Below are 72,089 nucleotides of genomic sequence, written 5' to 3' on the forward strand. Positions count from 1 at the left end.
TTATATTCAAATTATATTGGCATTAGTATCATTCTTTGACCTTGAATTCCATCAAATGGATGCAAAAACAACATTATTGTGTGCCTCACTAGACAGGTTATCCTCCTACACTAGCCGGATATGCCCTTAGATAGACAGATTTGTGCCCTTACTGACCAAATCTGGTATTTGATAGGTAGATCTGCACCCTGATCGGTTGAATTTGTCTTTCAATCAATAGATCTGAAGCCTAGATGGTTGGATCTGAACTCCGATCAACATATCTCATATCTAATTTTTGATTGGCTGATCCTCCTCTACTGAACCTCTTTTTCTTCAGAGAAGGGGATTTTTCATAATAGTGTTATGATTTTTCTTATCTGTTTTTTTCTTTTATTTTTGTATAACACTCTTCGTACCTTCATCAGAACAAACACGTGAATTGATCACTGAAGGAGGCGTAGCAGCGACACTTGAGCTTTGATACCAATATTGGGCCGCTCGTAATCGATGGTCATAAGAGGGCGAATAAGGTGGTGCATGCAGTTATGTTCATGATCTTCAAGAATAGGAATAGTCACAGCTTCTGCACGGTAAGAACTCTCTTTGGTATTTTCTTCTCTAGCTTTCTTTTCGAATGTCTCCTTTAGAGAATGAGAGATTCACTTATGTAAAACCCTGGAGTTGGATTCATTTTCCATTCTTGGTGACCCCCCCATCCTCATGTATCCAACTGTCATGCATGTGACAATTATCATTCTGAATGCATATTTGATTTTTCATTTAATACTTCCCAAATACACTCATGAGAGGTGGGCCGACCTCTCATGCATAAATAGGATACGAGGTTGTTGAGATGACCCTCTCTCAACGGTCTTGGATCTTCTCATTAAGTTGGATTTAATCCTTCCTTAATCGAGGATCATGCCGTTTATGGCCATAAATCCTAACAATTGAAAGTAAATGAAAAAGAAAGCTGGTAGAGGTTGACAAAATCTGGCAGTCTTCCTTTTTTATTTGGTTTGGTCTCTTGCAAAAACTTGTTCTTGGATTTATTTTATAAAATACTTTCAAATTGTTGAACCATGTAAATCTTGTGTTTTGTGTTCCTTACAAGGGGTTGACATTTATAGAAAGTATAAGGAGGAGGGGGGGGGGGGGGGGAGGGGTCGTGAAGGTGTTGAGTTGAAGACCCCGGACCAAACTCTGCTGGCGCACAAGTGTGTCCGTATATTTTAGAGGCGGGCCACCTAAGGCATGGTACTGGTCATGGGGCCCCACCTGGGGTTTTCCCTTGATTTGGCGAGAGTTCCTCGTTAAAAAAAAAGAGGTTTATAGAAAGTATGGGATATGCAATTCAGAAAATTTTTACCACCATTATTCTATCTATTTATATTTGTGGAGAAAAACTTTCATAATGGAAAAAATAGTTTAAAACTTGTAGTATGATTCTGTTCTAATTTTTATGTTCAGAACAAAAGTTTTTATATGCTTTCCTACTTGCAAACATCCCCTAATTTCCCAAACAGCACCTGCCACTAGCAAGAAGAAAGTGGTGGTTCCTCCTGTAGAGCAACTAGTCAGCTACCACAATCAACCTACAAAGGCAACTTAAAAGTATGGGATTTTCCTAGATTTTGGGGAGATCCTACTACCAGGGGCGTAGCTAATTCATGTGAGGGGGGGGGGGGGGAGGCAAACAGGGGTGTAGCAAAAAAAAAATGGTGTGATAGTCTGGGGTTCGGGGGCAGTGCCCCTGATTTTTTTTTTTAGATAAAATAAAAAATGACTATAATTATTAATAAAAATCTATTTCATATGGACAAATCAAACTATTTGTTGCAGTCAGAGCTGGGCTATAAAAATGGATAAAAATCTATTTCATATGGAATTAGGGATGGGCTAGGACTGGGCTTTTAAATTTTTATTTTTTATTTTTAACTGGGCCGGGAGGCAAGACTGGGCTACAGCTAGGGGTGGCAATCAGGTCGGGTTGGCGGGTCAGCATACCCCAACACGAACCCAACCCGTTTATTAAATGAGTCAGCTGTGGAAAACACGGACCCGACCCATTTATTAAATGGGTAACCTGACACGACACAGTTAACCCGTTTAATAAACGGGTTGGGTCGGGTAAACGGGTTGGCGGGTCGGGTTTGGATTCACTATTGATGTCTGAATGGAATGTACTGAAGAAAAAAAATGCACATTATTTTAGACGTCGTCCGTAATGTGGAATGAAATTGACGCCGTCCAAAATACACACTACGTCATTAATGTGGAATGAGATTGGCGTCGTCCGGATAGCAAACCAACAATCTAGATGCGATCCAGACCATCAATCCCCCTTCTTTTAAGAATGAAGGTTGATTTGGCACGTCAATCAGAGTGCTTGTCTCCTTTTTTAGACCCGCAGTTATTATTCAATCGTACCATTGAGATTTTAAACTTGCAGCATCCCACCACAGGGAGACATGCACTGAGAGCTCCTTTTTTATTGCAATCGACGCTACTTCTACTCACTGCTTGAGCAAGACAAAGGTAATAGTAGGTACAAACCATCAGATTTGGAAATCGAACCGTCTAGATGCAAAGTTGTCCCAAGTTTTAATGGATTGTTTTACAGAAATGCAATACCTAAATGGCTAAACGGGTTGGTGGGCGGGTTGGTGGGTTGGGTTCGGGTAAATGGGTTGACCCGCCCGCCTAACCCATTTATTAAATGGGTCACCCGGGTTGACATACTCCTAACACGAAATTGATCCGTTTAATAAATGGGTTAGGCGGGTCGACCCGTTTATTAAATGGGTTAGTTTAAGCCAAACCCGAACCCGCCTTTGCTATCGTGTCAGGTTTTGCCACCCCTAGCTACTAGTGGTGAAATGCCTGGATTATGGATGATGACACCCGAACATGACAAAGAAACTTGCACCCTTCTTTTCATACAAAGCTTAAAGGGTTCACATGTTGGGCAAGTTACTTTCAAATGCCCAACCTTTTCAACAGGAGGCCTACTCAATCATAGAAGAAATGATTTTACACCTTCGTATCTTTCAAGATAAAAAGGGATTGGTGCTCACATTTGGTTTCTTTTGAGCTGTCATACTTATAAAAGAGAGTACGATTTGCAGGAATTCCTGGTTGGTGTTGCAATTTGCAACCCATGTCATTAATGTAAATTGTCGTGTTGGGACCAAGATTGAATGACACCAAGGCAATGCCCACTCAGCCTTGTACCGTTTGAGCGGGACGCCTGATGTTAACACTCCATGCAAATTAAGCTTCAGCTCCATTTGATTTTGTTTTGCACTCCCATCCAATTATGTTTCTCCTCTGTTTTCTTCTCTCTCTAGCGGCTTTCTTTTTCTGTTGTAATTCTATTCTTCCATGAGAGAGAGAGATTTTGGTGGATGAAATCCGAACCGGCTAAGGACAATTTTTATGCAACTGCGCTTCTGCCACTGCTTTTTTTGACTAGAAGAAACTGCCCAGATGCAGAGACTAATCCTGCTGGCTCAGCCTGTGGTACTTCTGGTCGTCGTCGTCGTCGTCCATGTCGGCGGTAAACTCTGAGGGCTTACCCCTCAACCTAGAGAATCACCAAGCTTCGGCTTACACAGGGGTGACGCCCATGGGATTTGAACCTAGACTGCCTGTCAAACGGTCTAGAGTCTAGACCCCATCCCACAACTATGCCAAACTCCTTGGGGTCATCCAGCTCCACTACTGCTAACCATCCATGTTAACATTTTTCAAGATTGAAAAATGACAAGAAGGATGGTTGTCAGGTCGCACAGCAACGCTTCATATAATGTGAAGTCCACATTCAATAACAACTAAGTATGGATCCTACGAAAGGCCTCCACCCAATTGAACAGAAACATGGATATGTTGCCAGACCCCCATGTACATGCTTTGGACATTTTGTCACAATATGATTAACTCGGATCTGGTTCATACTTCAGTCGCAAGTCCAATTTGGCTTATTACCTGGTCAGGCCCGTAATCTGGCACAGACCTTTTGGGTATGGGTGCAACCGTGTCATGTCAGTGTCTAGTCATGACGTGAACAGTAGAGGTTTTGTTTGGATATTCAGACAACCTGAATTTTCTTTGTCCGATCAACAAAGAGATTCAGATCCGAATAGATAATGAATGGGTCATGTCTGGTTTTATGATATTACATCTGATACCGACTCTAAAATGGACCACAATCAAACACCACGATGTTTGCATGTAAATGGGCATTTAACTAAGATAAATAGCCAGTCGAATCTGGGTACGGTATTGCATTTTTTATCCGATGAGGGTACCACAAATTTTGCATTACTTGAATCTGAACTAACTCATGTCTCTAGATGCAAACCCATGACAGAGATAGGGTTGGGCATTGAGCCGGGCTGCCTGTGGATGGCTCGCTGCCCAGCCCGTTTGGGCTGGTATCTTGCAAACCGGGCCATTTGGCTAGCCCGATCAAGAACAAGGTACTCGGGATGGCCAACTAGGGGCCCAGCTGCTAGCCTCGCCTGTGGTTTTCCCTGGTGAAAGGGCAGACCTCAGGACTAGCACTGGGGTATCCTGCCTACCAAAAGGATCAGGTAAAACGATGGTAAAAATGTTAATGTGAAAAAACTAACAGAAAAATTGCATGACCTATTTGGTACCCAAGACAGCTGTGTGTATCGTAGCACGGGACAAGTGTTGCTTCTGTGTGAAACATTTTACCTGATCCCGTGCGTGCATGGACACACATAACACGCAGATCTCTCTCTCTCTCTCTCTCTCTCTCTCTCTCTCTATATATATATATATATATATATATATATAATATTTGCTGGAAATCATAGGTGCAAGTTGTATCTCGACTCAATTTAAGCATCAGATTCACCGGAAACAATCAGGGCGGTGCCGTCCATGCTGGCTGGCATGACCATAATAGTTGCAGCCAATCTGACGGTGTGTACAACCGTCTAGTACACTCAATTGAATGAAACATTTTTCATATATATATATATATATATATATATATATATATGTGTGTGTGTGTGTGTGTGAACGCACCTACACTACTTTATATTGTATGTACAATCTAATTAAAAGTCAGAAATGCAAGTTGTATCCGTAGATGTATTTAGTATGATTTGTTCGCTAAGAATTACACTTTAGATAATCCTTTTTTATGTAAAAAATATGGTTTTTGGAATCATGAAATTTTAGTGCATTATGAACAATTGATTTTTGAAGCCATTAGGAAACCAACTTGCATATTGCAAAAACTTGATTTAAAATCCGTCTTCTATTAAAAAAACTATATAGGTCATGTTTATAAGGACAAATCTACCAAAAAAAGTAGAAAATAAGGAAAATACGGTGTTTTCTATTAAATTGTATGTAGGAACTACTGTAATTATATATATATATATATATATATATATATATATATATATATATATATATATATATATATATATATATATATATATATATATATAAAGTGATGCGTAGCTGCTTACTCGTTAGGTGCTAAAATGGAGGTCACTCACGCTGAGTGCCCATCGCATGGCATGATGGATGCTCAGCGTCCTTTTTGGGTAAAAATGTTTTTACTGGCTCTCTAAATACGGCAGAAAAAGTCTAAAAGTATTCAGATGAGGCTTTTAGTGGTGCTATTTTAGTGCCACTAAAAGTTTTTGTACCAAATGATGCTGAGCGTCCATCACACCATGCAATGGAGTGATTTAGTTTTTACCACCTAACGAGTGAGCAGCTACCAATTTTGGTGTATATATATATATATATATATATATATATATATATATATATATATATAGAGAGAGAGAGAGAGAGAGAGAGAGAGAGATTTGCCAAAACAAGTCCTTTCTTTTATGGGGGCCCTCTCCATGTCTGAAAGTGATTACTAAAGGTTAATAGGTTCATTGCCCTCCAAATTGCAGTTGGATCCATCAACACAGGTGGATACGGGATCTTGCTTTCCACCCAGGATCCTAACCGATATGGGCCCCCTACTAATAAGTGCCCATACCCCACAGAATAGGCATCGGTTTCACAGTTCACACTACTTTGTGTCATGAACTTAATCTGGCTCGTCATTTGCTTAGCCAGGTCAAGTTGATGGCCTCCTCCAACTCACATAAGAAGCATAGTCACAAATTTTGTTATCCGGATTTTACCAACAAGCAAGAAAAGATCTCACAATAAATTTGAAAAAATCATTGTTTTTCAAGAAAAAAAAAAACTTGGTAGGTTTGTACTTAAAAATATTAAAATAAACAATCATAAAAATTTAAAATTAGAGATTTTTATAATATATTTTTGAAATTTCACGGACCCCATGAAAATATTGCAAGATTGAGATTTGTGACTATGAAATGTCAAAGAATTTGGGGATAACTTGAAATTTAAGCAAAGACCTCACTTAGAGGAAACCAACATTTTGAACTTGGCCTGCCATCAATAAGAAGATGCCACGTGTGCTTCTATTGAGGTATTTTTTGGCATGCAATGGTACTAGTATTTGGTAAATATATTAGTTTCTTACCTATTGACTCACCATGTAGTATAGCTATGGGACGTGCAAGTTCGTGGCAGGGGGGCAATATGCCCAGCAGTGTGGACCCTACTTGTCCCTCTCTTTTTGTAAATTAGTTCCAACCCATCCTGCCTAACATAGATCCTTTTTTTATTAGTCATACAAAACGGAACCCACACACTCCTTAAAAGAAAGATGCTGGGATGGGCGGGGACCCAGTGATCTCAAGTGGTTAACCAACAAGAAATGCCCCTGGTCTCGTAACAATTTACATACCAGGACTCCCCTTCCCACACTCCAATACATTAATGAGACCTAGTTTCCTACCAACGGAAACCAAACAATCAAAAGCTTTAATATTTAGTGTGTGTCCCCTTTGCTTCAAGGCTTAACTCAAATTGGAAACTATCCTCCGTAGGGGTGTCGACCGGTAGGGTTTGGTTGGGACCCAGGTTCAGACTTGGGTCTAATCAGGTATACTATAAGAGAAACTATACTCGGGGGCCGATAAGAACTACATGAACTAGACCTGGTAAAATAATATTTTTTATCATTTTTACATTGGGTCTTAATTGGAATTCCGGTCGGGACGGGGTCTGGTATAAAATTTTGCAAACTATACTCGAGTCCATGTATTAATCGGATCTTTGGGTTCAGACCTGGGTCTTCTTATTTGTCACCATACCCAGACCCTATAAGGTTTGGTCGGGGTAAAACCGACCCATTGACACCCCTAATCCTCAGTGGGCATGGGAGAGTACTTATTAAGTTTTACACTAAAACACCAGCTCAGATCCACAGCCAACATGACACTTCTCAGCCCCTATTGGGACGTCTAAACCATATAGCAGTGGTTTCTTCACGCCAAAAAAGAAAAAAAAAAATTGTTATTACGACGTTTCTCTATTTTCCACAACTTGGTGAATGACCACATTGATGTCGTATTATGATAGTTGTCAAAGAGTAGGTAAATGGACTACAATCAAATGCGATTTAGTATTGGTCCATAACTTGAAAACCTATATGACATAAGGACTTAAATTACGAGAGTACTATTCCATTCTTGACCATGAATTTATTATATATCATTAATAATAATACAATTATTCTCCCATTCCTATTTAGATTTTTGACTTTTGTTGTTTTTTTTTCTTCAATTTCTTTAGCAATTGTGGAAAACTACTTGATGCACTTGTGAGTTCATTGGTGTAAAAAGTCCAAGTTCCCTTGCTCACCAATTGCATCAATAGTTTGTGGGAAAATGAGCAATGTTAACAACATTGGATCCAAGATCCAAGAGCACTTGGTCAAGATGGTTTCAAGAACTTGAGATCACATCCATACTCCACAATAAACGTTTGTATGATGCATGAGACCAACAACATAGTTGGATGGTTAAGTTGCACTATCATATCATAAACGAGGGAGTTCCGTCGCGCGCTGTGATAACCGAGGGAGTTCAGGTTTGAATCTCATAGGCGATATCCTCGCCTTCACCTTGCCTATCAAAGAAAAAGAAAAGGAAAAAGAAAAAAATTTGCATGAAATCAGTTACTTTAGCTTATTTAAAATAGTGATTTAATCACATCTTAGTTGCCAACCACGGTTTAGCCAAAAAAAAAAAACAGACCGACATGTTTGATATCGCTTGAAAATGTCTCTGCTTATATAACCAACATAAATAATGGGAGGCTGCTTTTGTGAAATTGCATGTTTGATGGAGTGTGCGAACATTGCAAGAGCTAGGGATATAATTTGTAATATATAAGTAAAACAAGGGCAACTCTTCTCATGTCTGCCACATTCCTGCTATTAAATGTGTCCATTGTTATGTTTTTTCAAAAACCCATGTGAGCGGCGCCCAAGCCCCCACCCCTTCTTGGGTTCCGTTTGAACTTTGAAACATGGAAGCGGTTTCCTTTGTGGAAAAAAAGGAGCAGGGAATAATTTGAAATGTAAGAAAATCGCCCATCCTGAATTCCTCGGAAGCCTATGGTCCTCTGATCGGGAAACCCTAACTAGACTACCGAAAATAGCCTTAACTCTCAAACGTGCCCTCTGTCCTATATAATTAATTCACCTTTTCTTTTTTCCTTTTCATTCCTTTTACAAAAAATTGCTGTTTGGCAATAAGGCTGATGAGTGGGTCCAATGGTTGTGTGACTGACATATTAGGAAAATCTGATGCACGAAATGTGTCTTTTGGTACGTGAATACTGCACTCACTGGAGTAGGAGAGCCAACCATTTTGCAAGGATTACTACATCACATTGACCGGATACTTTTTTTTTTTACAAAATGATGAGCTTGCCAACACCAAAAAACTTGTTGATTTAGATGGTTGGTGGTGGAACCTACCAAGTCTATCAGTCAGTCCATGCATTCTCAAACGTAACTGAGCCAACCGTGTTTCTTTCCACAAAAAGATTAGGACATGCACCACATACTTGTATGCTCTCACCTAACAATTGAATAGCAGGCGTGCTTACTCACATCACCATCAAATCTCATAGCAGGCTATTATGGCTCCATCTATTAGGTTATCACCACATCTTCATAATAAGATTGGACGACGACGGCATATAAGATCATGATGCAGCACCTTAATTAATGATTTGCTTAGCATTTATGATTACGCAATTTAGCTCAAATTGTAAGACAAATAGCCTTCATTACCAACAACATGTGAAAGCAAAGATGTGTTAATTTGGCCCATTACAGCTACTTCTTTACCTTACCAACTTAGCAATAGTTTCCTTTAAATAAACTATTTTTTCCTTTTTATTTAAAAAAAAATAGAACGCAATTTATAATTTATTTTGCAATTCAATTGATGATTTATAAGTTAACTAGATATTTTTTAAAATTTTTACAAAACGATGATTTTTAAACTTATACTTTTTTTTTTAATTGTGAAGTCAAAATTTGTTTTCAAGAAGTTATGCAATTATATAACATGAGAAATGAGCTTGGAAAGGGACCAACTTCATAGGCAGCTTTAAAATCAATCCTTCGAAAAAAAAAATCTCAAGTAATCATGGGCACATTTGCTCATACTCCTGTGGGAATCATTCTCTCAAGCTTTGAGAGAATGATTACGAGAAGAACTATTTCCTCACGTTAATGCAAACGTGAGAAAATGATTTTCCTACCATTGTACGAGAGAATGCATTAAGAAAAATAAAAAAAAGAATCCCAACTAAGAGAAAAAGAACGTCACACGGGGGGGGGGGGGGGGGTGTATGTTCTCCCCCAATGATTCACTGAATCCCACGTCTGTGCTTGGGGGTCTGAATGAGCACCACGTATACAAGCACATGGGCCTCGTATTCTCGTCTATGTTGACATCACTTAGCATTGGAGTCTCGTGTGGTTGCAAAGACTTAAGTACCCTTTCTTGCTATTCTTCTCATAAAATGACGGTTTGAGAAAATAACAAAAATGCCCTTCATTAAAAAAAACAGTTTAAAAAAAAGACAAGCATGTCTTCCATCCAGAAAGTCGAGAATGATGTTGACTCTTTAAAGTCTACACAACGAAACAAACCTTAATCATTTCGCCGATGGTGATTCGGCGAAACGATGGTGAATCGGCGATTCGATGGTTATCTGGCGAAACAAACCTGAGCCATAAAAAAATGTTTGTTTGAACTTTTCATCGTCATCTTCTTCTTCTTCCTTCTCCGTAAAACATTGTAAAACTCTCTCTCTCTCTCTAGAGAAGAAATCAAGGGAGGCAAAGAGTTCTCCCTGGAGAAGGTCATGAACATCAACCCTCTTTCTCTCTTCTCTCTCTACTTCTGTGCACATCCAACAGACGATACTACATTGCTCTATCAAACACCGACTGACCTGCACATTGACTGTAGCATCGTTCAACTTGATGAGTTGTGGAGCCTGATTCATAGTTTTTGCCCTTACAGGAGGGGGTTTGGGGGGTCCTCTCAGCCTGGGTAACATCATTCAACTTGATGAGTTGTGGAGCCTGATTTAGAGTTTTTGCCTTTGCAGGAGGGGGGTCTGGGGGCTCCCCCGGCACGGATCCCGTATAATTTTTTTATTTTCTTTCCCTCTTTTAACTATCGAAAAAGAGCAATAAAGCGTTTTGTTTAATCGTGGGGCTCATGTTTCCTTCGGTTGTTTCTTGCTGGAGGTTTTCGTAACACCCCTTCCCCACGATTTTTCTATTTTTCTTTTTCTGTTTTTTTTACGATTTTTTCAATGACTCCCTTACAACAATTTTTAGTATTGTCGGGTCTCCAACGAGTTCCACAGCGATTTTTAGTGTTGTTCGGTCTTTGAACAACGATTTGTAGTATTGTCAGGCCTTCCTACAACGATTTGTAGTGTTTTCGGGTCTCCAACGAGCCCAACAATGATTTATAGTGTTATCTGACCTTCCAAAAATGATTTGTAATATTGTCGGGCCTTCCTACAGTGATTTGTAGTCTTTTTGGGTCTCCAACAAGCCCCACAGTGATTTATAGTGTTATCCGGTCTTCCAACAATGATTTGTAGTGTCTTTCACAAATCACTATAACGATTTGTAGTGTTTTGGGGTCTCCATCGAGCCCCACAACGATTTATAGTGTTGTTGGATCTCACTGTACTGATTTATAGTGTCTTCCGCAAATCACTATAACGATTTGTACTGTTATTCAGTAAGGAAATCGCTACCCGAATTCGGACCAACTTGTTAGGGTCATATCTCCCTAACCGAAGGTCATATTTCAAATCGCTGGATATGCACATAAGTAGAAAGAGAAAGGAGAGAGAGTGAGAGGGTTTATGTTCATGGCCTTCTTCAGGGAGAACTCTTTGCCTCCCTTGATTTTTTCTCTAGAGAGAGAGAGGGTTTTGCAGTGTTTTACGTAGAAGGAAGAAGAAGAAGATGAAGATGAAAAGTTTAAACATACATTTTTAATGGCTCAGGTTCTTTTGTCGGCTCATCATCGAATTGTCGACTCACCATCGTTTCGCCGGATCACCATCGGCGAAGTGATTAAGGTTCGTTTCGATGCTACCCACGCTGGGTGGAGCCCCCAAACCCCCATTCTGTAAGGAAAAAAACTCTGAATCAGACTCCACAACTCATCAAGTTGAATGATGTTATTCACGCTGGGAGGAGCCCCCAAACCCTCCTCCTGTAAGGGCAAAAACTCTGAATCAAGCTCTACAACTCATCAAGTTGAATGATGCTACCCACGTTGGGAGGAACCCTCAAACCCCTCTTCTGTAAGGGTAAAAACTCTAAATCAGACTTCACAACTCTTCAAGTTGAATGGTGCTACCCACGCTAGGAGGAGCCCCCAGACCCCTCTCCTGTAAGGGTAAAAACTCTGAATCAGGATTAACAACTCATTTAGTTGAATGATGCTACCCACGCTGGGAGGAGCCCCCAAACCCTCCTCCTGTAAGGGTAAAAACTCTTCATCAGGCTCCACAAGAGTCAATGTGCATGTCAGTCGATGCTTGATGGAGCAATGTAGGATCTTCTGCCTGATGTGCACAGAAGCAAAAAGAGAAAAGAGAGAGAGTGAGAGTTGATGTTCATGGCCTCCGCCATGGGAGATTTCTTTCTCGGATAATCCTGCAATGCAAAGACTGTGTCTTAAATAATTATTTTCGGAGTACTTAATTCTTTACAACCATTCCTTTTCTAGAATCGTCATTTTTTTTTTCACCAATGGAGGAGAGGGTACTTAAGTCTTTGCAATCGCATCAAACTCCAACGCTAATTAGTGCTGACAAACATGGAGATACAAAATGCAAATGCTTAAATAAGTGGTCCTTTTTAGGACTCCTGAGCATGAAATGCTCTTTTTGGGGGAGGGAGGTTAACATGAAGGATATTTACGTAATTTGATCGTTCGCTGGCTCTCTCACCTCGGCAGATACCAGTCAGACGACTCCCAAAAAATCGCCGATTGCTTTCACCAATCGCCTGTGTGACAAAAAAGAAAGAAAGAGGAAATTAAAGAAAGGGAGAAAATCATAGAATTCTGCTTGATTGGAGTACAACTTTCAAGGTATATAAAAAAACAGGAAAAATAATACGCTCATAAACCATCATCATCATCACCGTCATCATCTTGCTCGTCTACTTTCGCTCTTCTCTGCAAATCCCTCCCCCTCCTGAAACCCTAGGGCTTGGGTTTCGCCATGGAGGAGCTCCGGCCCTCTGTCCAGAGGGGCCGCCACGGGTTCCGCGCCCACTGCAGCAAGAAGACGGTCAATGGCAACGGCTTCGCCGGCCAGACCGTCTACGACGACGTCTTCGGCGGTCCCCCGAAGTACACCGTCCCATCCTTCCCTCCCTGCGTCGACGACTACGCCGAGATCTTCCGCGGCTCCTCCGGCGCCCAGAAGACACCTCCCGTGCCGTTCCTCGATTTCTCGAGCGACTGCGACGGAGACGGCGCAGTGATCTCCGGCGACTCCTACTCGGACATCTTCGGTGGGTTCGGACGCGATTTCGTGGTCTCTCTAGAGGACATGCTCGGACGATCGGGTGCCGGAGCTGAAAGGAGGGATTCTGAGGGTGGTTCTGTGAAGAAAACTAGGTATGTGTGGGTTTGTTTTTCTTCATTTTGCTTTTTTTCATGGTTGTTTGTTTATAGAAATTCTCCTCCTTCTTCATTGCCTTTTACTACTACTAGTATTATTTTTATTACTACTACTGCTGCTGCTAGTGCTACTACTACTATTGCGGCTGCTGCTTCTACTACTGATACTACTGGAACCGCTACTAAGATCGCGAATACTTGAGTTCTTGTTCTTGCTTAGCTTATTCGACTTTGCATGCTTTATTTTTGCATTTTTTGAGGTTTTGGTTTTTGTTCTATCAAATGCTCCTTCTCAGTCAAATCAGAAAAGGGATGCGGAAAAAAAAGAGCTATATGTTTTTCAAGTTAAAATAAGATCTCTACTGGGTCGAAGGTTAAATTAATCGTCATCTTAAGCAATGCAACAAGGAGTTTAGGTCTTCTTTTGTGGGAAAGGAGAAAAAAAAGATGGTGTATGAGTGGCAATATTCAAAACTCCAGTTATTTTTAGTCCCATTTGTTTCCACAATGAATATAGGGAACCCTAATAATAACAGAAAAGGAAAACTAGATGTATAGTTTCATTAGTGGGGAGAAAACAGGTCAGGGATGAAAATTTAGGAGTATATATCATGGTTACCAGAGTAAGAAGTGCGTGTGTGAAGCACTGTCTAAGAAATGCCTTAATGCGTGAAGCATGAATGAGAAGAATACGGGGAAGAGAGTGAGAAGCCATAATGAAATGTGGAGGAAGTAACTTTAAGAAAAAAAACTTGTTTTACTTAAATGCATATTTTGAGCATTTTGCTCAAAAGTACCCACAACATGTAAGTTTTATAGTAAAAAAATACTTTTTTGAAAAGGAAAAACAAATTTTCCAACATAAAAAGAAATTAACTTTAAGAAAAAAAACTTAAGTTTTATTTAAATGCATCTTTTGAGCATTTTGCCCAAAAGTTACCACATCATGTAAGTTTTATAGTAAAAAATATTTTTTTGAAAAGAAAAAACAAATTTTCCAACATAAAAAGAAATTAAAGAAATTAACTTTAAGAAAAAAACATAAGTTTTCTTAAATGCATCTTTTGAGCATTTTGCCCAAAAGTACCCATAAGTTTTATAGTAAACAATATTTTTTTGAAAAATAAAAAACAAATTTTCCAACATAAAAAGTGCATTTTCAATGTTCCTGAAAATTCAATTCCATATTGGGGGAAGTGAGCTTTCCATAAAGTTCAAGAAGCATGATAGTAGTGCATCACTTTGCTCTTCGAAAGCGAAATTCTGAGCTTTTCAGAAGCATTCAGTGACTAACATATACACATGCTGGTATAGAGCAGTGCTGCATAAAGTTTTTTGGTCTTGAAAATGTCACTAATTTTCATTGATTTAGCATCTCTAATCTGTATTTTTAGTTGCTGGAAGTTATAAATGCTGTAGGAATGATTAAGTTGAATAAACTTTAAATTTGGAATTGGGATGTATGTGTGTGCATGCATATAAGGAAAACATCGGAACGAGGAGATACGTAAGAAGGTAGGCGTTGCACCCATTGAAAATAAGATGAGAGAGAATCGTTTACGGTGGTTTGGACATATTCGGCGAAGGCCTAATGATGCTCCAGTTAGAAGGATGGAGAAATGAGAAAATATATTAGTTAAAAGAGGTCGGGGTAGGCCTAGGAAGACATGGATGGAGGTGATAGGAAAGGATATGAATGCTTTGAACCTCACCGAGGACATGGCATTGGATAGAAATGATTGGAGGAGAAGGATTCATGTGGAAGACCCAGAATGATTTTCTTTTTTGGTTCATATCGCCGAACCCAATTGTTTTGGGATGAAGGCATAGTTGTTGTTGTGTGTGTGTATATATATATATATATATATATATATATATATATAGAGAGAGAGAGAGAGAGAGAGATCAAAACTTTAGATACAATCATGTAACGCAGGGGATATATTAAAGCATGCCATTAAGTGATTACAAATGTTGATATATATGGAGTAGATCACGGAATCTATACCTTGAGAGCATCTAGAGTTCTCTTTGAGCCATAAGTAGCACCAGATGGGTCCTTAGCTAGTGGAAATTTGTTGACAACACAGCATTATTAGATTTGCCAATTTTATTTGCATTGTTTAATGCACCCAAAAATGGCCGATGTGCTTTCTATGCATGTACACACACGAACATTTCCTGTATTTTCTAATAAGATATGGAAACCAAATTCACTTGGGGTCACTATATTTCTTCAAACTTCTAATTGAAGGGCTAGTTCCTAGGTCTTATTATCTTGGTTCTTAAGATGGTAAATGGCCATGCTCAGGATAATTTTGGCTTGTTTGTAAGCTTTGTCATATTAAAGAAGATATCAACAAAGATTCTAAAATTTATTTTTAACAGAGTTGATGGAGAAGGGAAGTCTTTGAAGAAGGTTCCTACCAATCTTTCCACTATTTCTTTGGAGAATTCAGATGGAATCTTATCTGCTACTTCAGAGAATGTTTCAGTTGCATCAAAGTCAGCATACCAGAAAATGCACGACACTGAAAAGCAGTTGGACGTATCATTTCAAATGATGAACCACAAAAGCAAAGAAAATTCCAGAAATGAAATGCATGTTCCACAGCTTGAGGCTGTTTCTGGGTGTGCATTTGTGGTTGATTCTTGCTTGCCTTCAGTGGAGAGCCACAACAGGAAAGTTAGTGCTAACACATGCACTGGTTCTACTGTCACTGAGAAGGTAGCAGAAATAAAGCCTACAACAAGAACCTTGTTACATAACTCTTCTGGAAATTCCCTGCCTAATGCGTTCAGGGATGAGCTCAAGGAAGATAATTGTAGCATTCACCCTAATCCTTGTCTGATGGAAGATGAACCGTATGTTAGTTCACACGTGCATGCTTCCTGTCATGATTATGGTGTTGATAAGTATATTCCAAATGATGTATTTCTATCTGTCACTGAGATTAACCTTCAGACACAACCTACTCAACTGCCACCACCTTCAAGACTACCTCCAAAATTAGGCATCAAGAATGGTCATTCTAAGAAGAGGCTGGCTTCAAGAATGAAAGATTTTCATGAGAATGGTAATTTACATAACATGGTGTCCAGCAATGGACAACATCATACAGTGATTGCTTCAGAAACTCATTTAGTTGAAGAGGCTTCAAAACAGAGTTCACCACCCTGCTTGGATGTTGAGGTTGATGCGAATTCAGCTGCTGCTGCTTCTGCAGCTGCAATGAAGGAAGTGATGGAGGAAGCAAAAGCCAAGCTAAAGATTGCAAAGGAATCCAGGGAAAGAAGAAGAAACACTCTGAAAAGCAATAAGAAGTTGGCAGACAGAGAGGGAAAAAGGCACAAGGAGCGAGAAGAGTGTGAAACTGCTCAAGAATTCTTTGAATGCACCGTGGAGATGACTCCTGAAGTATTCGACAGGGAATATAAAGAAATAAAAGATTGTGATGAAGAAGAAATGCATGAAAGGAGACCTCCAAAGGAGGTTTTTAAACCCCTGAACAAACAAGGGTGTTTTGACGTGGCTGAGGAATGTGCAGAAAAAAGACTAGGGAATGGATCAAATGTGGTCAAAGAGTTTGATAAGCACCAAATGAAGGAAAGGCTAAATGATTATGATCAGCAAGACAAGCATGAAGAAATGAGACTTCACGAGGATGTTTTTGAACTTCAGGAAAAGCGGAGGAGTTTTGACCTTGCTGAGGAAAAGCTAGGGAAGGGACCAAATTTGGTAAAAGAGTCCCACAAGAAGGAAATGAACAAAGGAGAACGCAAATTGGAGGAAGTTCACAACCAGGAAGTACATGAGAAGACACTGAATCCAGCTATTGAAGCGTATGAAAGGGAGCAAAGTGGAAAGAAACTGAAAGCTGATCAAGAGGCTCATGGAAGGGTGAACAATATGAAAAAACAAAATGCAGCTAATGAAAATGAGAAGGATCTAAAGGAAGCTCAGGAGCCCCAGCAGCATGAAGAAATGGAGAAGAAGCTAGACACTGATCAAAAGGACTATGAGGAAAATGAAAGAGAGGAAAAAATAACTGCAGCACACGAGACCCATGAACAGACAGAAAGTTCGTTTAGATTAAAGACTGCTCAAGCATCAAGAAAGCAAGACGAAATCCATGAGAACAAACAAAAGGCTGCTCAAGAACCAGTGGAACAGGAAGAAACTATCAAGCTAAAAGCAGGTCAAGAGGCTCATGAGCATGAACAAAATGAGAAAGTATTTGGAACATTTCCAGATGGTGATAAGCTGGATGCAATTAAAAAAATGCAAAACACCGTTCAAGCGGTCCCCATGCAGGAGACCAAAGAGAAAAAAGCCGAATCCGCTCAACATGGTAATAAATCAGAAGAGAAAGAGATGATATTAAAAGTGGCCCACGAGATCGATGGGACTCAAGGGACTGAGCAGAAGATGAGAAAATTCAGTGAAACCCTTGAAAGAGCTGAAAAAGAAAAATTACAGTTGGACAAGGAGAAGCTGAAAAGGGATCGAGAGCAAGAAATGGAGCGGTTGATGAAATTAGAAGAACAAAAAGAAAGGGAGCGTGAAAGAGAAAAGGACAGAATTGCTGTTGAACGGGCAACTAATGAAGCCCGTGATAAAGCAGTTGCTGATGCCTGGGACAGGGCAGAAAGGGCAGCTGTAGAGAGAGCAACTGCTGAAGTTCGCGAAAGAGCAAGCACAGAGGCCCGGGAAAAAGCAGAAAAAGCTTCATCTGAATCCAGGGAAAAATCATTTGGAGAAAAGGATTCTACAGAGGCCAGGCTTAGGGCAGAGCGAGCTGCTGAAAGGGCAATTGTCGAGAAAGTTGCTGCAGAGGCAAGAGAACGCATGGAGAGGGCAGTTGCTGAGAGGTTTGCTGCTTCCTTAAGAGATAAGCAGAAGAAAGATAATGAATCTGAAGCATGTGATGGGACAAGGGTGAGGGTGAATAGTGCAGGGCATACTTCTACTTCTGTGAGTATATTCTTCCTCTTTATCACCCTTATGATTGCTCCTTTCTCTTCTCGATTTGTTTCTGGCACATCACAGCTGTGAACTAAATGGACCTTGAAATATTGCAGGATGCCCAGAACTTTCAATGCGATGCTTCATTACATGGTATGGCTTCTTTGTCTGAAGTTTCTAATTCATTTTTTGGGCAATGCATCTAAGTCTGTAATTAGCGTTTATCTTCAATATCTAACTGTATACTAGAATACTGCTTCTGGAAGCTACTGATATTGTTGCAGTACTTTTCCAAATTATAATTTGTTTGTCTATTTTGAAGCATCCCATTCCATTGGAAAACACTCAGAATTTGAAGGGGAAACAGAGGAAAGGTGCAAAGCAAGATTGGAGAGGTACCAGCGCACTACAGAACGTGCGGTATGTGAAGTGTTTTGATTTCGTTTTCCCATAGTTGCTGGCTACTGGCTTCCTCATGAATTTTAGTTGCCGCTGTGTAGTGCTGAAATTGAGTTTCTGACTAGTATCGCTGTATTATGTGTTGTCTGGCCATGCTGAAATGCCTTTTTCCTCAAATTCAGTATGTTCATATGCAATGCTCATTTATATTTTGAGAACCAAAGTTGCTTTGTGAGTTGTGAACGTTAGGCGATGGATGTATTGGACAGTTTTTAAACTTGTTTTCTGTCATTTTAGGCAAAAGCTCTTGCGGAAAAGAAAGCCCGTGATATTCTTGCTCAAAGGGAGCAAGCAGAAAGAAATGTGAGAAATGTGGTCTGAATATATTTACTTTACCCACTCCCATAGGCTTGTCTTTTCTGATTTGTATGTCTTCTTAACACAGAGATTAGCAGAAACTCTTGATGCTGACATCAAAAGGTGGTCGAATGGAAAGGAAGGAAACTTGCGTGCGTTGCTTTCAACACTGCAATATGTACGAATAAATCTGTTCTTCTATTGAGAGAGAGAGAGAGAGAGAGGCACACTGGTTATGAAATAGTTTTGCGGTTATGGGCTTAATAAACTGGTTAATGTTTTTTTTCTCTCTTGTTTGGTGCTAGATCCTTGGATCAGAGAGTGGGTGGCAGCCTGTGCCGTTAACAGAGGTGGTAACATCTGCTGCCGTCAAGAAAGCCTTTAGGAAGGCTACCCTTTGCGTACATCCTGACAAGGTTCAACAACGGGGTGCAACTATTCAGCAGAAGTATGTTTCTGAGAAGGTCTTCGATTTACTGAAGGTGTGTTACTGTTATCACTGAATTGATATGTTAGAAGAGCTTCCTTTCCGTGCATATTATATGATTTGATCTAAATGTTGTTGGCTCAAGCCATATTAATTGACATGCTATGTAGCTGAATGTGATCCATGACGTGTTATTCTATGCCTTCTCAGGAGGCGTGGAACAAGTTCAATTCCGAGGAACGTTAAGAAACACAATACATCATTCCAGATATCTCCATTGGAAGGCAGACATTTTGAACCAAACCGTGCATCCATGGGCTGCTGTAACACAATTCTCCTTTATCTGTGCAGTAAATATGAAGTATACGAGTCATCTTCTCTGCAGCAGCTGCCAGCACACCAAAATCATATGGCGTCAAGATGCTGATGTCAGTAAATGCATATTTACTGAGATATTCTGTCAGTGTTCACCGCTCCCACAGTACATGATCATCCTGTATTTCACAATGGAGCAACCTTAGGTTTTGTAGAAAGTCATATCACATCAGCCAAAGCTCCACAAGTCAATGTTAAATTAAACGCTAAAATATGAATTAAAGCATGTAGAATTCCCCAATATGTTTTTATGACAGCTCATTAATGAGCACAGAAAATTGTCAATGCTACATATTCATGAGCAATACAAAATTGGGAAACCAGACGGTATCCATCTTGGCATTCATAATCCCAGCACATGCAGCATTACAGCATTCTGAGCATGTAACCGATTCTCAGCCTGTGGAAAGACAATAGAGCGAGGGGATTCAATCACGCCATCTGTTACTTCAGTGCCCCTTTCTGCAGGCAGGCAATGCATGAAATACGCCTTGGGTCCCGCCAACTTCATTAGAGCTTCATCCACCTGCGATTCCATCAACGTGCTTGTAAGTTAATGAAAATCAACTGGACTATCACAGACGTTTTAGCAAGCCTGCCTTCATTTAGTGAAAAACAAAAAAAAACAATATTTTAAAATGAGAAATACATAGTGTATGTGTCAAAATCCCAGTGATTTTTGCAGTCGACATTAAGAGTTCCCTGAAGACAAAATTGTTTTTAAAATTGATTGGTAGCCCTTGGGGCAGCGAACATAAGAAACTGGAGAGAATCCAACTAAATGGTAGGCTGTTCCAAGCTGCAAAACGGCCGGTACTTGAAGTTACCCAATCATGTGGGGCCTTTTAAAGCCATGCAAAAACATGAATACAATTAAACACATTTTAGCTAGCCAAGTTATTCAAGATCAAAAGAAGGCAGAAATACATTAAGAATGATACTTAAGAAACTGAACTTGATATGTATTCTGTACTGGTTCCAACATATGGATCAAAGGAGGACCCATGAAAGCACTTAAAATGATTTCTGAAAACTTGGTTATATTTGGATATATGACTGCTTGAACATAATGCATGTTCTAATGGAAGTCTTCGCGCTACTTTGAGTTATGACATTCACCTAGATGTTTATCAAACTATGATTCCTAGATTCTGGTGAATAGTTTATTCCTAGTGTAACAAGAATACCACACAATCTCATCGAAAAAGAGAAGAATACAAGATAATCAAATGATTTGGATAAGACGCTTAAGCTTTTCAGTTGTACACATTTTTTCTTCTTCTATTTCTTTCCTCCGAAATGCATTTAAATTTGTTCTAGTAGATAAGACGAGAGTTAACGGGGTATGGGTTTTTCACTCTATGAATAGTTTGTTTTTTCAATTGATCTAGAGTTCTCAAACGATATAATAGAAACTGCAAGGTAAAACATACCTGAAAACCTTGGAAGCGTTGACGGCGGTATGTAGCCTCATCCTTTTGTCCCATGCTAGCCCAGACATCTGAATAGACAACATCAGCCCCAATAACAGCTTCCTTTGGGTCATTAGTTATTTCAATCTTACTAATATCAGAACTCCTTGCCTTCTGAACAGTTTGTTCATCTGGTTCAAATCCTTCAGGACAGGCACACACAAAATGGAATGGTACCACTGACGCAAGCAGAAGCCATGAATGAACAATGTTATTACCATCACCAATGTATACAACCTGCAGCAAATAAAATGAGTCTCTGTATGTGAAAATCAAAAGGCCGTCTAGTGATGAATAGTGTCTAGCATGATCTGAAAACAAAGGTATTAACAAAGTGCACAAAAAAGATAGTGATGCTATCAAGAGAATGGAAACACGTGTAGCATACTGACCTTAGTCCCTTCCAGTTGGCCCACATGTTCAATGATGGTGAGTGCATCAGACATGATTTGGCATGGATGATTATAATCAGTCAATCCATTAATGACTGGTATGGAAGCATATTTTGCCAAGTCAAGAATGTCCTAATTCACCATGGCAAAAAGATCAGCTGTTGATTTCGTGAAACTAAATCATAACCATATACCATCTTCATCACAGCTTTCAAGCATATTTCATCAAGACATTTTAGTTAAATCATAACAAATACATGAAGGCACCATTTTCCCATCCCAATTTCCAGAAGAAAAGGTGTAAAAGAACATATAACGCCTACCATCTCAAACTAAAGGGAAATGAGTCTTAGAAACAAATAAATGGTGGTGACAGGCAAGGTGTAACTTATCAGAATGATAGGAAACATTAGAACATTTTCCAAGATATGACGAACGAGTAACACATCCTACAAAACTCACATGTTTTTCAGTTTTAAGTTACTAATCAGCCACGATTGTGGCAAATATGATCCATTTAAACCTGCCAACAGAATGCATGGATAAAAAAAAGTTCACCATTCTCAAACATCAGCATGTTACGCACTGAAAAAACATGGCCTTTTGACCGAAGTAATACACATCAAATTCCGCTCTCAATGAATGCTAGAAAGTTCAGCAATTGTTATTACTCCCAACAAATTCCAAAAGCTCGAAATAGAATCAACATTGAAACTTCCGCAAATTCACCATAGTCTTGGAAAATTACAATGCAACAGCATGCACCAGTTTCTTTAAAATCATAAAGACACAACTGGTGGAGCTATCCATGCAAAAGTACAAACACTACTATGAAATTGTCAGACTTTGTTAGGGTAATAAATATGGTGAACTTGCAAGCTTCTATTAGAAGCTGGACATCAGCGGCAACCTGTATATACTTTACCCACCTCATAGATATTTCTATGGCAATTAAGCCTCCAAATTTATTAGTTCTATTTTGTAAGAAAAAAGGCTCTTTTGAAATCCGCAAAATGATTACTAAAGATTATACGAGACCTACAAAATCCAGCATTCAACAGGCAGCCAACATAATCCCACAAAAATCTTCAATAACTGGATCAATGGAAGCTAAGAGCTATTAACTAAACTTAAGAACATAGATCATACCGGACGTACTCTTAAGCATCACAAGATAGACTCACCATCATACCTGATGAGCAAAAACGCGTGCCATGATAATATCGTTGTAACCTGAGAGAACCCGAGCAATGTCACGAGATTCCTCCCTCTTACCCATTTGGATATCATCTGGTCCTAAATATATTGAGTGACCACCTAATAAGACAAACCCTGTCTCAAATGAAACCCGGGTTCTCATCGATGGCTTCGCAAAAATCATAGCCATCGTCTTCCCCTTAAATGGGAGGAATGACCTCTCTCCTGATTTCAGTAAAGCTTTTACTTCAGCAGCACGATCCAGAATCTTCATTATTGTTGCCTTGTCAAAGTCACTAATGTGCAAGAAATCTTTTAGACCTGGTTTTGCTGATAATAGATAGACATATTAGCAAGGATGCTAACCTTAAGAAAATATTTAGGTTGAAAAACCTGTTCAGAATCAAAAGTATAGATTCATCTATACACCTACAAAGAGAAAAAAAGTTCAATATATGCAAACAACTCAGTACCCATACATGTAATTCAATCGAACTAAACTAAATCACACAAGGAGCTTCTTGGAATGAAACAAGTAATGGGACATTCTCGGCTGGTAACGTATGTGGAGCAAAACCCTATTTAAACCTCCTCTTTAATAGTTGTATGAAAAACAGAAGAAATAAAATACTAAACAGACAAGAAAAAAATTATCAAATTAAATAAGATCACGAGAATTGTAAGATCAATTCAAAATAAAATTTCTTCACATTCTAAGATGGCAATAAAAGCAAGGGAGACCAATCTTTTACACGAAAGTTTAAAACTCAATGAACATAACAAAGATTTCAGAAACTCGTGAAAGAACACGACCTAGAAAAAGCTAAAAAGTTCAAAAAATTAAAAAGCATCGCATCCGAAAGAAGCAACAGAAGATGAACATTTCAAATCAAGAAAATCCAACTACTGTCCAAACTTTCCAGCTACCTTGAAACGTCTAGAAACGTCGTCAGGTTAGGGGGAAAACAAAGAAATAATGTCTAACATCATCCGCTAAAGAAAAATTCATCTCTCCTAGCTAATATACAGACTTCTAGACGGCGAGAAAAAAAAGGGAAGAAGGAAAGAACACACCATCATCATCATCATCGTCCAACGGATCTGCCACTGTGCTGGATGTTCTTGTACATCATCATCATTTGTTTCTTCTCCTAACTAAACTATAAAATACGTTTAAAACTTCATCACCATCATCTTCTTGTTCCACAGAGAGGAAAGTTTGAGTAATCAGACATAAAAAACATCAATTTTTTTGGCTACACCAGAACAATCATCCCACCAGGAGAAGGGAAAAAGTAGCATTCTGAACAGAGTAGGACACATTTCCCAACTTCTTAGATTTCATCATAATCGGCATCATAAGTCATAACATTCTTCTTCTCCTCCTTCCTTCTCCTAACTTGTAAAACAAGTTAAGAGCTTCCCAATCTTCTTCTTCTCCCCCAAAGATAAAGACAAATGAGAAGTTTGAGCTATCATATGCTAAAAGGCTCTTTTTTTTCCCTCACTTCGGAAACTTCTAGAGCAACAATAGACCACAACAGGAGGACAAGAGGAACAGTAGCATTTCGACTAGAGAAGGAAAACAATTTCGACTATTCTCCCAAAGCACTAAAGAATAACAAAACCCTTAAGTCGTAAGAGAACACCGAGCGTAGAATAAGATACAATAACTTCATAATTTCCTAACAGATACTACCCCAATCGCACGCATGGGTATCAGAAGAATCCCTCCCTTTGACACGAAAAAACCCTAGACTAAAAACTCAGATAGGCGATTTCGAAACAGAAACGGAGGCACCGACCTGCATAGTGGGCGAGGTGCGGGGCGGAATGCGAGACGGCCGGAGTCTGGCAGGAAATCCGTCGAGCGGACGGAATCTTCGTCGGGAGGGCTTCGGATAGCCGCCCGGGGAAGGTGGGGCAGAAGGGGGAGGAGAGGCGGACGTCGCCTGAGCGAGGCGGAGGAGGAGCACAGTGGATGGTCGTCATTGCTGCTCTCGGTGCAAACGCTGAATGCTGTGGACTCCTCTGATCTCTTTTGCTTCTGCTGGCGGTGGCTGCCCTTTTGAAGTGGGAAGAGAGGCTGCCTATGAAATAAACGAGACCGATGAACTCCTGACACGCTGGTGTACTTGAGAAACAAACCGCCAACTTTTTTTTGGCGTACAAGCTACAGCGGTACTGTACAAGCTCCAGCGGAAAGTGACACTAGGCGTTGGTGTCCGCAGTTTCACAATCAACATCACCAAATAAAACAAGGAAATACAACAATATTGAAATTATGAGTATTAATGCAAAAAATTCAGAATCACATCAACATAACACAATAAAAACAAGAAAAACATGTTGTTAATATTATGTAAAAGGCTAAAACATAAGAAAGTACTCTCCTTAAAGAAGATTCGTTCTTACATACAGTGCAAATAGGGTTCATCGTCCTTCCCCCAAGATACAATAGCCACGACAATTAAAACAGTGCACTCCAACGGATCATCCTTCGAAAATAACCTCTACGAACCGATATTGCAGACAAACTTCTTTCGAGATAACTCAAGAAAAAAAGCAACATGAAAAAAACAACAACAAAGTTCTTCTTCAGAAATCAGTGCGCCTAGGATATTAGTAACCTCAGCCCTAACTACGCTTTTATAACCCATGAACGGTTATGAAACGTGAGAGTCCGTTACGGAATCCGAAGAAACATGACCCGTTAACGAAAATCGAAAAGTCGAGATCCGTTAACAGAATCCAAAGAGCCATAACAGGCATGGACTACGATGAGTCGTAACCCGTTATTATTTCTTATAACCCGTTAAAGAATCCAAATATCCACAGCAACTTTGAGCAAAAAAATACTTTGATATTGATTGGATATGGTTTTGAAGGACCAATTACCCAAACCCAAACCTGAACTCGGCTTGATGAACGTGCGCGTGTATATAGTAGTCATCCCAACCTCTTGTTTTCAGAAACAAGTGTAAGAGTTTACATGTGGGTTATAAAGCCCACAACAAACTCAAACACCATCAATATGAGACTATTCCACGTCATCAAAACCAAACTTTATCTAAAACAACCCACGTTTCTTCTTTTAAATTCTCTCTCCCCTCCCTTCTTACACCTAACATGCAGCTCCGTCTCTCTGGAGGCGTGTCACCCAGGGATCGCATGAGCGTATCCTCTCGATAGCATCACAGTCGTTGATCCCCGGCCCGACGCCTCTGGTTTCCAGTCAATTGCTTGGCATAATCAGTGCTCTCTCCCTATTTGGCAGGGGTCTGGGCTGCTTCTTCAGACAAACCAAGAGTTTGCTCGGTCTCCATCAAAGTAATCGCTGGAGCTTGTACAGTCGCCTGCATCTCTCCCTGATGAGAGCTGACAGGGGGTCCCTGCCCATCCAAAACACCTTCTCACTCTACCTGTAGGGCCCCAAAGGGGTTACATAACATTGCTTTCGTGAGTCTGTCCCCTAGACCTTTCGATGTTGTTTACTGGAGACTTTAACTTCAGTCTATCCTCTCCAATCACCACCTTTTTCAACACCGACGTCGGTTGCTTGTTCCCACACAGGTTCATCAGATGAGAGATGGATCTGCAACCAGTACAGTAGCGAATGCTACGCTCATATACACTTTCCTAAAAGGAGATGGACCCCCTTTCTATCTCAATTTCCACACTTGTAAAAGGTTGGAACGCCAACAACACCTCCATCCGTACTCTTGCAAAGTGGTGCCTCTCTTTTGATCGTGTGTATACATCGACTTCGATGTATTCGCCTCCTATCGCTTCTACAATTCCCGTAAAGATGTCTTCTGACAAGAGCTCAGGCGATAATTCAGGCAACTGAACCCAGATTAGGGTCTTAGAGTCGATTTCCAACCCTGACCTCGACTTCCATTCGAGAGAGAGAAAAGTTACGCCCTTTTCTCGCTTGCTTGTCAGTTAATCATATATGTGTTTTGACTCAATATAATCTTATAGATGTGTTTAGCACAATTCATTTAATGAAGATCAAATATTGAATCAAATCATGTTTCCTATGTAAACATGTTTTCTCCAATCTAAAAAGTTTGGTGCATTTATAGTTGTCGATTTTTTTCATTTGACTGAAAAATAGACATACAGTTCAGATGGTGCTATCAGTGTTCCAAAAGCCAGTTGCTACTAAAAAAAAGGACGTAGATCACATTATAAATGTTAGATATAAGAAAAAAGCTAATTAATTCTGGGTTGCATGCAAGCCCAAATTTGATATATCTGTCTATAAAGGGCACGTTTGATGATTCCCCTGTTCTCGCTGGATTTTGGACTAAAATCCCGCTGGGAGGCTTATGGATTATTCAGTGTTTTGTCAGGAAAATGGTTGCCTGACTCAAAAGTTAGGTTGAAAATAAGTTGTTGAATGCTTTGCTGCTGTTTATAAAGACCTTGTTTAGATGACAGAAGGTAAAACCTGGTTTGCCTATGAAAGTCATGTTTTGCCTAAAAATCAGGTTTTGGGAAACCTGGTTTGTTTGGCAAAAACCAGGCCTCATGACTTGTTTGGATGACAGAAAAACCCAAAACGGTTTTTACCACTAAAAAAACAAAAAAAAGAGGGCTGACCATTTTCCGGTCAGCCACCAGCTGAGAAATGACCGGCCATTTGCAAACTGAGTTGAAAACTCAACTTTGTACCAAATAAAAACTTGGTTTGGCGCCCAAAACCAGGTTGAAAACCTGGCTTTGTCATCCAAACACTACCAAAGACATTATATTTTTTAGAATCCGCTTAAATCTTCCATGCTAATTCCGTGATCTTCGTGATCCAAGAGAATCCAAGGTTAACATGAACCAATCAGATCAATATGAGGGTCTCTTTGAAAAGCAAATGTGCACATCTAACTTCACTAGGGCATAAATTTGGCCATTGATATCAGGATTGGATGATTTTTATGCCTTTGTAGGTTTATTTTGAGTCTAGACATGGTGGACAAGAAGGTTGAGCGCATTTTGTGTCAAGCTGGTTAAAGGTTGTTTTTTTTTTTTGGGTGTGGGGGGCTACGCCAAAGGAAACAAACCACGCCCGCTAACTCAAATAATTAAGAAATGCGTATCCTAATTAGAAAAGGGACAATGGTTCTTTGTACTAAGGAGAGAGAGAGAGAGAGAGAGAGAGAGCCCAAAGATACATCAACATTACTAAGACAAAGGATCAACAAACGTGCCTGCGAGCAAACAAAACAACTGACCCAAACCAAGGGCCGAAAAACACCAAAGTAGAGAGAGAGAGCGGAAAGAAACATCAATATTACTAAGGCAGGGGATCAACAAAAAGTTGAGCCCACAAAATAAAAAAAACAACAAACCCAAAATAAATGACCGAAAGCATGAAGGCAAAACATAAAAATAGAAGAACACAGAGATCAGCCAGGGTCTTAAGGTAGAGAAGGCGGCTAAAGGGAGTGAATAACATGCGAGTAGAGGCACAAAATTGCATACACATCCATCAAGATGCAATGGATGAGCTTATTAAAAGCAATCGAAATTGGACGAAAGATCGCATTGTTGTGAGTCATCCACATAGTCCACCAAGAAGTAAGAAGCCAAGTTCTTTAGATCAGCCGCCACTGCTTGCAGTTGCGAACCCACGGTGGACCCCACAGAAGGTCGAGCGTGAAGGATTTCTGTCTCATGATTACTTCAAGCTGATTTCACGTACTTTTAAAGAGATTCACAAAGATTAGGCAGGCCCAAAACAGATGGTAGGTGGATTCTTTCGCTGCTTGGCAAATGACGCACCTACTCGGATACTAAAAACCCACCTTTTTAAGAAATCTGGTTGTCTGTACCTTATCGTGTAAAATTAACCAGGCTAAGAACTGAGAGCAGAGAGTTGGCCTATTCACTCATAAAAGACGCTCAAGAAGCTAGTCAACCCTAGGAGGAAGAAGAGACCGATATAGAGTTTTGGTGTACAAAATGCCGCTAGACGCAATTGCCCATTGCAAAAACTGCGCGTCAGGACCAGGATCACTATCTTGCATGAGGACAAAAGACATGACCTTAAGCCACATGTGACGCAAGTGCGAGATATGAAACTTGCAGAGACGACAGATATAATGGATCGACTCAAGGGAACCATACTTAGCATGGAGCAGAGGAGCACATGGATTGTCCGGATGGTGCGCCATCCAACATTGCTTCACGACAAGAGCAATACTTCTTAGACTAGGAGCGAAGATCCCGAGACCAGCCATATGCCTTGGTAACACCAACGAGTTCCATCCAACCAGGTGGCGCTTAGTCCAAAGGTAGCAACCAGACCAAAGAAAATCCGCCATCAGACTGGAGAACTTCTTCTCCACACCCTTGGGCATAAGAAACATGAACATAAAAAATTTTGGGATAGAGGACAAGACATGCCTAATAAGGGTAAGCCAACCGGCGATGGAAATGTAGGAAGCCTGCCAAGAAGAAATTTTGGTCTAAACTTTTTGGATAGTGGCAGTCCAACCGGCTGAAAGGATACACTTTATTTGTAAAGGGAGATCCAGATAGGAAATAGGTAAATCCGAAGTTACGCAGCTAAAAATCTGTTGTCCGACGACCAACAAGGAAGATGGGGCATTGAACATGGACATGCAACATTTACTGTCTTTAAGGGATAAACCCGAAAGAGAAAAAAAAAACTGAAGGATGAGCTTAAATCTCAGCATCTGCTGCACGGAAGTGTGGCCGAAAATGATCATGTCATCAACATAGGTGAGAATATGATGAGAGAATTCCCGGATGTCGATGCGATCGATTATGCCTTTATCTGCTGCCCTCTTGAACAACACCACGAGACCCTCAATGATGGCATTAAATAACAAAGGGGATAGAGGGTAGCCTTATTGAATACCGTGCCCAAGCTTGAACTACCTACCTCTTGCTCCGTTAAGCTTAATCAAAGAGTGAGCATTTGATACCAGCTTATGCACTCATCAAGAGAAATGACGATCGATACCGAAGTTGGTAAGCATGTGGAATAAGAAAGGCCAATAGACCGAGTCGAAGGCTTTATGGAAGTTGAGTTTGAGAGAGAAGAAAGATTGGTCGTTGATATGCAAAGAGTGAAGAACTTCAAATGCCAAGATGAATGAGTGTTGAATTCGCCTATGGGGGATAAAAGCAAACTGAGAGTCTGAGAAGATTTGAGCAGCGACGGCTCTGAACCTATTGGCCAAAACCTTAGCAATAATGCAGTAGAGCGCACTCATAACCGAAATTGAACGAAACCTCAAGATATCAGAGGTCACCACGTCCATCGGGATAAGAGAGACAATGGCTATGTGCATGTGAACCAGTAGCCGATAGTTGCGGTGGAACTTAGCGAAGATGTTGATAATGTCATGCTGAATGCAAGACCAAAAGATATCGAAGAAATCCATGGGAAAGCCGTTGTAGTCAGGAGCTTTCCATCCTGAAAGATCGTTAATAGTCGAAATAATTTTAGCGTCAGCGAACTTAGATTGCATAGCTCTGGCTTGAGATTGATTAATAGCCCGTACGAGAAGAGGGCCAATAGTGTCGTCGGTGAAGGTCTGGGCAACATAAAGGGTCTTGAAATATTGAGAAATCGTTGGAAGGACATTATCGGCAGAGTAGCTGACTCCCCCAATGGAGATAGAGGGAATAACGTTTCTCTTGTGGCGATGCGAAGCGTAGGAGTGGAAGAAGCTAGTATTGTCGTCACCAGTCGCAAGCCAATGCACCATCGCAAGTTGTTTCCATCAAATTTCATCCTTGATCAGCCATGCTTGCAGAAGCAAAGAAAGCTCAGTGGATCTGGCCTTTAAGCTTTGAATAATCGAATCGGAAAGGGAATCCGAGAAAGACATAAAATGATGAATGGTCGACAGCTCTTGCTCTCAGGCGTCCATTGACTGAAATTTACTGATATTATGATTCAAAAGCCAAGCTTTGATGTCGCGGTTGAGGCAGAAAAGCTTCTCATGGCACTAGACGACGGCCCTGACCGCAGTACAAGGCTTGTTCTGCGAATGGTAGACCACAGATTCGAAGTTCGATTCCTTCAGCCACCACTTTTCAAAGTTGAAAGTTCTTGCAGAGGTAAAACCTTCCCCCAACGAGTGACAACCTGGGAGAGAGAGAGCCCTAATGCTTTGTCTTTACTGCATAATGCACCTCTATTGTATGCCTGAAAACACATTTAAGGGCTGAGAGCTGCCACACCTAAAGTTATGATTGTTTTCTCCTCTATCTTTTTATTTATTACAAAAAGAGAAAGATTAGGGGAGGCAAAACAATTTTCACGAGTAATGGTAAAATGATTAGACAAAACATGAATGTGTAGCTGGTTATAAAATTGTAGGTACAACCAATCATATCATTTTATGATATATTCTAGTAGTTTTTGGTCTCGTTACCTTGATTTTCCAAAAAACCAAGCCAAAGCAAAGGACTACACATTGACAAGGTGTGCTTGGTGGGTTTGGTATAGGACTCAACCACTTGAACAAATCTCCATGAGCATGAATGAAGTGGAAGCAGATCAGGTCATGTTGAACATGAGCCTTTTTTCTCATGCCGACATCGTGGCCGTCTGTTTGCATTTTGTATGAATGCCACATGGTTTTGTTGACTTTTGAGCTTTTTAAAATGCAAATAGGATGGCCATGATGTCAACGCTCATGTTGAGCATGACCTTTGATGATGCATTAATTGCACAAATGGGTTTTGTTAACAAGTTTCCCTAATTATTTGACTCTCATAAATTATGAAAATATTGTTATTGTTAGCATTAAAGGTTTTTTTTTTTAACAGAGAAAGCTGGGGTTTAGTAAGCAACGAAGTAGTGATGGGAGTGTAGTGAAGCTTGGTGAGCAAGAAATACCAGTGGATGATTGTTTCAAATATTTGGGATCTATCATTCAAAAGTATGGAGAAATTGATGAAGATATAAATCATAGGATAAAGGTTGGGTGGATGAAATGGAAGAGTGCAACTGGAGTGTTGTGTGATCGTAGAATGCCATTACGGTTGAAGGAAAAGTTTTATAGGATGACTATTAGGCCCGCTTTACTATATGGCACGTAATGTTGGGCTGCCAAGAGACATCATATTCAAAAAATGAGTGTAGCTGAGATGCGTATGCTGAGATGGATGTGTGGAAATACAATAAAAGATAAGATTCAAAACGAGGAGATATGTAAGAAGGTAGGCGTTGCACCCATTGAAAATAAGATGAGCGAGAATCGTTTACAGTGGTTTGGACATATTCGGCGAAGGCCTAATGATGCTCCAGTTAGAAGGATGGAGAAATGAAAAAATATATTTGTTAAAAGAGGTCGAGGTAGGCCTAGGAAGACATGGATGGAGGTGATAGGAAAGAATATGAATGCTTTGAACCTTACCGAGGACATGACATTGGATATAAATGATTGAAGGATAAAGATTCATGTGGAAGAGCCAAAATGATTTTCTTTTTTGGTTCATATCGCCGACCCCAATTGTTTTGAGATGAAGGCGTAGTTGTTGTTGTTGTAGAGAAAGCTGGGGTTAGGGGAAGCAAATCAGGTCATGTTGAACATGAGCATTTTTGCTCGTGCCGACATTGTGGCCATCCGATTTGCATTTTAAAAAGGTCAAAAGTCCACAAAACCACGTGGCATTCATCCAAAATGCAAACAGACGGCCGTGATGTCGGCATGAGCAAAAATGCTCATGTTCAGCATGACCTGATCTGCTTCCGGGGTTAGGCGTCTACAATCACAAACCCCACCCGTCTGTGAGTCCCACTTGTATTGAGCTACAGGGGTTTGTGGTTGTAAACGCTGCTTATCTCACTCAACGTTTGACAGGATCCTCTGTATAGGCAAACCCTACTAGTTTTTATTGTCAGCATTAAAAGTGATTAACTACAGGAGATACACGACAAATTTGTTCCCTTTTTTAAATTAGGATTCAATCCTGGTGCCATGGTGGGTTAATATCGTCATAAAAAACAAGAAAGTTGTTTTTTTATTTATTTAAAATTCAACAAATGTCTTGACTTGTCCTTATAGAATTGTTAAAGTTATCCTGGTAGATATCAATATTTAAATACCAAAATGTATTTAGTGGTTAAAAAAAGTGAAGTGCTGTGATGAGAGTGAAGAAGAAATTGAAAGATGATACTCCATTTGTCAGTTACAATCCTTGTGTAGTTTAAAATGAGACCCATCTCCACTCTCAGCACCATTCCTCTAATCTCCCAAAGCTATGTTTCCAAATACATGTCGAGGTAGGTGATATTAATCAAACCCTTATTAATAACCATCTCCCCTCTCATTTCCGGCTCCCAATCAGATCCTCACAGTATTAGACATTCACCATCTCTCTCTATGATGTCATAAAGATATCGGTATGACCTGACGTGACATGACTTTGATTTTTTTTTTTTTTGAAAAACCATTATAGAATGTGTTTTATCTCTCTCTCAATCAATACAAAGCTACTTTTTGATAATTTAATATACAAAAATGTGTTTTATTAAATTATCATTAAATTTTATTTTACAATATTAAAATAATATCCATACATGACCATGTGTTTTGATAGCATAGTATGTCCGGCTGTGTCACCAGTAACATGTGGCTAAAATGGCGTGTCACTATTGCAGTGCTCTCCACACACACACACATTCAATCATCACAAATAGGGATGGCAGTGGACCGGGGGAAAGCGGGGCCCCGCCTCCCCCCGTTTGGACAGGGGATGAAGGGTATGAAACGGGGATGGAGGTGGGGACGAAGGTTAAAATCCATCCCCGTCCGGGGGTGGAGGCGGGGAGTGCACTTTTCCTCACCCCGCCACGATCCCCACCTCATCCTCGCCCCGCCACGATCCCCACCTCATCCCCGCCCCGACCACTTTTCCCCGCAATATCCCCGCCCCGCCCCGCCTCATTCCCGTTTGAACCGGGGATGGAGGACATGAAACAGGGATGAAGGCGGGGGTGGAGGATAAAATCCATCCCCGCCAGGGAGGCGGGGCGGGGGTGGAGGATAAAATCTTGAGGCGGGGCGGGGGTGGAGATCTGTCCTCCGCCCCGCCCCCCCCCCCACTGCCATCCCTAATCACAAACATCTGTTTTGCCCACATGATCATATGAATAGGCGGATGCCTGCATTCTTGCAATTGGTAATGCATTTTGCCCGTTATATTTTCCAATAAGCAAAGGCTTACAACCATGATTAAGAAAAAACATTAATCCCCACTCCCTATAGTTCCTGGCTAGTGGTCATTTATAGCATGTATTGCCACCTAAACTGCACCCGCACTGACCTGATCGCCTTTGGTTATCATTAATCCCTCTCTCTTGACATTTCCATTGAACAATTGGCCCTGTATTTGGCTTCCACTTAGTTGCTTATCTTCCTGAGCATCTGGTATGGGTATCAAATGCTTCTCACGGCATGATTGGATAGCTCCACCAAACATCTCCTCCACTGTGTATTGGTACTTGAACCCCAAGTCCAACAGCTTCTTGGATGAAAAATGAATCGGCTTCACTGTTTCATCAATTCCCTTGAACCTACTCATGTCACCAAAAAAAGAACTGTATATTTAGAGTAATGCATTCGTCATCTTGATCATTTACACCAAGGTTAGTCTAGGTGTCATTATGAATTTTGAACCAAATGTGACTTCATGAACTCATGTTACCATGATAATCCACAAACTTCACATCTTCATTGTTACTAGTCACACTCAATGTGAATGTTAGAAACCATAGCCAAGTTCATGAAGTCAGAAACTAGTCATATAGACCTCAGTAGCTTCTTGAATTAGGTCTTGTTTCACATCATAGACGGAACAGATTGTTGATTTGCAACGAAATTGGTGTGTAACAACTGTAGAGCCAAGTTGGGCAATGAAAACACCCCCTTGGGACTGCCCAGTAGTGGTCAAGAGGAGGAACTGGTACTGACGCAACTTACTTTGTTGGGACATTATACTCTGGATACTTTCTCTGCAGCAGTTTAGCTACATCATAAATTGTGGCATCAGCAGAGGAGCAAATGTATCTCCCCTTGGCCTCTGGATGGTCAAATAAATAGATGTGAGCGTTGCACAAGTCATCCAGGTGCACCAGCTGTACTTGCTTCAGAATCGAGTAGTGAGCTCCATTGCCTGCACACAATTGTAGGCATCATTGTAAGATTGGATCCTACAAGCACTCATATTTGATCTACAGTTTGGCATCATATCAGATATGAAAATGTTCATGAAGTCCAACAAACTGGGCTAATGAAAGTCTTGCCTAGCGTTGCAGTTCATGAACTGGGGCACCCTTGGCTTTTTTTTTTTTGTTCTGATGCCCAATTCATAAGCCATGTTGAGAGTAGTATTTGGCATTCTAGTTGAGAAAGTTTGTACCTGTAATCAATGCGAGAGCTGTGTTCATGCTAGGAGGCATCGAAGGCATTAAGAAGGGACCAACCACAAGGGTTGGTATGATGGTAATAAAATCCAAGTTATTTTCTTTAGCAAAATCCCATGCAGCTCTCTCCGCCAAGGTTTTGGAGACGAAGTACATCTTAAACCCCAAAAAAAAAGAAAAAAGAAAACGAATTAGTGTCATGTCAAAGAAAATTGAACAATTTACAAAAAGACGCCTAACTTTTGAAATATTTACAAAAGGACGCCTAACTTTTGAAATATTTACAAAAATACGCCTAAAATTTCAAATATTACAACTAACCGCCTAGGTTTAAGAAATATGACTTCAAATCACTGCCTGAGGCAACGTGGGGGAGGGTTGGCATATAAATTTACATTCTAGCCTGTGAATGCGCCCAACCACATCATGGGCAGACATGCATCTGGCCAATGGCGATCATCATAATGATGATGATGAGGCTCTGTTGGTGACTCACGGCCATTTTGGCAATAAAAAAAAAACACCATCATGAAGATGTGGCGATGATCTAGCACGATGAATCTAATTTAAGAGCATCCCAAGCTCGTCATTATCCTTACAACCTGCTATCAATAATCAGTGATAGAAAACTGAAACCAGAATGCACATCAAATAGAAGACGGGGATAAGGGGGAGATCGTACATACAAACGCATGAGGATAATGATGGGTAGGGTGCAAGAACAGTTGCACAAGGTGATATCCAATGACGTTGACGATGGGGGTGGTGGTCATGACTCATGATGATTGGTAGAAAGGGGAAGAATGATGATGATGATGGGTAGATGGTCATGATGATGGGTAGAAAAGGGGGGAGAATGACGATAATGATGGGGTGATGGTCATGATGAATGCTAGAAAGGGGAAGAATGCACATGTTCACTTTGCATCTCTGCCATTGAGAGAGAGAGAGAAACCAGAGGCCACAAGTCTGGTGGTTGCCATGTTTGGCAGTGACAAGACTTTTTGTAAATTGTTAAAATTCTAAAAACCAGGCTATTGATATCGGGACTTGACCCGTGACTGGCTTTTGATCCAAGGCCCAGCACTCGGGTTAAATCACGGTTTTGAAGGCTTAGTACCCGTCTGTAAGCTAATGATTCAATTCAAACTGGACAGACCAAGGAAAAAGCCAATACATCTGGCCAAGTATGCATAACGCACATTTTAGTTAAATATGTAATTTATAAAAAGAATGCTATGTTCCAAGTTCAACGTTTGTTTGGATCGTACTCAAATGCTAAAATGCTATGTTCCAAATTTTCATTGTTTGACGATAATGTGCGGACAACTTGGACAGATGGCAGATCTCGCCTTCCCCACCACGCCGGCAGCAGATCTCGCCTCCAACCTTTCGACAACATCGAGAACCCGTTCTCCAAAGGATAAAGAACCGTCGGGAAGAGCCACGATCAATCTTCGGGATGCCCTGCCTGCTGGGAAGAGCCACGACAGCAGGGGCGTGCCCTTGCCTATCGGGAAGACCCATGACAGCAGGGGCGTACCCCTGCATACCGGGAAGAGCCACGATAGTAGGGACATGCCGGGAAGCAAACGGTAGCAGGGGCGACTGCCCCTACCGAAGACGTAAATAGGCAGTAGAAATAGAGCGGGAGGGCACGACATCGAGAGACATCGGAATAAGAAGGAGGCGACGAAAAATTCTCGATAGGCTTGCTGAAAACTGCAACGAGAGAGAGACATCGGGAGGAGGCACGGGCGAGATGGTTCGGCACGCCTATCGAGAATTTTTCGTTCCATTGGTTTCTATTATTTTTGTAACAGGGGACGGTGGAACGAAAATAACATAGAAATAAGAATGTGGCGGACACGCAGAATGTCGTCCGCCGCGTCTAATGTTTGTTGAAAATCGTCATTCTTAGCATAATTTTCGTCTGAATCATGCTGAGAATGGCTCATCAAACGTACCCCAAGGGGACGTTCGGTTCGTTCCCACAAAAATCGTCTTCTTAGGGAAACCCAAGAAAGCCATTTTAAAAGCCGAACATGAGATTTCAGGCAGCCTCAGATTCTGAGGAGAAATCGCGACAATCCGTGGGATTTCAAATCTCATAGGTTGCCCTGATTCCAAATCCCATGCGAATTGAGCCACCCGAACGTACTCTAAGACCAAAACTAGAAGAGATCACACGCATCCCTTCGGTTGAATTGAGCTAGATGTGTTCACGTGTAAATTTTTTTTTTTTTGTTTCTTTTTCTGTTTGGCTAGGCAAAGTAAAACCCCACATTGCTAACTGCACATTGTGTACATTGGCAGGCCTCCCGTTGGTAAAACCCTTGAGGTCCCTCCTTACAACCCACTTGGACCATGTGACGAGATGCTTCGTATAGGCTTTGAATTATAAGTGTCCCATGATCAAGTGAGAAAATTACAATCTTCACTAACCAGGAAGGAGGAGCCTACATGGGTTCGATTTTTTCACACTTTCTGTGTCATGTTACATAGACACGTAAAACCAATGTGACCCAAAACTATATGTGCTCACGTGCATCTCTGTGGTTGAATTGAACCTTGGAACTGATCACTTGCATCTTTGTCAGAGACTGTAGTAGAAAGTTATGGTCTATTCACAGCTACAGCTAGCCTATATTTAGCCAGAGCAAGCAAACTCGGTCATTATTTATGCACAAGCAAGTAATGAGGGTGATGGAGGCACTTACCCATCCTGTCATCTTTGTTTTCCTGCAAAATTCAACGTCACTCCAGCAATCCTCATCATACCCTGGTTTTCCTTGTTCCTGGATGTTAACAGTGCCAGCTGATGAGGTAAAAACTATGCGCCTCACAGTTTTAGCCTTGAGACATGACCTCATGATGTTCAACATCCCGTTCACTGCTGGCTTAATCACTTCATTCTGCAAGAAAACACAATATTAATACACTGTCATATACACACACAAAAGGATATATTTGCCAAGTTGGTAGGTGCCACCAATGACCAAACTGCAGAAACCCTCACCTCGGGATCTTGGGATAGGAAGTCCATAGGGGTGGCGACGTGGAACACCCCCGTGCATCCACTGATGGCTTCATCAAAGCTTTCTTCATCATTAAGGTCAGCCTTCCAAAGGGTCAGTCTCTCTTTGGCATGGGGCAGATCAATAAGATGCTGAACCTTCTTCATATTGTCTGTCATTACATATCCCAAGGATCTATATCAAAACATAAAAACAATTTTTCTCCCATCACAAAAACCAAGTAGATGATCTATATCACTAATCATAACCGTTGATCATGAATGACAAGCCTCATTGACCCACGGCCGGCTCGTCTGTTTCATGGGAAATTAACCAGCGTTTTCCACGGTGGCTGCAACAAAAGCAGCCGGTGGGAGGGAAGTCGGTTCGAGCCTAATAGACCAACAACTACCATACAGCAGATTTCTTTGAACCACTTTGGCCTTATTTACTGTGAGAGTAGATTGAATTACTAAAAGAACAAAAACGAGCCGCACCTGGATCACGAACCGTGGCCTTGACTGTGAACCCGTGTTCGAGTAGTCTCATAATGAGCCATGACCCGACGTACCCGGCCGCACCGGTGACACAGACCACATCCTTCCTCTCTCCTTGAGCTGCCATTGTTATTGATTTGTTTAGGTGCCCTTTGTGTGCAGTATTTATAAATGGGTTGGGTTCTACTTGACCGGTGAGTACATTCATGTGCCTTATCTACTTCCCCTACCTCGTGACCCCACCTGCTTACCTAACTCAAAGAACCCACCGGTCAAGAAAGCGATACCAAAAGGCCATAAGGAATTAGTTCAACCATACCTCAACCAGCTTGCCGCTTGATCATCTGCTTGGCAATCTGAGAAATATTACAAGCACACTGAGAAATATCGGATATTCTAAAAATATTGTAAAAAAAAAATCTGATACCTTGGTCGTTGTTCTAAACAGCCAAAATATCATGATCATATCGTTCTAATGAATATATCACAATGTTACCCTGATATTCAGCTTTTCTTAATTAATTATGGCTATCTCATAGGAGACAAACGGGTTGTTTTATTATTTTTATGTATTTATTTTTTTATATTTATTAAATTATTTACTTTTGATATTTTAGCAATAAGACCATGGAAAAAAATTTCAATTTTCTCACAAAATTTTTTTGCTGCCACTGTTTTTCCTTTTTAAACCTTTGTCATTGTGATTATTTTAAAAGGAAAATGCTGGTTGGTCAATTGAAGATCACCAACATTATGTGGGCTAAAACTAAACCACTTCGAATAAGGTTTTAAATGGGGGCAAGCCCCAATCTCAAATCCCGAGCCGAACAAACTGATGAATATGGTTTTTTTACCATTAAACTCAGCTCGTGCTCGAATTCGTGCATATATGAGTTTATCCTGAGTCAGATGGGCGAAGATGAACATGAATTATGAAGCTGTGAACAATAAAATTGAGCCCTAGACCTCTCTCTTACATGCCATGAACTAATCTAGCCAACTGTCAAAAACTGCTTTTAAAGATATATGTTGCACTTAAACATTATATATTTTATTTTCACAAGCTAACATAAGCCAAACCAAGCCAAGCCGAACTTCCTTTGTTTGTGCTTGACTCATCTATGCTTAACGAGTTGCTTGTTGCTCTGATTGCCAGCTATAGAAAATGAAGAAGAAGAAGAAGAAGAAGCTTATGATGAGCCACATCAAGCTGAGCCACGAGTTGCTTGGTTCATTTTACAGCCCTACATGGGAGATCTCCCAGAAGATGCCAAATATCTAGTTGAAATGTGAACTTTTTTCATGAAAAAATTTCACAGCAAAATAAACCAAATAGATGCCTCTCCTTTTCCATGTACCTTGTTTTATACATATGGCATGCACGCCCCAAATTTAATGCCTGGCAGCTCTAGGGCAATTGATTGTTTTCAAGGTTGAAGTTGTAGCATGTGTGTTGTTTCAGTTTTATGGGGATTCCATTTTATCTTTTTGAAAAGAAAAAAAGAAAAGAAATTGCTCAATGTGGCACTAAGGGCCCGTTTGCATGTCACGGAAACCGTTCTGGTGCGGGGTGGTCCGATTTCTTTATCGCAGAAAGACACTGATCTGCACGGATTGCGGAGGGAAGTGCCCTTCCGCGTTACACAAACGCACCCTCGATGAACTGCAGGGATGAAGATGTGCTTCTTGGGTGAGTTTTAAGGCTCATAGCATTGTTCCTTAGAATGCATAACAGTCGGAAAGGAGGGCAGATGTTCAGGTGATGTCCCCACGGAACATCTCACTTGATGGAGATGTGCGTACGCAGGCCCTACTCACAAACCTCATACGAGAATGGAATCTATCAAACCGACCATGTTAAATCCATCTAATGGGTTAGATTCAATCAAAATAATACGTGCAAGCTCTTTTATCTTTGCATGCCAAAAAGCAGCAAAAAAAACAAGTGGTCAAGATGACGGTAAATGAAATGAGAGGTAGAGGTAGAGGTAGAGCCTCCTTTGAGAATTGAGAATCGGGTGCAATGTGATTGAACAGAAGCCAAAAGTGTGCAATCACATTACACCTGATCCTCTAGAAGGGGGATGCCATATCAATCCTTGTCATGGACCCAAGGGAGCCTGACAACCACGTGCATGTCATAGCGTCACGTGAAATGTAATCAATTTGATAACGATGAAAACCCAAACTCTGAAAATGATTTTCAAGTGCGTGCATACCATAAGGTGGATGGCCTTAACTTGCATTGTCAGCGAGTGTCAAAACCACAAATCTCAGACCTACCCGAGTCTGACCCGAGCTGGCCGAGCCCCCTACCAGTCCTGTGCCAAGTCATAGTCTATCTAATGTGAATGACCAAACCTAAGAAACTGAGTCTCCTTCACCCAGTCCATCTCCTCTCGAGTATAGACCTTGTTCTTGATCCACTGCGTCAAGTCCCACTATCGTCCAGTGCTCCTTAGAGAATAACTCATCATATGATAGCACGAACATAGGATGGTATTCTTAAATCCAAGGTTTTCGTTGCTACCAAGTATTCTTTTCCTATTGCCTTCTGACTAGTGACCAGGAACCAGTGTCGTATAAGCAAGCTTCTCTTGATCTTAATTGGCACCATGAGATGAATGAAGAATTTGCTGGCTTGCAAAGGAATAAAACTTGGGTTCTTATTCCTCTTAATTTCTCTCAAAATCTTGTTGGTTGTAAATAGGTGTACAAGATAAAGAGGAAGTCAGATGGCTCTTTAGAACGGTAAAAGGCTCAAGTTGTGGTTAAATGGTTTGATGAAGAGGAAGGTATTGATTTTTTTAAACCTTTAGTTCAGTGGTTAAACTAGAGTTACAGGAAGCGCCTAGCCTAGTGAGGAAGTGTCAAATGCCGCACTTTCAAAACGTGTTGGGAAGTGCCAATTTTTTTTAGAAGCACGTTTCGTTTTTATGGGAAACATGCTTCTCATTTATAGAAAACATGCTTCCCATTTATGAGAAACGCGCTTCCCCCTCGATTTCTCTGCGCTTTCTTTCTTTTTATAATTTTTTTTTTGTATTTGTATTTGTATTTTTATTTTTATTTTTTCTCTTTTTTCGCTTCTCTCTCACTTCCTTCTCGCTTCCGGTTCGCTTCCGAGACGATTCTTGATTCATTTTTAAGTCATTCCACGCTTTCCGCTTCCTAAAATTTTGAAAGTGCTTTGCTTCCCGCTTTAGCTCCCACTTCCTCGACTGACAACCATGAGTTAAACAGGATATTATTTGTATAGTGATGTCTATTGCTTTGGTTCCAACTGGCTGGTTAGACAACTTGACATAAACAATGTCTTTCTTAATAGAACTTCGGAGGAAAATGTGCATGGCTCAACCTGTTGGTTTTATTGATCCACGGTTTCTTGACTATGTGTGCAAGCTTCGTAAAGTTTTATATGATCTCAAACAAGCTCCTTGAGCCTGGCACCAATAGCTTAGTAATGCTCTAGTTAAATGTGGTTTTATTTCCTCCAAGATTGATCTGTCTTGTTTCTCTCTCTTGTTTCTGTTGAATAATGGTGTTCAAATATATGTTTTTGTGTACATTGATGGCATTTTGATTACATGAAACTCAAGTAGCTTTGTTCAGAATTTGATTGAATCCATTTGAAACCCATTTGCCCTTAAAGATTTGGGTCAACTTCCTAATTTTATGGGAATAGAAGCCTCCTTTACTCCAGAATTTTATGGTAAAAAACTTTCGGTATAACCTCATGTAAATGCCACTTAAGCTAACAACGGCAATTCAATGATGGCGCTGCAGATGCTGCCACTGTTTGGTAACAGTGGCATTTTTTCGATCTACAGTAGCAATTATAGCTGCGGCTGTAGGTTACCTATAGCAGCATTAGGTAATTGCCGCTGTTACCCTACAATGGCATTTACAATTGCCACTATAGGTCCTACTTGGGGTCTGTCTTGAATTGCCACCAGTACCTATGACAGTTTAAACTGCCACTGTAGGTACCCTATACCGGCTCTTATAAACTGCCACTGTTGACTCAACAGTGGCAATTGCGGACTGCCACTGATGGCACAGCATCAGACAAACAGTGGCAATTTTTCAAAAACTGCCACTATGTCCAACCTAAACATTTTTTTAAAAATAATTTAAAAATAGTAGCAAATCAGATGTTGCCTTCACTGGAAGAAAACTAGATCTTGGAACATTGACACCAATTGCATAGCAAAAGTGCTGTTTCTAGCTGAAGAAGAAAACTAGATCTTGGAACATTGACACCAATTGCGAAGCAAAACTGCTGTTTCTAGCTGAAGTACTTTCACTCCATTTACCTCTTGTAGGTACATATATTGATCAACACTTCATGCACTAACATCACACAAAATTAAACTGTCCATGACGACTTTAGACTCCAGTAGATAATGAAACGATAAGGCACCAACCTTAGGGTTCGGAATGATCTCCATCTTAAGTGCATCAGCTTCAACAAGTTGCTTAATTGCCTTCAACTTCACTCATCTTCAGAAAGAGAAATCAATATTCCAAATAAGAACGTAATAAAAAATTTATACAAGGATATATGATTGCTTCCATATCAAGAATCACATACAGGTTATTGGTATTGAAAATTTCGAACTTCTCTATCGACTTAAATTCATTGACCTGAACAAATAATAAGATATTAAGACAGCATCTCTAGTGCTATTTTGGTAATCAGAAGTCTTTGAAGTCAAGCACGGACACATGAAAAGTAACTAGCATGTTGATCAGGGACCTGAGCAATTTCCAAGAGCTGCAACAGAAAAAAATCTGCATCAGGACATCGATGCATCATGTGGTTCACAATTTCATACTTATGCGGAATAAATAGTTTACAAACTAGCAATGATAATTGATCTGTTAATTTTATATGTTTGCAGCTGATGTTAAGAATTTTTAACATTAGCAAATTGTCTTCTACATATCACAATAAAATAAAGAAAATCATCATGAAACTCATGAAATCTGCAAAGATCATGCATTCTATTAGATCAAAGATTGTTGACAAATTAGAACCAGGATTTTGTGGCATAGACAACTCCCAAAAGAAAACAACCTAAACAAACACTTGTTTGTTCAAGGTGACAATATTTTTAGGTGTGAATCTTGAATGGTAGTTATGGTCAAACTTCTCATCTATGGTATAGACAAAAATCAGGACATTTCCAACTACATATAAAATATTAGTGAGCATTTTGCATGATGCAAGTGTTCCCTTGTAAATTGCTTGCATGGACACAGAAATGCACTCTTAAGACATCATACCTAGTTGAGGACCTAGTCCAAGATCAAAGTCCCTCTCAACTTCAAATGGAGAAAAGAGAGGATCCTATGCAGTACTCATTCTTGTCAGTGAATACCTTGTACTCATTCTGGTTCTTTATCAAATGATTAAGGATCTCTGTAACAATTTGTCAAGGAGAACCAACATTTTTCTTCTTTATATGCATATGTAAAAACTGAATACAAGAAAAGTAATAAATAATCAATAAAATAAAACATAAAAATATATTTGAATTACTATTTAGGATACTTATGTCAACAACTCCCAAGTTATATGAGTTGGCAACAAAAACATACTCCTTACCCTGGTACCAGAAAAAAGCAAAGAATGCAAAGTGGCTTAGAGATCTAGAATAAAGCATGTCATGTTTCTTACTTGCCAGTTTTTGGACGTGGCGAAGTTCTGTTTTTTATTTAGAGAAAAGTATATATCCATTTCATTTCAGATAGAAAGTATTACGGCATGGAGTGAGAGATGTCACTCATTATGAAAGTAAAGAAGACACAAGACACGCAGGAACGGAATTTCCAGGTCAGCCCATTTAAATCTACAGTGAATAAGAAGTTCCCAAAGGGAAGCTTTAGCAATGATGGTGTGATGGTGGCCAAAGAATAAGGATGAAGCACCGCCAAGTGAAGATGAATTTCTGTCCCCGAATCTGGAAATGTGAGGCAATGATGACATCTCTCAGATTATTGGGCGGATCCCATTGTGGGGCAACTGATTGCCAAATCAAATTGAAACATTCTTTGGCATATTCGCATTCCCAAAAGAGGTGTAAAGATGATTCTTCCTCCTTTCTACATAGCAAACGCATGCTTGTAATATAAATGTCTCTTGATTTAAGTATGGTGGGTGGGAAGCCTATTGTGTAGAATTAGCCATGCATTAATAGATCCTCGAATTGGATATGCCACATCCCACAAGGCTTTGATAGGCATCCAAAGTACAGTTGGGGGACCGAGCATATGACAGCATGATTCCAATGTAAAATCGTCATTAGAAGAGTGCTTCCAATGCATAGTATCTCTTAAATCCTTGGGCTTTAGGAGCGACAAATCTTTCATAAGACTCATCCATTCATCAAAAATGATGGGCGATGGATTGCTACAAAGTTGTAATTCCCAATCATGTTGCGGGTTCCAAAATGAAGAAATAGGTTCTTCTTTTCCCCGCACGACCCAATAGAGTGTAGGATAGAGATCTTTCAATCACCCATTTTTCATGCCATGCATCCTTCCAAAACCGAGTGTTTGAACCATCACCAAAAGACACATAGTTTGCAGCAATGAACTTGGGAATGAGTTTCACCAACCCCTTCTAAATTTCAGATCCATTAACCCATTTATGACCACCACTCCACTCCCATGGCCAGGCATGGAGACCATATTTACTTTTGAAAATGCATACCCATGGTTTGTCAAGAGTGAGAGTCATCCAAAGCCATTTAAACAATAGAGCTTTGTTTCATCATTCGACCTCTCGAATTCTCAATCCACCCTCCTCTTTAGAGCGAGTGATGATCTCCCAAGAGACCAAATGCATTTTTTCTTTTTCAGCCTCGCCGGACCAAATAAAAGTTTGAAAGATTCTATTGATTCTCTTCCTCATCTTACTTGGAATGTGAAAGATTTGCATAAAGTGAAGGAGATAGCTAGTAAGGACATGCTTCACAAGCGTGACTCGCCCCATGATGGTGAGCAGTGTTATCAAAAATGCGCCTTGAGGCGCAAAAGGCGTGCCTCACCTTGAGGCGCGGCCCTCTGTGCCTCAAGGTGCAAAAAAAAAATTACAACAAGATTTCTGAGACATAATCAACAAGATTTTTGTAGGTTAATCTTATATATTTTTCATTTATTTCAGTTATGTAATCAGTTTCTTAGTATATTACTATATTTTAACTTTTGTTGGTTAATCTCGTATATTTTCCAGTTATTTCAGTTATGTAATTAGTTTTTTAATATATTTTAACTTTTATTGATTAATCTCATATATTTTCCAGTTATATAATCAGTTTTTTAGTTACTTTTATATGTTAATCTCATATTTTTTAGAACAATTTCATATATTTTAACTTTTGTAGGTTAATCTCATATATTTTCCAGTTATTTCAATTATGTAATCAGTTTCTTAGTATATTTTAACTTTTGTTGGTTAATCTCATATATTTTCCAGTTATTTCAGTTATGTAATCAGTTTCTTAGTATATTTTAACTTTTGTTTGTTAATCTCATATATTTTCCAGTTATATAATCAGTTTTTTAGTTACTTTTATATGTTAATCTCATATTTTTTAGAATAATCTCATATATTTTAACTTTTGTAGGTTAATCTCATATATTTTCCAGTTAATTCAGTTATGTAATCACTTTCTTAGTATATTTTAACTTTTGTTGGTTAATTTCATATATTTTCCAGTTATGTAATCAGTTTTTAGTTACTTTTATATGTTAATTTCATATTTTTTATAATAATCTCATATATTTTAACTTTTGTAGGTTAATCTCATATATTTTTCAGTTATTTCAGTTATGTAATAAGTTTCTTAGTATATTTTAACTTTTGTTGGTTAATCTCATATATTTTCCAGTTATGTAATCAGTTTTTTAGTTACTTTTATATGTTAATCTCATATTTTAGCTACTTTTATATGTTGATCTCATATTTTTTAGAATAGTCTCAAATATTTTAACTTTTGTAGGTTAATCTCATATATTTTCCAGTTATTTCAGTTATGTAATCAGTTTCTTAGTATATTTTAACTTTTTTTGGTTAATCTCATATATTTTCCAGTTATGTAATCAGTTTTTAGTTACTTTTATATGTTAATCTCATATTTTTTAGAATAATCTCATATATTTTAACTTTTGTAGGTTAATCTCATATATTTTTCAGTTATTTCAGTTATGTAATAAGTTTCTTAGTATATTTTAACTTTTGTTGGTTAATCTCATATATTTTCCAGTTATGTAATCAGTTTTTTAGTTACTTTTATATGTTAATCTCATATTTTTTAGAATAATCTCATATATTTTAACTTTTGTTGGTTAATCTCATATATTTTCCAGTTATGTAATCGGTTTCTTAGTATATTTTATCTTTTGTTGGTTAATCTCATATATTTTTCAGTTATGTAATCATTTTTTTAGTTACTTTTATATGTTAATCTCATATTTTTTAAAATAATCACAAATATTTTAACTTTTGTAGGTTAATCTCATATATTTTCCAGTTGTTTTAGTTATGTAATCAGTTTCTTAGTATATTTTAACTTTTTTTGGTTAATCTCATATATTTTCCAGTTATGTAATCAGTTTTTAGTTACTTTTATATGTTAATCTCATAATTTTTAGTACTTATTTGAGATTTTCTATTTCTTATTGGTTGTTATTTCATCAATAAAGTATTTCTTTATTTATTTGTATTTTTAGATATGTTTTATAATTTTTTTAAAGTTTTCAAAAAAAAATTTGAGGCTTACGCTTCGCCTCGGTTTTTGGTGGAGCGCCTCGCTATGCCTCAACGCTTTTCACAACACTGATGGTGAGGTTGAATCCAACCCAAGAGTTCAATCTCAATAGTATTTTGCCCTCAACATCCTTCCAAAAGCAATCCCTTGTTACACCTTGGTGAAGAGGCAAACCCAGAGTTACCAGTCGACGAAGCGGGAGCGGGAAGCGATACGAGAAGCGGGAGGGGGAAGCGAGGCACTTTCAAAAATTTAGGAAGCAGGGAAGCATGGGACCACTTAGAAGAAAATTCTGAACCGTCTCGGAAGCGAACCGGAAGCGAGGGGGAAGCGAAAAAATGAAAAAATGGGGGAAGCGCGGGGGAAACGCGCTTCCCATAAAAGGGAAGTGCGCTTCCCAAAAAAAGGAGACGTTTCCCCTCACGCTTCGGAAGCGCGATGTTTCGCGCTTCCCCTTTTACCTAGGCGCTTTCGGTAACTCTGGGCAAACCAAGGTACTTAAGTGTGAGATTGCCAATTTGGCAACCAAAGAGTGTTGATGCAAACACGCCAACACGAGACAAAGCATGTTTTTAGGCCATTGATAGAAAGTCCAGATAGTTCAGAAAATATGTGCAGCAAAACCCATAAGTTTGCGATGTTTTCTACACTAGCTTGGCCAAATATAAGAATATATCGGCGAAGAGAATGTGGAAAAATTTGGAGAAGGAAGACAATTCCACACCATGAAATAAATCAGTCCCAATAACCAATTCAATCATGAAAGAGAGAGACTCCATGACGATGATGAAGAGGAGGGGTGACAAGGGGTCACCTTTTCTCAATCCTTGAGACGAATTAAGGCACGTACCTTGAGTGCCACTAATGTTTATTGCCGATGCCGAAATGTGAAGCAGCTCCTTTACCTATTTGGCCATTTTTCTCCAAAGTTCATGTGCTCCAAACATGCAAGAAGAAAGTCCCACCTCATTGTGTCAAATGCTTTAGAAAGATCTAGCTTTAGCAAGAAAGCCTTGCTGCCAGAAAAATGGATAGAATGAATAGCTTCATGTGCAAGAACAAAACCCTCATGTAGTTTCCTCCCCTTTATGAATGCATATTGATTTCTTGAGATAAGCTTGTCAATAACAAGTTGGAGGTGAGAGGCAAGCGCTTTTGAAATGACTTTGTAAATAGTGTTGCTAAGCGCAATTGGTCTAAAGTTGTCAATGCGACCTCTAGAACCATCCTTGGGAATAAGAACCATAATCAATCAAACAAGCGCCTTAATAAGAATGGCATTAGTGTAGAACTCTTGAAGCAAGGTAGTGAAGTCATCCTTGCACATGTCCCACAAGCTTCTAAACACCTCAATTGGAAAGCCATCAACGCATCAAGCTTGCCACTGTCCAATAAGGAAGGGAAAACATCGCCATGGACAGAAGGGTACCTTACATAATGTATCAAAATACATACTTGTTGGTTTCTCAAAGTCTTCACTGCCTTTTTTTGCATGAAGTGTTATGAAAAAGATTTGTGAAAATGTACTTGAATCTTTGATGTGTACCAATTGAACAAGCTTGAACTAAAGCAAAAGTATCCCTCAAGCTAGAGATTCATCTGATGAGAATCTAATTACAAACTACTACACCTAAACCTACTCTATCAAAACACTTCACATGATAGCCCTTCAACAAGGAGAAGCCAACTGTCCTACACCGAATGAACTGATTTGCATATAATCACAACATTTTATTTCATGATCTTGGAAATTATTGGTCTACCATTTAAGTTATTATTTGTTTTGTTTAAAGGAAAGTTTTTCTTTGTACTGACAGAGTAAAGCATACATAGAAAATTCAAAAAAGAAACCACAAAGATACTCCAAAATCTTGATAAGCATATCTTCCATCTTCTCACATGAAGCTAAAATTCATTGCACAAAAAAAAGAAAGAAAAAAAAAAGGACTTTTTTTCTAATGAAAATCAGCACTTCTAATGCATTCTTTCTTCAATAAGATTTTCCTATCCAACTATCTGAGGGGAAGGTCTTGATTTTGTCATTTTAAATAATCTTATCTCATGTTTAGCTTGTAATATTCACAAAAACCATCTCTCCTTCAACCTTTATTTCTTCTTATTGTTCTCCATAATTTTTGTTTTCTTACCTTACAATTTTCTTATTCTTAAACTATTATAAAACATAACCTGAATCTCAGTACATAACAACTGAACCCAAGACTACATTATTGCCAATCTAGATTTTGAACATGAGCAAAAGAGGCAAAAATTCGCCTAATGCAAAACAATGTTTGCAGAAGGGAGCAGCCGTATGAGATGGGAATTTCACTTAAAGTTCTGCAATGGAGATCCTAAGGATTAAAATTTATATGCTAAATAACAACAATGACGAAAGCAAATTTGAAATGGTCAACTTCCTTAAATCCATGTCATTTCTCTCTCTCATCCTATGTTTGGCCTATGTATAATATATTTGAAAAAAAAAAGTATTTTAGGTTTTTTTTTTGTGTCAATAGGACATTCATATAGTCTTATTTGTACAGGAAAAACAGAGACTTTTTAATAGGTTTTCTATGTTCTCGTTACATCTTCGTTTCGTTTTAATAGGTTTTTGAATGCCATCCACTAACAAGAACTATTAGATAAACTTATCAACCCGCTAGAATGAGAGGTAGGGACAGAGAGACAACAAAAGAGAGAGAGGGGGAGAGAGAAACAGGGAGACTTACCGAGAGAGAGAGAGAGAGAGATTCAGTCTTCTTCTTCTTTCTCCTCCTTTCCGCAGAGAGAGAGAGAGAGAGAGAGAGAGAGAGAGAGAGAGAGAGTGGGACGAGAGGGGGGTGACCTAATCAGTCGGGCCTCCCCTTTGTTGGGTCGAATGAGGGCTTTGACCCTTATTTGACCCAAAACATATAAGGTGCATGCCTCAGCTATGAGGCGTGAGCCACATAGCCTATAAGGCTTACTCCTCGTACAGCGCTTCACGCCCTATAAAAAAAACGAGAAAACCATAGTTACGCATTCTCGAATTGTCGCTGTAGATAAAGTATAGATTTAGCGGCAGTTCTGAACTGTTACTTAGGTTACCTATAGCAGCTTCTGCCAAATTGCCTCTATTCGATCAACAGTGACAATTTTTCAAATTGCCTACTGTAGAAACTGATAAAAACATCTTAAATCCAAGATGGTGTCTGTTTATTATGATGCAGACTGAGCAAGTTCTGCGGATGACATAAGGTCCTCATCAGGCTGTGTAATTTTTTTGGGGGGACTAATCTAATTTAGTGGCGCTCAAAGAAGCAACACTTGTCTAGGTTCAACAGTGAAGCTAAATATAAGGTTATTGCAAATGTTGCTGCAGAAGTGTCTTGGGTGCAGTATCTACTTCAAGAACTTGGAATTGGGCCTGTTGCACCACCTATTATTGGGTGTAATAATGTGAGTGCAATATTTTGCTACACATCCTACTTTTCATAGTCACAGCATGCACATCGAGTTTGATGTGCACGTTTTTTTTTTTTAAAGGCAAACTGGGTTAGGCAGACCCCTATCAGTTATACAACTATATTATTGGGTTTTGAACCTGCAACGGCCCAGCACAAGGAGACGTGCACTAGCTGCTCCTAGCAAACAAGCAGAGCCCCCCATTGGTGTTCACTTTGTTTGGGATAAAGTTGCAAAGAAAAATCTTGAAGTTAAGAAATTGTCATCTCGAGCTCAAATTGCAGATATCTTGACTAGCTAAACCTCTATCAGTTTCTCAATATAATTGGTTCATATCTAATTAACTTAAATGTCTTGTACTGGACTTCTCGCTTGAGGGAGGATGTTAAGGATCAAGGCATTGGATCCAGATCTGACATGGAGTCTAAGAAAGTCGTGAAGCCTTATAAGGAAGCTGTTTTGGCAAGTTGAAGATTTGAAAAGCAATCTCTAGAGGGAGGACGACCAGCATGGAGTTTGAAACAGGACTCTCACAAGTTAGAAAGGTTCGAAATTCTAGGTGTCTCAAGACACAAAAAATATCAGATCGACCTTTGAGTCCTATTATTTGAGAGTTTCCTATGAGAGGTTATCTTGAGGAGAAAGGAAAAGAGTTTTTTTCCTTTGTAAATGACTGAATTATAAATAATATAAAAACCTCTCTCACAGTGATTGTGAATGTGTGAGAGGCCTTACCGTGGACGTAGATCCTAGCTTGATCGAACCACATAAAAATCATGTTGTTCTTACTTGTGTGTGTGACGTGGTTTGATATCTTTCACCACAAATGGAAAAATCTCCAACTATCTCTCTGGTGGTTCGTATAAATATATGGTCACAGTTATGTGGGTCAAGTCAAGTACCACCACGCTGACTTTGCTCGAAGTGGTAATCAACCGAGCCAACACATTGAGTCCCCTAATTGGTGGCTAGGCTGTGAAGTTTCATGTCTACTGAGGGGGCTAGTCGTACGTGGTGAGTCAAGTCACAATCAGGTCACCAGAGGATAACTTGGATCAAGAGTTAGCCATGTTGTCAAAGTCTTTGCGTGATATAAGTACCCATCTTCTCTCTCTCTCTCTCTCTCTCTCTTGCTTGTGATCAGCTATGTGGGTGCCTTTAACTGGTGAGCTCTGTGAGGGCTCGAGTGTTGGTAACCTCACCCATGGCTTACGACACAGGGGGAAGGCCCATTAAGTGACCTTAGTTAGAGAGGGTGGTGTATGTTCGCCCCCGATGATTCACTGAATCCCACGTCTGTGTTCGGGGGATCGAATGAGCGCCACGTATTCATGCACATGGGGCTCGTATTCCCGTGTATGTTGACATAACTTTGCATCGGACTCTGGTGCTGTTGCAAAGACTTAATCACCCTTACTTGCTTTTCCTGCCCTGAAATGACGGTTCGAGAAAATGACAAAAATATCCTCCATTCAAAAGTTGTGAAACGACGGGTTGATAAAAAGACAAAAAAGTCCTCCATCCAGAAAGTTTGATGTTAACCATTTAAAGTGGAGACGTTCCCTATTCATTAAACTCCTGCGCCATCTGCTGTAACAGTTGCTCCCATTATCAACCAAAACTTCACCTATGTTTGTGGCATATCTTTCAAAATGCAGCAAAGAACATATGACACATATTTAATCAGAATACAGGGTTTGACAAATCGTTTACAAGGTGTGTACTTCATAGCGTAGACGAGGTCACTTTTAAGTCAAATTGGGACAAAATGATTAAGACATACGACCTTACTGATTGTCTGTGGTTACAAAATTTATATGCAGAAAAAGAGAAGTGGGCATTGGCATATGGAAGACAATACTTTTGTGCAGGTATGATAAGCACACAAAGAGCCGAATCTATGCATGCCACCCTGAAGAAAACTCTGTATTCATGTTTAACAATGTTTCGTTTCATGGAATAATATGAATTATTTGTAGACGGTCTAAGACAAAATGAGCTTGAACATGACGTGAAATGCTTCAATACACGACCTCAAACTTTTGGCATGGAAATATTGATGCGACCTGCAGCTCTATATACACTAACTGTATTTGAATGGATCAAGAAAGAGGCGTTGCATGTCATGAATTGCAAAATAGAAGGACTCGTGCAAACCGAGAATATGCACAAATACCATATTTTTTGTCAGGGCGAAAAGCATCAGGAAAGGCAAGAAGCACATGTCACGTACAATGTTGACAACGGAATGGTAGAATGTTCGTGCAAAATGTATGAATTCAAAGGCATTCTATGCTGTCATGCATTAAAGGCACTCAATCAAGAGAAGATACAAGAAATACCTGAGTCTTACGTAATGCGAAGATGGACCAGACGCGCGAAGATTGAAATGCTCGTTATGGACAATGCGAGTAAATCTGGTGTTGACGAGAAGTGCCACATAGCCTCCCGTTACCAACAACTGTGTAGGTCATTCATGCATGTTGCTGATTTGGCATCGAGAAGTGAAGAAGGCTATGCATGTGTGAGAAAAGCTGCAACGGAGTTACTTGAAAACGTGGAGTTAATTCACATTAAGTCCGTTGCAGCGAATGAATACCAGACGAAGATAATGGGATCGAAAAGCATAGGTCAAAATCATGTTTCGCTTGACACTCCTGAGAAGTTGCACCAAAGCGTAAACATTATCTTCAACAAGTCAGTAGTGAACGTTGTTGATTATGATGGACATATTCATGAAGCAAAGGGTATCAAAAGAAAACCTGCCTCTGATCGCAGTCGTCGGAGGGCAAAGGGTGCAGTAGAATTGGTTGGCAAGAAAAGGATTAAGAAACAACCAACCTGTAATAAAAAACAACAAGGCCCTTGCAATGAACAGGTATGTAAAACATTATATTGCTTCCCATTGCGAGAAGCTTGTCAAATAGCTAACTCGTGTAATGTCCATCATGCAGCAATACCATGACGAAGTACCAGCAAACGTTCAAACCTACATCCCTCCCGACCAGATTTCCGGCAACGATCGCTACAGTTTTACAAGTCTTTTGGTATGTAATCAATGTTGCATTCGACAGATAGGTATGCATTTCTTGTGAAACTTAATTCAGTGTCTAATATTTTCTCTTTCATGACAGGCTCTGATGCATTCGACAGATAGGTATGGGACACAGGAATCTCGTGTGGGCCATTAATTTAGTTGTTATGCCTCTTTGCATGCCCCGATCTCCACAATGCCGGATTTGTTTTTGAGTTTATAGTCATTTGTCACTGACGACTTGCGGTCCGTGGTTGAATTTGCTTAAATCGATAGATAGCGATTTTTTGCTTCTGCATGAAGTCGATCGATGACATCACTGTATGGCGATTTGTGATTACCGTTGATTAGCGATATGTGGCATTGCAGCGAAGTGATTTGAGTGTATTGTTCGAATGTCGATCAAAGCGGGATGACAAAGGTTGTTCAAGTAAGCTTTTTTCGGGCAATGAGCAAGGTTGCGTTCCATTTTATGATCTAAGTATGCTATCACCTGCGCGGTTGAAAGTCTACTTGGATCATAAAATGAAGCGCAACCTTGGTCAATGCCCCAAAAAAGCTTACTTGAACAACCATTGTCATCGCGCTTAGAGCGACAGTCGATCAATATCCTCAAATCGCTATGCTGCGATGCCACATATCGCTAATCAACGATAACCACAAATCGCCATACAGTGATGTCATCGATCGACTTCATGCAGAAGCAAAAAATCGCTATCTATCGATTTAAGCAAATCCAACCACGGACCGCAAGTCGTCAGTGACAAATGACTATAAACGCAAAAACATACCCGGCATTGTGGAGATCGGGGCATGCAAAGAGGCATGACAACTAAATTAATTGCCTTCACGAGATTCATGTGACACCTCCAATTGCCTTCTGAAATCATTATTGTCATCCTGTGAAATGTTGTATCCATATATTATAAATAAAAGGCTACTCAATGTGTCTTTTCTCTTCCTCACTTCATTTCTTAAGAGGTAAGTCAACCTCTTCATCTGGTACAGGGGGAACATTGTTCGGTTTAACAGTCGAAGTGCAAGTGTGAGTGGTACATCACAATTTCTCACAATCGATATGTGGTTCAACCCGTGGGTTTTTTTTTTAGATCCGTGGGGTTATTATGAACAAACGTTCACTATCAATTTATACTAGTATCGTTTAACACCGCAAATCGGCGTTGACTAACACCCTTTACAAAGGCCGAGTATTGTTGCACAAATCGCTATTCAACGATAACCACAATATGAAGTCGAATTACTCAGTTACAACGGATAACAATAAATGTTTGATTTGTCGTACAGTATTCATTGATCATGTTGGTTGAGCAGTACATCTTTTAGGTCATAAATAGTCACACGAGTACTAGAAGTTGTGTTTGTCTTCTACTTCGTGAACCAGCAACAATCAAACAGACGGTTCCTTCATACATACAAACTTACACAGACGAAGATAGCTACACGATCAACAATGGCGAATCATGGGTATATTGTCTACACATCGTCTACATTTTCATCAAAATCTGTCTGTTTCATGCCGTTTTTTGCGATTTGTGTTTTGTGTACTGTATAATGTATTTTCAATATCGTTCGTTGCAATGTCCACATTCATTTCAGTCGCACATCCACCGACGAAGTTAGGCGAAAACTTAGTCAATCACTCGTGGAGGACATCAACAGAATGCAGAGTGAATTCGCACAATACAACATGATAAGTAATTTTGTTAGTATGAAACTAGTAGCAGTTGTCTATATACGTAAGTCATGTGTACGTCCGTTAACAATAACATATTTGCTGCAAACAGACTATATCTGATTTCGTCAGTTATATTAAAAGCAGCGCACCAAGCCAGACTATATGCGTCGTAAGCCCGTATTTCATGGTATATCGGTTTTATTTTATGTTGTTTTTCGTTATTGATTTATTCCAATTGATTCGTATGTTATCGTTAGTGTTAGCAATGTTTGGGTTTGCAGACTATCTTACGTCGTTTGCCATACTCTAGTGGATTTCAAGACGGCATACCTTATTGGGTTAACGGTAATCATTGCAGAGACCCTTTGTCAAGTGAAAAGGTAAGCAAACAAACCTAGAGTGCAATATTACAGCATAACAAGTGCTAACATCAATTTTTCGATCTATTTGCAGATATTGATTCCTACACTATGGCAATCTGAAAAGCATTGGGTCTTATACGTGATGGATTTACGCGAAGAACAACTATGGTGTTACAATTCGTTGGAAGTTGATAGTGGTTTACGGCTAGACATTTCCCATCTCGTAAGTTTCAATATCTATGTGAGGAACAAGTCGTGTACTGGGGTCATGAATTTACTGTCGGTCGCATTATTCTCAGATCGGTTTCCTCAAAGCCATTTTGGGAGTCGATGCTAGCGAGTGGATCTATCGCACGGCATACAATGCTCCTTTACAAGATAATGGCGTTGATTGCGGGGTATTTGTAATGAAGTACATTGAAGCAATATACAATGGTGCAGAACCCTTATTCGACGTTGTATGCCATTTCTTCGCCTCTGTTATTGGGGATTAAGTGCATGTCTATTGCTTCTACTTTACAATCTGTTTTTGCAGGTTGATATACCCGGATTCCGCGAAGAACTCTGCAAAAAATTGACGTCCTTTCTAATTGCGAAGGAGAAAGTGAAGGAGGCCTCGCGAGCATCTAAAAGGCTTGCAATTGATAAAAGATGTGCGCTCAACCGGCGTGGTTGACAGTCGCTGAGTGAGACTGCGATGTATTTTAATGAACAAAGACTTCTAATGTTCGAAATGATAATATTCAACATCGCTATGAAATGTTGTATGCTTAAACATCGCTTTATTGCTGGCATATGAAAAAAGTGGTGAATAACGGCCATTAATGTAGCTTTCGTATTTTACGAATAGTACGAAGCGATACGCTTAGTGGTCTACCGTCAACTACACTGCTACCACCATGAAAACTTGTCGGTGTGAATATTATCGATTTGTCGGTTCCTTATTCGCGAAGCAAAGTGGAAGTGTGTGTTGTGTCAATCAAATATTAATGAAACGTCCTATCACCCTCCGTCAGTTTTCAAGTATATACGTCAGTTTCATTAAACCAAAAGCAAATCTTCAGTAAAAATGCACTCTGCATTAATGATATTGAACAATGTGGGGGCTATTCAAAATATTAATCAATGTGATTGGACCAAATTTTTCGATCTCAAATAAATCCAAAAGTACGTCCAGACGCGTCCCAAGAAATCGCCTTAGGCGTACCTTACCGTAGGTTCAGCAATACAGCGATTTCTGATTACGATTTACATTTTGTAGAACACCTGTCACCGAAACGATATGAACGCCCGTCACCGGAACGGCGGTTGTGCTGAGACCTCCTCGCTAGGGAGAGAAAGACAACGTGGTGGAGCTTCTGCTGGCCATCCTCAGCGCGACTGCACCGACTGGGTTGCTGTCGAGGAGGAGGGCGAGAACGGTGATGGCGGAGAGGAAGACAACATATTTTGTCTGTCGTTCTTTTTAAACTCAATCAATTGTTCGCATATTTCGTCGCATATTTCCGGCATAATATCCTGCAACAAAACATGTAATGTGAAACAAATATATAACAAGAATAAACAATAACATCGGATACAAAGCTCATACAGCGTGGAAAGTAACATCTATTCCATTGTATATTGCTTCATTACGAATATGCCACAATCGACCCCATTACTTTGTAAAGGAGCATCGTCAGCACAGAGCAACATCCACTCCGCAATGTCGACACCCATAGCCTCGTTAAGGAATCCCGCCTATGATAAAGGGATAATATATTACACTCCGGTCCACCTCGAATAGCTACGATTCACCTATGGCCACAATCTTACCAAATGCATAGCGTCGCGTTCTACGCCACTGTGGCAGTCCAATGAGTTGTAGCACCATAGTTGTTTTTCCAGAAAATTCATCTCGTATAGGACCCAATGGTCGGGATTTTGCCAGAGTGTAGGAAGTAAAATCTGCGAATCGAAAAAATAATTTCTCATTCCAGAGACATATCGTGATGGGGATGTTACGACTAAACCTTTGAGAAAAGGTTTGTTCACTTACCTTTCCAAATTTTAAAATGTCTAGGCACTCATCATCGTTGTTCCAACAAGTTACTGCATCTTTGAATCCAATGTTGTATGGCTTTCGCCGGACGTACATCTGTTGCACGAAATAGTAAGATTTAACCATCAAAAAACTTTAGTACGTAATAAAAACAAACAAAACAACAACGGAACAACCATACCATGAAATAAGGGGTGATGATGCGTACTGTATTGCTCGTTGGCTTGCTCTGGATGTAATTGACAAAATCACACATTGTCTGCTTGCACAAATTTACGAACTTCAAAACATACAAACCGGAACGACCTAGAAATTGATAGTGGTTAAATACTTACAAAATTACTGATAGTGTTCCCAACTGCAAATTCATCTTGCATCTGCTCGATGTCATCTACGAACTCGTCAGGGCGTTGCCACCCAACCTTGCCTGTGGATGTTGAACTGTGTGCACCATGAGCGTGGTATTCAGGATTCGACATTGAAATTATTGTCTACAGTAAACAACAATAGTCCAAATACGACATGAAAAGACAAATATTGACTAAACCGCTCAGGCGTTTCAAAAAATATACGTCTTAAGCGCTAATGCTGGTAATGTGGATGTGATTGTGTTCTTCTTCGGCGCCGTGTCTGGCCGTTTTGCTCCCATCGTCCTCTCCGTTGCCGCTGTGCCTGGTCGTTTTGCTCCCATCGTCCTCTCCGTTGGCGCCGTGCCTGGTCGTTTTGCTCCCACCGTCCTCTTCGTTGCCCCCGTGCCCGGTCGTAGTGCTCCCACCGTCCTCTCTATTGCCTCCGTGCCCGGTTGTGGTGCTCCCATCGTCTTCGGCGCTGTGCCGGGTCGTATTGGCCCCGTAGTCGTCTTCTTGGACGCCATGGCTGGTCGTACTGCTCCGATTGTCCCCTTCTTCGGCGCCATGCCTGGACGGAGATATCGATGGCACCTTTGCAACGCAGATACGGAAACGCCGTCCTCAGTCAAATACAAAGGTAAAGTCTCTTTTCGAAAACGCCGCCCTTTTTCGAAAACAGCCCGCTAATTAAATGATTGCGTTTTAAATAAATAAAAATACGTCGTTTCGTATGCCGCCCTTTTTTCCGATAGCCGCTGCCAAATTAAATGATTGCTTTCGAAGTATTTAAAAATACGTCTTTCCACAAATCGCCCTTTTTTCGATAGAAAAAATTAAAAATATGTCGTCTCACATGCTGGACATTTTCGGAAAACAGCCCGCTAATTAAATGATTGCATTTTAAATAAATAAAAATACGTCTTTTCGCATGCCGCCCTATTTTCGATAGCCGCCGCCAAATTAAATGATTGCTTTCGAAAAATTTAAAAATACGTCTTTCCACGAACCGCCCTTTTTTCGATAGAAATAATTAAAAATACCTCGTCTCACATGCCGGACTTTTTGGGAAACACCCCGAAAATTTAATTATTCATTTTTAAATAATAAAAACACCGTCGTTTGTCGGTCGCATTATAACAAGCTTTTGGGTATTAATAATCTTTCACGATTATTCTATTGATTATCGTATACGGATACATCGATATATTCATGCAACGACAAACCCTTTTCTTATCGCTATTGACTGTTATCATTTACGCCGTTAGAACTCGTTAAATTATTGTTCAAGGCTTACATCGCCAATCCTTATTGCGATATTCTTTCGAGGCGGAGACAAATACAGCGATTGCTAAACAGAAATGATATATCTTAGCGATGCTAGAGAGGTTAGGCAATGCCACGATTTTTGAACAAACATATCTTTTCGATTAAAGTTTATTTATTACAGAGATCCACAGACGAAAAGATGCAATAAAAAAGAATTAAACAATAAAAGAATGTCACGTTACTACAACTCATTATACAATTACAACCAAAACCTAGCGTGATAAAAATGAAAAACTATGATTTATTCCGAGGCACTTGACGAATCAGATGAAATATCATAGACTTGTCTCTCACTTTTTATTTATGCACTGTCTATCCTGCGTGGCATCTTCGTTGTGAGACCTTTATTAAGAAAACTGGTCATCATCTCTACCACTGAGTTCAATTGAATCCCCATAGTGCTTACTTCTGCCCTTAATTTCTTATTCTCCCTCTCCATAACTTCGAACCTTGCGGCAGAGAAAATGTTCTCTTTTAGTGCAAGTGTTCGCTCTTCCTCGCGCTTTGTTACTGAGGGACCAGTCGTAGTAACCGGAGAGAGACGACGTTTTGGTTGTAGAGGCTGGGCTGCAACATGAGAAGGGGCAGTTGGGAGGCATGGGTTCACAATTTTTTCAATCTTCCGATTTCGCCGCATTGGTTCTCAATACCTTTTGAAATAGAAGGGATCAAATTGTCATCCTTCATGTGGTTTCGAAATAGAAGGGATCAAACCACCTGAGTTCCAATTTAATAATTCGTCCCTGTAGCGATCGGGCCAATTAACGTTCCTGCCACCACCACTATTCATCTTTCTTCTCACTTTCAAAGGCTTATTTGGGATAGACTGCCCAAAGCCAGATTGTAGAAGAACTCGACTACCTTTCTGCAACTCGGCTTCAAAATTGCAGAATAGCCACAAATCGCGGTAAGACAATCTAGCAGCCACCGCAACAACGTCTTCATCATCGTCCTCCCCATCTCCATAAGGTCTCCACAAAACCTGTACATTGGTAATTCTTTTTAATAACGAATGACAAATATATTAACATTTATTTACGCATGATATGGCAACTACGATATGTACTACGGAAGACAATACTGCAGCGATGGATACTTAAGAATGCTGAACATTACAACGATTTATAATACTCAATGATAAATGCTGTCGCGATTGTAAACAATTTTAGAACGTTTACCTCGTTTAGTTGCAGCCCATCTAAAATGGACTTAGCATTATAAACTGCGACGTTTATTCTAGCCCAACGACCGATCTTTGGAAAACCACAAATCAGAGGGCCACAACGAGGACGCAATGGGATAATATGTTCCAACGCCCAGGCCTAACAAAAACAATATTATTAGTAACACCACAACTTGCAATGAGATTGTTCTACAATTACTAAGTATGTAATCAACAAATACATGAACAAATGGCCAAAATCCACCAACTGTTTTCGTACCGTTACTCGCACGGTGGAGTTGACTGTACAAGTGTGCGAGCATAGCGGCACCCCAGGCATAGTTGTCTACTTCGTCTAAGTTTGCCAGGTACTGCAGCCACATGGAACTTATTCTCGAACCAGAACAATCGGAAAATAATGTAAGACCAAAAAAATATAGAAGGAAGTCGCGCAACTCTTGGTCAGCTATTTCAGATGCACAAGTAGCGGAGTGACCTTCCCATTTATTACGAAAAAATGAGACCTTCATTGATGTGGAATTTATTCCACCAGAAATACATTGACTCCATTCGTCCATCGACATTCCTAACAGGGCCGTGCATTTCTCCCTTGCGTTATAGTTTGAATGCCGTAATAGGACAGCACTGCCATCGCACTTAAGGCCAGTGATCCTCGCCACATCTTCTAGAGTCATGGTGATCTCAAAAGAATCAAACTGGAATGTGTTCGTCTTATCATTCCATTTATTTACCAGGTGGGTCATGGTATTCCAGCAAGTTTCAAAATATTGCTGGTCCAAAAGGCCACTGAAGTGCATATTTCGTAATCGGTCCTTCTGATATGCACTCAGCTGACCATACCACGACAGAATTACAGGCCATTGACACCGACCTCCGAGCTTTTCAACTGGTGCTCTACTTCTCCTGTGAACTCCCTGTAACACAAAATAACATATTATTCCTACCAATTGTAATTTAGTTTCATTTGTACTTATAAATACTATTTTACTAACCGCTATAAATAATATTGGTTGCAGACAGAATATCACAGTAATCGCTATACATATTAATACCTAACACAATAATCGCTATACCAAAATCGCTAAACATGTTATTAAATCTTCACAGACAGAACAGATATATTTACGTTGGTCGCTATTTTCTCCTGTTCTCCCTCCAACCTGGGACTTTCTGGTGGGTCCACTGCCACCAATTGACTTTCAAGCTCCATCTCTACCGGCTCCACCATCGCATGCCTTTCTCTCGCCTTCCTTTTCTCGGCCTCCTTCTCCATCCTTTCTCTATCCTTCCTTTTCTCATCCTCCTTCTCCTTCCTTTCTCTCTCCCTTTTCTCCTTCTTCTTTTGTTTCCTTTCTCTCTCCCTATTCTCCTCCTCCTTCTTCTCCTTCTTTTCTCTCTCCTTTTTCTCCTCTTCCTTCCTCTGCTTCCTTTCTCTCTCCCGTTTCTGCTCCTGCATTCTTTCTCTCTCCTTTTTCGCCTTCTCCTCCTTCCTTTCTCTCTGCTTTTTCTCCTCATCCTTCTGCTTCCTTTCTCTCTGTCTTTTCGCCTCTTCCTCCTGCTTCTTCCTTAACCTTTCCTGCACTTCCTCCTCCTGCTTCTTCCTTTCTCTTTCCTTTTCTTCCTCCTCCATCTCCTTCCGCCGTCTTTCTTTCTCTTCCAGTTCTTGTTTCCTTCTTTCCTGCAGTTCTTCCTCCTGCTTCTTCCTTTCTCTTTCCTTCTCTTCTTCCCCCTCCTTCTCCTTCTGTTGCCTTTCCTTCTTTTCCTCATTCTTTTTCTCCTGCCTTTGCATTTCCTTAGCTTCCTCAAACTCCTTCTCTCTCATTCGCCTTTCCTTTTCTTCCTCATATTGAGGATTATTCTATTGCTTCTCTTCCTCCTCCTTATTCATTTGCCTTCGCCTCTCCTCCTCCTTCTTCAGTAGCCATGCCTTGTTAAACATTGCCCTGCGCTCCAAGTCTCTCCTCTTACATTGTGCCGCAGTTTCATCCACTAAAGATTGAACATAAGTTTGATACTGGTCCTCATTCTTCTTCATCGTTTCCCTCGCCCGTGCGTCAATCCTCAGCCTTCTTTTCAAATTCTCAGCAATATTTCTTGCCTTTGCCTTCTCTTCGTCATCCTTGTTCTACATCTTTCGTTCTTCAGAGTTCTTCCTTTGGTCCGCAGCCTCGATGTCTGATGGATAATCCTCCGCATAATACGATTCCAAGGCTTTTTCCCTATTTTTATCGTTCTCAATCTTAAGTATATTTTGGTATCTTTCAAAAACCTTAGATAGATGGGACTGGCGGATCACTTCTCTAATAGACAACCCATAGAACGACGGGGTATCTCTAATCTGATGAGGCACAGACATTGGTAACCTGCACAACACATTACACGATCATCAAGATTAGAAATCATCGGAATATTTGGGTTCATAAGAAACAAATCGTTGTATAAGAAACAATCTTCAGATTGAATAAAGAAACCTTACACGAAACTCACCGAAACGATGAGAATTTCGATAAGCAGTGGTAACAACTATGTTGCGGTTGCGCGTAAGACGGAAACAGATGCTCTGGAACAAAGGGAAAGGATGCTCCGACGACTCCAGATGAAAGCAAAGAATCTCTGGTAGAGTGCTTAGAGCGAGAATGGATTGTTTTGAACTATTTGAATCCTACAACATAACGTTTGCTACATACGCAAACTCTGCGGAACGTTTTGGCGCGATAACGATGGAGGGCAGTTTTGTCCTTTTCACGAACCGACGGTTCAGTTTTCTAGAAGGAGGGCATTTATGTCCGTTCGAAGAAGATGAAGCGAATGGCGGTAAAGGGTACATAAGTCTTTGTTGCGGCACCAAATTACGATGCAGTATGATGCGGACTGTCATCGGGAACCATGCCGGTCTCGATCGTATACGTGGCGCTATTTGGAAGCCCCGAACATGAGATTTCAGTACCGGCCCTGTTCGGGGGGGGGGGAACATATAACCTGCTTTGCCTTAGTTAGTTAGAGATTTAGCATCTGGACTTCTTTTTCTACTAGGCCTACCATGTAAACTTCATTGTAGCAAAAGGTTTTAAAACAAACAACCATCGACACTATTCTAATGTGCAGGTGCCATACCACTCAAAGCAGATATTAAGAAAATAAGATTAACCAAATTTTAATCAATCAACTCCGTTGTCTGAAAACTCTTGTAACGCCTATCTAAAATATATAGAAGATAAACCAAAAACCCAAATTTCAAAGTTGAACAAATATGCCTAACCCCAGCTTGCCTTTCAAAAAAGAAAAAAAGTTGAACAAATATATTTTCAAATGTCACAAGAATGATTTCGATTGATCTTACCAGCCAGTTTTGGACCTTAAAATCAGAAACTAAGCTTTTCAATTCTTAGTCGACTCCCTCCGATCCCCTTTTGCATCACAACCTTACTGCAAGCCCCAGTTTAAATATACATATCATAATTAATGCTACAATACTCTACTGCAAATCCAGAGAGAGAGAGAGCAATTCATTTAATATAATTTTCTCCCATTCAGAACCCTCTTGTTCAAACGACCGACCTGTTCTACTCGTTGAAAGACCTCAGGTGGACACGTGTACATGTGACAGCTTAGTGAAGTTTTGATTGTGGGAAGAGTAGCGTCTCCACCAAGTTGCTGTCGCCCGTGTCTCGCGCAAACATGGAACGTCCAGGACGCCTGAAACACGGCTCCCCGCATGTTCAGCAGGACACTTAAAAGAATTGTTTTGCAGTGTTTCGTCTCTCCTTGATTAGAAACAAAACACTCGAAAAAAAAAAAACATCTGTGCGATCGGGCAGCAGTGTCCAGAAAGGACTGTTCTACGCATTCCCACAATCAAACCTCCCGTTAAGTTACCAAACGCTTCAACGGCTAGATTTTGATCCTCTGACTTCCTCTACCGTCCTTTTCCCCTCCACATTTTCTTTAATCCGCACGTGCACGGCGATGACGTCCTAGCCACTCAACTCCCACATTTGACAAAATGACCTCATTTTATAAATAAAAAGACCAGAAGAAAACCCTTCACAGTACATAGTTTCTTCAAAATATAAGGGTATCATATGTAATTTCTTCTTCCATAACCTCCCCTTCTCTCTCGTGCTAAACTCCAACGGTCATCACTGCGAACTTCTCCGGAGACTCTCTCTCTCTCTCTCTCTCTCTCTCTCTCTCTCTCCGTTTTCTTCTTCCGATCGACGGTGATGGACGACGTCGGAAATGTGAAGCTTCTACGGCCGGCCCGACGGAAGAAGCTGGGAGAGCAACTGTTTTCTGACCGGTCCGTCCCGGAAAACGTGTTTTCCGATGGCTGCTACTTCGAGAAGCGAGGGGTGTTCCTGAGGAGCTACCGGTTCCACCGGAAAAGGGGACTCGCGGAGCGGCTGAAGCTGCTCCTCTTCGGTCTCGGCAGGATCGTCTCCGTTAAGGCGGGCTCGCTGAAGAAGCTTCGCCGGGTGGTGCTGGGTAGGTTGGAGTGGCCATCGTGCGGCCGGAGGAGGTGGAGGAGGAGGTTCCACAGGCTGAGTAGCCGGCCGGATGCCGGCGTCTGTCCCGGTTTCCTCGGCATTTTCCGGCTGTGAGTCGCCGTTAGAGGGCGGGCGTGTGTTGCAGGGTGGGTCCGAAGAAACAAAGTCAAAAGGCTCAAATGTTGAGGAGGGTATTATATGAGAAAAGTGAAGGATATATAAGGCAACTCATGTTTTTGCAAAATTTGTGGTAGGTATTTTATTGATTTATTTGATAGTGAAAGCTAATGGTTGCCCCCAGCGGGATTAACCCAGGAACCCTCAGATAAGATAGTCACTCTGAACTGCCAACTTCTCCATGTGCATGTGGGTTTCCTTTTTTTTTCTGCAACTTGTGGTATTAAGTTGGAAACTATATATAAGTTCTTGATTTTTTATTAACTTTTGTACTATTGTTTGCTTGTGGACTTGTCTAAGCAGTAATCCAGCCATTTAGGCTTGTCATTGTCATTGTCAATGAGGCACAGTCTCCTTAGTTGGCTTCCCTTGATGATATTGTGCTTTTGATATCTTGAAAGGCTATATGCATAAATAGTGCATGCTACTATGGTAGTATAACAGCCCATAAAATCTCCCCTCGTCTAGTAGGCACAACTTGTGAACATCATTAACCTAATTGAATGGACAACAAGAGTTCGAAACCCACAGGGTGTCTGCTTCATTACAAGGTCGAGGTCAAAGGTGGGAGTTAGTCTCCAGTGGGCAGGGGGGACCTCAAGAGCTTTTTCAACCAGAAGTCTGTCAATAGTGGTGAATGGGGGGTGACTCCGAAACCGTAACAATGCATAAAATATGAAAGTCAACTTTGTTTTTCCCAGTAGGATCTAAATCAGGATCCAACTATACTGCTCCAAGGGGACCTCAAGAGCTTTTTCAACCAGAAGTCTGTCAATAGTGGTGAATGGGGGGTGACTCCGAAACCGTAACAATGCATAAAATATGAAAGTCAACTTTGTTTTTCCCAGTAGGATCTAAATCAGGATCCAACTATACTGCTCCAAGGGGACCTCAAGAGCTTTTTCAACCAGAAGTCTGTCAATAGTGGTGAATGGGGGGTGACTCCGAAACCGTAACAATGCATAAAATATGAAAGTCAACTTTGTTTTTCCCAGTAGGATCTAAATCAGGATCCAACTATACTGCTCTAAATGGATGACCCATCTGATTCAGGTGCCCACCTGCTTAGAGCTTGAAGGACCAAGTGGGTTTGGTCTATGTAGCAAGAACAAGAGTCTTCATCTTCCTTTTGATTGCCCAAGACTTTGTGTCTAAAGCACTACAAGAAAATCGTGGATTAGCGACGGCCTCTATCCATCGCTTATTCGTCGTTAAGCCGTCGCTAAAATGTTTAGCGATGGATAGAGGCCATCACGATTTTTTGCTCGCTAATTAACGAAAAAACTTATCTGTCGTTAATTCCGTCGCTAATTTGCGACAGCTTAGCGATGAACATTATTCGTCGCTAATCTGTCGCTAAATTAAAAAAAAAAAAAAATTGATCCCTGTCGGGCGGTATTCCGGCAACAATAAGCCAGACTTATACCGCGCCCGACAGGCATTGCACAAAACAATTGCTCTGCCTCGTCGCCGGACTTGTATCGTCCTCCGTGAACTGGTACTCTTCGACGTCGTCGTCCTCCGTGAACCGGCGTCGCCGTCCTCCGTAAACTGTCCTTCGTGAACCGGTGCTCTCCGGCGTCACCGTCCTCCGTGAACCGGCGTCGTCGTCCTCCATGAACCTACATGCTCTCCGGTGTCGCCGTCCTCCGTGAACCGGCATGCTCTCCGGCGTCGCCGTCCTTCGTGAACCGGCGTCGTCATCCTCCGTGAACCGGCATCACCGTCCTTCGTGAACCGGCGTCGTCGTCCTCCGTGAACCGACGTCGCCGTCCTCCAGCGATCACTCTGCATCATCGCCGTCCACTATGAACTGACTTGCACAGCGATCACTCTGCATCATCGAAGTCGGTTTAAATCAAGCGCGGTCGATTTAAATTTCGAACGTGGAGAGAGGGAAAATTTTGCGCTCGGTTTAAATAGAAAATTAGCAAGGGATTTAGCGACGGAAAAATTTTCTCGCTAAATCCCTCGCTAAAATGTTTTCTTGTATTGAGAATTGGCGACAAAAAATTTGTTGTCGTTAATCCGTCGCTAATTAGCAACGGATTAGCGATGAAACAACTTTCATCGCTAATCCGTCGCTACTTAGCGACAGATTCATGAAGAAAGTTTTCTCTAGTTAATCTGTCGCAAATTTGCGACGAAAAAAATCCATTGCAAATTTTCGTTGCTAATTAACAGTTTTCTTGTAGTGGAGGGAAGTCTATATTTAACGACAAATTTTCCTTGTAATTTGTTATTGAAGAAGATTTTTAAAACCAACTTGATTTGAAAGAGAATAAATTATCTTGAAATTTGTGTTGCAAGAGAGATTTGTTGGATGAAAAAATTGGACTTCCTGCTTACTTTCTTCAAAAAATTTTTTTTACAATTTTGATAACTTTTTTTAATGAAGACCACATGTTGGATTTTGGATAAGATAAGATCTAACCTGAATGTGACCCATATTGACATGGGTACATCAAGGGACATACATGGGTGTGGCTCTTGGGTTTTGAGGGTTACAAGATAATTATGATATTTATGCTCATAAGGGACCTCCATTAATGCTCATTATGGACCTCCACCAAATCTTTTTATAAATAGGAGACTCGTAGTGGTGTGATGAGTGCCACGTAAGTTTGTGATTTCTCTCTCAGTTCAAGAGTCATGTTCACCTCTCAACATTTTGTCTTGAGACCTCTACTAATGCTCATTATAGACCTCCACCAAATCTTTCTATAAATAAAAAAACCTGTAGTGGTGTGATAAGTGTCACATACCTCTCGACATTCTGGCCTGGGCTAATTGAGGGCATCAATTGGCTGATGAAAACACTGACCACCCGAATCCACCGCAACGTTGTTTGGATCGTCCAAGGCTGCATTCAATAAGTGGCTCTTTCACGATCCATTTTATGCTAGCACCACATTCCACATGTTTGTTATGTTCCAGAAAAAAGTGTAGGCCACATATTTCTTTGACAAATTTCTCTATTTAGACTAATTTCTCGAGCAATGAGACAACCTTATCATTGAGTGTGGGATGCATGGCATCCAATCATTTAGTGGAATACCCTTTGCAAGGTGCGGGGCCAAAGATCTCTCTCTCTCTCTCTCTCTCTCTCTCTCTCTCTCTCTCTCACACACACACACACACACACACACACACACACACATATATATATATATATATATATAGTAATGAGTATGTGCTAAATGAAATATGCTAAATGAAATGAAACATGTTAAATGGGTTTTTCTGCTCTTTCGATATTTTTTTCGCAGTTCCGACCCCATAAATATGTTGGGCATGATCAATTTATGAGGAATCCACACCTTGATCATGTGTTTTTTATGAAAAAATTGATATTTGAAGCCTCAAAATCTTATGAAGATTTTGGACCGTTGATTTTTTTAACGTTAAAAAAACTCAACCATGTGTCAGAATCGAAACTTCAAGAGCTAATCCCTATAAAATCAAGTACATCATAATTTAAAAACAAAATGAAAAAATAAAAGACTGAAAAACTTATTTAGCATGTTTCATTTAGCACATACTCATTATATAGGTGCGAGATGATGCATGCTAAATGAGTTTTTCAGTTTTTTTCATTTTAATTTTAAATTTTGATCATACAAATGTGATCTATGTACTTGATTTTATATGGATTAGCTCTTAAAGTGTTCTATTCTGACACATAGGCGGGTTTTTATAAGGTTCAAAAAATCAACAGTCCAAAATCTTTATAAATTTTTTAGGCTCCAAATATCATTTTTTTCATAAAAAATGTAACGGCCCAAAATCCCAACCTGAAAATTTTAGGAAAATTGTGAAACTTTTGTAGTTTAAATCTTCTTCAGAGTTTGAAAAAGTAATGCAGCGGAATAGTTGCTTGAAAATACCAAGTTAGCGAACTTCGGGCGGGTCACAAGTGAAAAGTCTAACAACACCACATAAACATTTAAACCCACTAATTCAAATAAAAGATGCTTAGATTCGAATAATTTATTACAAAATGTCAATTACAGAAAAAACTTCAAAATGTGCCATGAAGAGATATTGAATCCTTGATGTCATTGTGTCATCGCGCCATCGTATCGCAGTCGTCCACTTGTCCCCTGAAATGATAAGGGGTCAGACTACAACTAGCTAGCTAGGTACAATGATGTCACAAGATTGTACAAGACCAATACAGTATTAAGTATGGTTCAAAAACAACATATCATATGCAATCTTAGCAATTTGTGAGTTTGTACAAGTGGAGTAGTGTTTCTATTCTGAACAAGTAGTATGTGTATCATGTTATTGTTTTGATATTTACCAACCTGTGGGTGTGCACAAGAGAAATCATAGAAATGACTGAGATCATGCGGGTGCCTATTATTTTATGTAAAGTGATAACCCAAATGACTAGTCGAGTTTGATCCAAAAGGGACGACCTAACAATCGAGAGAGAATTCCCCAGAGGCAATGATCAATTAAAGATGAATCCAACTTCTGCAGAAGTCGTGGTGTCTAGCACCTATGATAATAATTGGTAGCCCTATCCTCTAATTCCGATGACTAGAGACATTGAGTTATTGTCACTCGATGAACATAGTTGTTAATAACTTGTCCATCGAAGCTTATATCTCCTATCCTCTCTCTTAATAGAATACAAAGGTGAATCAATTTATCAGTTCATCTTTATTAAAGAGAAACAACGTATATGCTTAACTGTTTGGACATGACTTGCAAGTTTATTCATTCAAGCAACCCATCCACCTTGCTCGAGTCTTTTAAACTAAATCGAGCATCTTGCCTGTGAAGGTGAACTCAATATTTTGTATAGGATTCATTATTAGTACCATGCATCATTGCATAATGAGGTGTTTTTTAAACCTCAAAACAATCGTCAGTGTACAAGCATGTTGTGCATGTCTGGTTGTACTACTGTGATGATGATTAACCTAGTTTTCAGATAGAAGAACAAATGAGTAATCTAGAAAATTATGATTTCCTGCACCTCGAGTCGAGGCAGAACAACAACTTAGGCACAACGATGTTTATGAGTAACTTACCTATTTGAGGCAGATTAGACTAAGCCACTCAGAGCGGAGTCCCAAACAACATACAACTATACGAAGTTATGGTTGTATCGTCTTTGCTCGAGCATCCATAGCTCGTGCGAGCACTTCGCTGATTGAGGCAGAAATTCAGCATTATAACACCTTAATAAACGAGAATTCTTTTATGCATGTTTGGAGAGATGTGCACCATTGTGCTTACATTGCATCTCTCATGACTTTTGAGAAACCTAGGCTTTCATTGGGCCTCCTCCTACTTGTTCCTAACTGAGAAGAGAGCAAAGAAGGAGAAGAAGTTTTTTCGATTAAATAGGTTCAAACTCACTCCAATTGGGCTCGATCTAGGTCAAGTGGGTTCGAGCTCACCTCAAGTGGGCTTCATCTAAGTAAAGTGGGTTTGACCTAAGTAGGCTAGGTAGATTCAAGCTCACCTCAAGTGGGCTTGGATTTAGGTCTAGGCTTGACCCAAGTAAGAGAAAGAAAAGGAAGAGAGAAGCAAAAGAGAGAGAGAGGGAGAGCCAAAATCGTGAATGGCTAAAAGTAGACCCTCTCTCTTCTATTTATAGAAAAAAAAGTAGGTCTTGAGTCTAGATATAGATGGGATCCAATTCAGACCCTAACCCCAAAAGCATTAAAGGTGATGTGATAAAGGAGTTTGTCACATCACCAAACTTAGGCACAAAGTAATAAAATAATATTTATGTCCCCGTGGGATCCACAAGTTATTTTTATGGGAGATTTATGTGGGATCCGCAAAATATTTTGTAGGGTCCACATGTTTAGAGACCCCGCTGGCATTTTTCTGAGAAAAACCAAAATTGGTCACAGGCTTTGTCTTGTCACGACTAAGCGGGTTGACTTGTTGAAATTTTCTCATTTTGCTTAATGAGCTCGGTATAGTCCTCCAAACTTTTTCTAATGAAAATCATCGCGGAGGTTCATGTATGTATCTTAAGCCTAGTTGGCTCATGAAAATTCTTTTGTTTTATATTCTTAGGTTAAAACGATGAATATACGTAAAATACCTCATATATTAATTCAAAAAATTCATAGATCTTATAGAAAATACATGATCCAGGTGTGGATTTCTCGTAAATCGACCATGCCCAACACATTTATGGGGTCAGAACTATGAAAAAACACACCGAAAGGGAAGAAAAACCCATGCACATACCCGTTACTATATATATTGGATAATCCAAGGGGTAAAACCTTCCATCATTTATCAGACATTGGCTGGCCTCCAATTGGTAAAACACTTAAGGTCCTTCCTGCCTGCTGGGGAGTACCCGGGATTTCGACCTTGCTTTGCAGTAAGGGATACTATCCATGGGTTTCCAACTTATGACGTCTTGTCAACTTAGTCACAAGTCGCCCTACCATATGAGCAGGCTCTTGTGTGCATATGCTCTCAATTCTAGCATGTATACTTATCCATCAATTATATCCGTGAACAACATTTAGCAGCTTTGATCAGTCAGGAGAGGCCGTGGGAGTGCTCTTTCGTAAAAAAGAGCATGCAATTTGAAAAATATCCCATGCACTTCTTTTCCTAG

The 72,089-nt window shown here is 40.1% G+C and overlaps 3 protein-coding genes across 3 annotated transcripts; 1 reads left to right on the plus strand and 2 right to left on the minus strand.

Annotated features, from left to right (window-relative positions):
- Positions 1-12,412: 12,412 nt before the first annotated feature.
- LOC149826986 (uncharacterized) lies at positions 12,413-19,940 on the plus strand. Its single transcript, XM_090019094.1, has 8 exons — positions 12,413-13,091; positions 15,483-18,069; positions 18,177-18,213; positions 18,383-18,480; positions 18,757-18,822; positions 18,905-18,994; positions 19,122-19,298; positions 19,454-19,940. Exons 1-8 carry the CDS (start codon positions 12,691-12,693, stop codon positions 19,487-19,489), a joined length of 3,492 nt encoding a protein of 1,163 aa, XP_089875220.1. The 5' UTR covers positions 12,413-12,690; the 3' UTR covers positions 19,490-19,940.
- Positions 19,813-24,671, minus strand: LOC149826987 (ornithine transcarbamylase, chloroplastic-like). The gene is made up of 5 exons (XM_090018407.1): positions 24,485-24,671; positions 22,675-23,009; positions 21,483-21,614; positions 21,052-21,327; positions 19,813-20,144 (listed from the first exon to the last, which is right to left on the minus strand). The coding sequence occupies exons 1-5, from the start codon at positions 24,669-24,671 to the stop codon at positions 19,962-19,964; spliced, it is 1,113 nt and encodes a 370-aa protein (XP_089874533.1). The 3' UTR covers positions 19,813-19,961.
- Positions 24,672-33,833: 9,162 nt separating this feature from the next.
- Positions 33,834-38,732, minus strand: LOC149826988 (dihydroflavonol 4-reductase-like). Its single transcript, XM_090020191.1, has 6 exons — positions 38,606-38,732; positions 38,111-38,280; positions 37,812-38,006; positions 35,088-35,247; positions 34,649-34,841; positions 33,834-34,242 (listed from the first exon to the last, which is right to left on the minus strand). Exons 1-6 carry the CDS (start codon positions 38,730-38,732, stop codon positions 33,972-33,974), a joined length of 1,116 nt encoding a protein of 371 aa, XP_089876317.1. The 3' UTR covers positions 33,834-33,971.
- Between the last annotated feature and the right edge of the window lie 33,357 nt (positions 38,733-72,089).

The sequence above is a fragment of the Nuphar pumila genome, chromosome 10 (assembly GCF_984573655.1).
Source record: "Nuphar pumila chromosome 10, dmNupPumi1.hap1.1, whole genome shotgun sequence".
NCBI classification, from domain to species: Eukaryota; Viridiplantae; Streptophyta; class Magnoliopsida; order Nymphaeales; family Nymphaeaceae; genus Nuphar; species Nuphar pumila.

Coding starts and splice junctions, on each gene's coding strand:
- LOC149826987 (XM_090018407.1), bottom strand. CDS start 24,671: ATGACGACCATCCACTGTGCTCCTCCTCCGCCTCGCTCAGGCGACGTC. Junction 23,010..24,484: donor GCACCTCGCCCACTATGCAG/GTCGGTGCCTCC, acceptor ATCTATTATCAG/CAAAACCAGGTCTAAAAGAT. Junction 21,615..22,674: donor CACGCGTTTTTGCTCATCAG/GTATGATGGTGA, acceptor ATGGTGAATTAG/GACATTCTTGACTTGGCAAA.
- LOC149826986 (XM_090019094.1), top strand. CDS start 12,691: ATGGAGGAGCTCCGGCCCTCTGTCCAGAGGGGCCGCCACGGGTTCCGC. Junction 18,214..18,382: donor ATGCGATGCTTCATTACATG/GTATGGCTTCTT, acceptor TCTATTTTGAAG/CATCCCATTCCATTGGAAAA. Junction 18,823..18,904: donor GGGAGCAAGCAGAAAGAAAT/GTGAGAAATGTG, acceptor TTCTTAACACAG/AGATTAGCAGAAACTCTTGA.
- LOC149826988 (XM_090020191.1), bottom strand. CDS start 38,732: ATGGCAGCTCAAGGAGAGAGGAAGGATGTGGTCTGTGTCACCGGTGCG. Junction 38,281..38,605: donor GGCCACGGTTCGTGATCCAG/GTGCGGCTCGTT, acceptor ATGTAATGACAG/ACAATATGAAGAAGGTTCAG. Junction 34,842..35,087: donor AGCTCTCGCATTGATTACAG/GTACAAACTTTC, acceptor AATTGTGTGCAG/GCAATGGAGCTCACTACTCG.